This window comes from Peromyscus leucopus, chromosome 8a (genome assembly GCF_004664715.2).
Source record: "Peromyscus leucopus breed LL Stock chromosome 8a, UCI_PerLeu_2.1, whole genome shotgun sequence".
Classification (NCBI taxonomy): Eukaryota; Metazoa; Chordata; class Mammalia; order Rodentia; family Cricetidae; genus Peromyscus; species Peromyscus leucopus.
Genome location: NC_051085.1, coordinates 38966725 through 39038813, shown reverse-complemented (window position 1 = coordinate 39038813; position 72089 = coordinate 38966725). Strand labels below are relative to the sequence as shown.

The following is a 72089-nucleotide window of genomic DNA, read 5'->3' as shown; positions in this document are numbered from 1 at the left end:
TTTCAAGTTGGAGGGCAACTGAATCACATAAGTCTCCTGGCTTCATTTTTCCAATAGCATATGTTTACTTTATGCCTCTTTGTCACATCTGATATTTTTAAAGTAAGGTACATCCATTTTTTAATATACAAAGTTATTGCACACTTAATAGTAAATATAACTGTTGTATAGATTGGGAAACCAAGAAATCCATGTGACTCCCTTCATCATACTATGCACCTCACCGAAGTTGTCTGAACCTGGACCTGCAGTACCTCTGAGGAAGGCTTCTTCTAGTGCTCTGCTTTCTTGTTCAAGCTCCTTTATAAAGGCTGCTGTCTGCCCTGCCCAGAACCTTTCTGTTTTTAAATGAGACACTGCCTGCTTCATATGTTGTAAACAAAAGCCAATCAGTTTACCTAATCAAATTTGTTAAAATGTTTTTTCTCTAGAGTGAATACCTATTAGTGTGTCCTTCTGATGAACCACTTTCTATTTGTCTTGATTCTCCCATAGTTCTCTCTACTGTGCTTGAATTGCTTGTTTGTCTTTGCTTACTTATTTGCTTGTTTACCTACTCATTTAACTAGTTATCTAGTGTGTAAGAGAAGAAACAGAAGGCAGAAAGTTTGACTCCCTGCTTACACTGGCTAACTCAAATACATTGGGATTAATGCAGGATAGCCATATTAGAAAGAACCATCAGCCTCACCTTATATCTGAGGCTACCAAAGCAAGCCAAATTTGTCTTCCTCAGTGTAACCTGCCATTTCCAATAGTGCCCACACCATAGCCGCTGTTTTATACTCCAATAGTGGCATGCTTTATTTGTTTCATTTTTGTTATAAAATGACATCATAGACTATAAAATTTCCATTTTAAGTTTCTCAGTTAGAGCCAATTTATGTCAGTATAAAACTTGACCAACACTTGCTGGGTCAAAGGGCAGGTTAGAAACTGTCCATGTTGTGATATGGTAAGTGACAAGAGTTAGGATAACAAAGAATGAATTCTTCCAAAGGCAGAAAGAATCAAAGAATATTTTAAGTCACAAGGAGGGTAATTGAACAGCTGAAAACACAAAATAGAAAGGCAACCCTGAGAAACCCAGCAAGCAGCACCTAGCCTCAGCCTCTGCTTCCTTCTGGTGGGAGAGGAAGCTGAAGTCTCACCTAAAAGGTAAGCCGGGGGCTTTAATGAAAGAGAAAGCCTATCAATGGGGCAAGCCCAAAGTTCTTTAGGGTTAGAATCATGTTAGGAATTCTGATTAGACAGTGGGTCCTTCAAAAATGGACAGCAGTGGATAGGAGGTTTGTTTTGGTACTCATCTTGTATGGAAGGGCTATGGCTTCATGCCATTTGGGAGGAAACCTATTGTTTAAGACTGAGTTACTCTGGGGACCTGATGACAAGGAACAATCATAAGCTAGGGAGTCTGAAATTAATTGACACAATTCCTGGTTGGGAGGTGACTTCATGACACATTTACTACTTGGGGAAGGGCTGATTGTAAATACTTAGAAAGTTCAGGTGACAGGAAGGTTGAATAGTAAGGAACCATTAGTCAGTAGCTTCCCCCTCTTCCATAGGGAAGGGGAACAATTGTTTTGAAAACTGATATCCCTGGGCCAGTGGTTAGCAAACTGCTTGAGGCTATTTGAATGATAATGGCCCCCATAGTCTCTGTATATATGGTCCAGTTGGTGGAACTGTTGCGGAAGGATTAGGAGGTGTGGCCTTGTTGGAGGAGGTGTGTCCCTGGAGGTGGGCTCTGAGGTTTCAGAGCACATTCCCATTGTGCTCTCTTGGCCTCCTCCATGCAGTTTAAGATGTGAACTCTCAGCTGTCATGCCTTTGCTCTGCCGGCACAGACTCTGACCCTCTGAAACTGTAAGCCCAATTAAACGCTTTCTTCTGTAAGGTGCCTTGGCCATGATGTTATAGCACAGCAATAGAAAAGTAACTAAGACACTGCTTGAACTCCTCAGTGAGCCATCTGGTTTTCTACTAACAGGACTGAGAATTCTAAAGCTCTGGTTTATTCTATAGTCCCCACAGCAGCCTTCCTCCTGTAGAATAAGGATCAGAAAGCATTGAGACACATCCTCCAGGAATAGATCTCAGCTTTCACCTGTCCCTTTCATTCCCCTACACACTGGAGAAAGAACCCTTGACTTCAACTTCAGAGTTATACAAACTGGGTAGTCTCTGGTGTGAATGAGAGCCTGCTTGGTCCATAGGCTAGAAAGCTAAGGCATTCAGAAGTGGGCTCTGCTATACTGCATCAGTTACCTTTCTCATCACTAAGACCAAATACCCGACATAAAGGAGAAGGATTTTATTTTGCTTCATGGTTTGATGTCATAGTCCGTCATGGAGGGAGGGTATGGCTGCAGGTGTGAGATGCTGCCTGCTTAAGTCTGGGTAGATGAGGAAACATAACAAGGAACATGCAGGCATGCAGCTGGATTTCTCATTTTTCCCCTTTTCATTCCAGTCCAGGGTGTTTGCACCCCATCGAGGTTACTCCTTTTTATGATTCTCTTTTCCTCACATGCAGGCTAAAGGTGTTTACTAGATTTCTGATAGTCATTTAAGGACACCTAAAAAAAGTTCCATGAAAATAATGTAACTCTGCTCTTTAAAATGTGCAAGTGTGGCCGGGCGGTGGTGGCGCATGCCTTTAATCCCAGCACTCAGGAGGCAGAGGCAGGCAGATCTCTGTGAGTTCGAGGCCAGCCTGGTCTCAAAGCGAGTTCCAGGAAAGGTGCAAAGCTACACAGAGAAACCCTGTCTCCAAAAAACCAAAAATAAATAAATAAATAAATAAATAAATAAATAAATAAAATGTGCAGGTGTGGACCTCAGCGCATGTGAAACTCAGCTTTGAGACTTTAGTTGGAATTGGGAAAATTTAAAAAAAAGTTCTCATTTGTTGTCCGGTTATACAAATGAATCTTTAAAAAATATTCTGACTCAAAGTCTTGCTTTTTATTACAAGCTATTCTCTGCTCTAATGCTTCTCTCCCCTATGGGAAATAGAATAGCCATTAATATGTCAGCTTTTACATTCTCCTGGATGAACATAGAAAGGTATCCGTGCCTGAGTGAATTACTAAAAGAGATTGAATATTTGATAATTCCAATGGTCAGGAAGAATTCAAGAAGAAATAATGGAAAGTTGATCTCATTCTATTTCCTTCTAAAAAGATTTTATTTTAAATTATGTATATGTATCTGTGTGTGGGCATGAGTACGCGAGTCCTCTACAAGAGCAGTATGCACTCTTAACTACTGAGCCATCTCTCCAGCCCCATTGTTCTGTTTCTCTTGTTATTACTTTATTTATGCATTTATTTATTGTTGGTCCTGGGAACTCAGCCTAGAGCCTCATGCATGCTGGGCAGATACTCACCACTAAGCTTCTTTTCATATTCTAGTTCAAGACAAGAGTCTCTCTATGTGGACCAGACTGGCTTCAACATTACTGAGATCTACCTGCCACTCCCTGGTGGCCAAGCATTCAAACACATGAGTCTGTGGGGGGTCATACCTATTCAAACCACCTGCACATTGAATGGGCTTGTGGTGGTTTGAAAGAAAATGCCCCCCCAAAAGGGAGTGGCACTATTAGGAGGTGTGGCCTTGTTGGAGTACGTATGGTCTTATTGGAGGAAGTGTGTCACTGTGGAGGCAGGCTTTGAGGTCTCATACATGCTCAAGCCACTCCCGATGAGACAGACCACTTCCTGTTGTCTGTAAGATGTAGAACTCTCAGCTCCTTCTCCAGCACCATGTCTGCCTGCATGCTGCCATGTCCCACCATAATGGTAATGGACTAAACCTCTGAACTATAAGTGAGCCACCACAATGAAATGTTTTCTTTTATAGGAGTTGCCGTCTCTTCACAGCAACAGAAACCCTAAGACATGGCTGCTTTGGAGTTAGCAGGTCCCTTTCATCACCAGGGAATGGTCATCAAGGTGTGGAGTAGGAGGCTGAGTTGGAGTATGAAGTTTGCTTCTCATATTAGAATCTATGATTGTTTTGACTTCCTTTTATCTTGATTTTTATAAAGATGGCCCTCAAGCCTTCCACATTTTTTTACTTGGTCAGATGATAACCAAACCATTCCTTGAGAGAAGAGACAGAGGGACAAAAATGGAAGGAAGAGAGATGTGCCTGAAAGAGGAGCCTCAGCCTGATTCCTAGTAGGTCCTTATCAGCCTTGAACACCTCAAAAAGAGAACAAGGTGAGCCACAGGGCCTGTTCTCAGAACAATATGTGTTCTGGCAAGAATGAGGGCTGCAGTCGCTTCACATTTTTCTGATTTGGTGTTTGGAGAAGCACCTAGGGGTGTGTGTGTGAGAGAGAGGGGGGAGAGAGAGAGGAGAGAGAGAGAGGAAGAGAGAGAGAGAGGAAGCGAGAAAGAGAGAGAGAGAGAGAGAGAGAGAGAGAGAGAGAGAGAGAGAGAGAGAGAGAGAGAGCTCTTCCCAGCTGCACGGCTAACACTTAAATGTGACTTTGTAGCAGCTGACACAGCCTGTCACTTACACGTTTAGGGCTCCACATCCCCCTTCTCCAACTGAATCACGAGAACTAAGCAATAATACAAGTAAGAAAAGCTAGCCAGTCAGCAGCTGGGAGATCAAATATGAACACATTGTCAAAATGACTTTGAACGAAAGTTTGCAGAAAGAAGGGAGCAGGAGGGAGTGGGAAACCTATGAAGGCCCACAGGTGGAAATAAGAGCTAACAGAACTAGTTAATACACACCCCTGAGATTGTTGACTACCTAGGCCACTTTTGTTCGCTGTGATAAAACACCACAACCAGACAACTTATAGAAGACAGGGCTTATCTGGGCTCAGAGTTCCAGAGGGACAAGAGGCCATCACGGTGAGTAAGCATGGTGGTGAGCTGCATGCAGGGTACCAGGAGCAGGAAGGAGAGATCACATCTTTTCCTGCAACTAGGAAACCAGGAGAGCAAACTGAAGTGGGCACGGTTATGAACCCTCAAAGCCTACCCTCAGTAATATACTTCCTGCAGCAAAACCTTACATCCTAAACCTCCTCAAACAGTGCCACCCACTGGGGACCACATGTGAAATACCGGAGCCTACGGGGGACATTTCTCACTAAAACCATCACTATTTTAAAGTAAAATAGAAGCAACACTTTAGTAGGAGTAATGGCAGCCTTGTCCTGCCTCCTGTCTAATTCACATAGAAGTACTTAAAAACAGTCCAGTTTGTCCATACTGCCATCCACTTTAAATCTATGAATCTGCATTCCGGGGTAACCTTGTTTTGCCATTTTCTCAGCATGTGCCTTTACCTGGTCTTATCCTAGAGGAGAATCCCATATGGGGAGTTTATTTATATGTTTGAATGATAGTGTGTGGAGTGGCTTGAAGTCCTAGTATCCATCTCCTGGGTAGCGGGGGGTGGGGGGTGGGGGTAGGGGGGGTGGGGGGGGTGGGGGGGGGGGGGGGGGGGGGTGGGGGGGTGGGGGGGGTGGGGGGGGGGGGGGGGGGGGTGGGGGGGTGGGGGGGGTGGGGGGGTGGGGGGGGGGGTGGGGGGGGTGGCCCAGTGCATTCAGATTCTGCTGTTGAGCTGCAAAAATGTGAACAATCGTTGTGAGGTAGTTCCTTGGCTTACCTGGGCATTTACTTACTATAAGTAATGGAAGCATGCAGGTATGTCTATATGAGCATATTCGGTAAGTTTTTTTTATATTAAACACTCAAAACAGTAACATGTATTCTGTTAACCATTGTCAGAAATGAGCTACTAGGACTTTGTGGATACAGGAAAGCTTTTGTACTTTGAACATCACCCTGGTAAAGCTTTCCAAAAATCAAACTGAGCAGATGCATAGGGTGTCTGCTATTTTGAGAATAAAATTCTAAATATGTTATTTGTTAACTGACGCTTTAAAAACAAAACTAAATGTCACAACCCATCGAGGAACTCACCATGACTTCTTCTTAATCTAAATTTGGTGGCATGGGGCAATATAATCCTGGTGGGGGGGCGGGAAGAAAATCTGGATCCTTCACATTCTGTCCTGTGAGGCATATGTTTGGCCCCAGGACAGCTGCACACTTACTTAAAACATGGGGGGTGGGGAGTGTGTGTGTGTGTGTGTGTGTGTGTGTGTGTGTGTGTGTGTGTGTGTGTGACTCTACCGTGCAGTTCTCCATCATGAACTCTAGATGACATGGGTCCTATCCAATGTCATGGATATGTTTGGACATGCCTGCATGCCCCTGAGCTCTGTGAGTGTAGCCTACCAATGTGGGGCAGAGATGTCTGCCTGTTAACTCTCTCCAGCCTCTCTGGTGCGGGCATTGTGCCTCGCACAGTGTCTAGCCCAGGGTAAGTACTTAATTAAGTACTCAATGAGTCCATTCCCTGTTTGACACTGCCTTGGCTGACTTGCCTGGGTCCTAACAACACCCGGGGTTCATTTGTTCAGAGCAGAATACACTTCCTGCGAGCCTCTTCAGTGCGGCAGAAGAGAAGACCTACTTAATTGCTGTACAAAGGTGGGTTTTTTTTTCCGGTCCTGTTGCTGGGTACAGCTGTCCGGCCGGGTTATGTGGCATCCGTCTGGAGCTGGCTGCACACCCTGTTCTGCCTCTGGCGGATCGGCAGGGGGCAGTGCTGCTCTCTCTGTGTGCTGAAGGTGGCCGCCTGGCAGAGGCTGGGTCCGGGCAGGCAGGAATGCGGGCGAGCGGCGCAGAGCAGCCTTTCAAGGCCAGCGGCCGCGCAGACCCACTCTCAGAGTGACGGCAGCAGCCACCGTTATCTGCCCCTGCTTGTAGAATCTTGGTTGAGAGGGTGGGCCTTGGAGTCCGACCCACCGTGAGGCTGGAGGTGTGAAAACAGGAAGGGACCTGAGGCGACTACAATAAGCAGGTTGCAAATCAGATTTCCTGCAGACACATGGAGGGTAGCTGGGAAGCTGAGCTAGCAGGCAGGCTCCTCACTTGAAAAATCTTACCAAGTGCCAATTTACTTATGACTCATCTTGGACCGGAGCTAGTAAGAATCTCTTAGACTGTCTTGAATTGGTTCAGAATTCTGTCTTGTTGGTCACTTTAATTTTCAGTGTTGTGTTTTCTTCCTGATATGAGAGTATTAGGCCTTGTATGACAGTCTCTGCTTGGCATGTGGTCACTAATACTCCTTATTTCCTGACAGCCACCTCTCAATTGATGTTCTGCACTAACTGCTCGATTCCCTGCTAAATTTCTGTATTGAAATCCTTGCCTCCAAGCTGCTGGTACAGGAGGATGGAGCATTTGGGAAGGAGTCAGATCATGAAGATGGAGCTCTAATACATGAAGCTAGTATCCTTATCGGAAGAGACCCCCTCGAGCTCCCTAGTCCCTTCTTTTGTGTGATGTTACAATAAGAAGAAGGCTGTTGGTGAAGTGAGCCCTGACCAGACAACGAATCTTCCAGAACATCAGCTATAGACTTCCTGGACCCCAGAACTGTGAGCAGTATTTTTTGTTTGTTTGTTTTTAATCCATACAGTCACTGGTATTTGTGTTACAGTAGCCCCCGGGGACAGGAACAACCAACAGTTACGCTTTCTTTTTTTCTATCTGATTCAAACTTCTATCAAACTCATATACAAAGTAATGGAGGAGGATGAGCCAATGGAATCTGGGTTTTGCTAATAACTTAGTTTATGGAATAATTATCCGCCTTATTAACAAATACATTTCTTTAAACTTAAGTGAATACAGAGCAACTGCTGGGATGCTCTACTTGTCAATCATTGCAGTTGAGTCTGACATTCTTGGCTTGTGTGTTGCTACATCCTTTCTTTCGATGATAGGCACTGTTAACTTATCATGGTACACATTCCTCCTAAACCTCCTGGGGCCTCAGACTCATTGCTTGATTTCATTGACGGCATTATTTCCATTGTAATATGTCATGATAGAGATAAAAAATCTTAGCTAAGTTAATGAAACACATGTTCCCTAGTCAGTTCTTAGAGAAATAGAAACTCAGGCCAGTGTACTGAGGAACCATTTAATTTGAGTTCAAAGAAATCACGACGAAGTATCAGAATTTTAGGATGACGAAATGACGAAACTGATATTCAAAAGACAGGCTTGGTGTTGCTCACATGTGATCTTAGCACTTGGGAAGACAGCTGGCAGGATAGCTATAAAATTGAGGCCAGCCTGGTCTCCATAGCAAGGTCCAATCCAGTTTAGACTACACAGTAACACGTGTCTTAAGAGGGAAGGAAGGAGGAGAGGGGGAGAGAGAGGCAGAGAGGGAAGGAGGGAAGTGATGGATAGATGAATGGATGGAGGGAGGGAGGAAGGTGGAGAAGGAGGGAGGGAAGGAAGGAAGGAAGGAAGGAAGGAAGGAAGGAAGGAAGGAAGGAAGGAAGGAAGGAAAAAGAGAAAGAGACAGGCTGGCTTGGAATGCTGTGCTTACTTTTTGCATGGGTGGAACTGGTTGATGAGAAAGAGAACCAAAGTGACCTTCAGACTAGTTTTCTCCCTCCCTTGACTGAGAGGCTGAGGAGCTCATCAAAGCTTCCTACAGTTTCTTGCAGCATCAAGAACAAAAAGTGGGCTGTAGAGACAGCCAGTGGTTTAGGATCCAAACAGCAACATTCCAGGCTTTTAATTGGGACCCTAAAATGACTACCCCACAGGAGACAGACAGTTCTGGAAAGGCTGGAACCCAGCTTCAAGCCCCTTAGTTTATGACTGGGCGCGGCAAGCTGCTTACCTTAACAACCTTAAATTGGTTCACACTCCCCAAGATATTTTTTTAAATGGAAAATGCTCTGAAATCAAATAATTTTTTTCTGATATGCTTATAGGCAAAATTGTTAAAAACCGAGATAAAATTTCTTAAGCAATCAGACGTTGCAATAATAATTAGGCATGGCTTTTAAATAATTGTGCTCAGTACATTCAATTAGATAGTTAATCAAGGAACCTAGAAATAAGTCAAATGGAATATCTACAACCAGAAACTATGATAAATTAAGAGTTCAAAGGATTGTATAACAATGATTTAGATAACAGTTAAAGAACAAGGGGCCCTACATTAATTGGGTGATGAATCAGAAGATAGGAGAAAGGTATTAAGTGGAGTTTAAATGCCCCAAGGCCTTATTTGGAGCAGGAAGTTGCAAAGGCAACACTGTTCATTAGACATTAATAAGTCAAAGATGAATGTTGAAATCCCTATGGTAACCACAAAAGCATAATGGAAATCTATTACTAAAACTAGTTAACAGAGAAGGAATGAGACAATAAAAATAATCTAAGATGGTAGTTTAAAAGAACATAAAGAAAGTTGAAACATAAAATAGGTAGGATAACTATAGAACAAGCTAGTACGTTTAATTATGTATACTAATTATATTATGCATAAATGAATAAAAAGTCAAGTAGAACAAGATTGTTGGACTATATAAAGCTAAACAATGAAAACAAAAGAGGACAAAACTCAATTCTATGTTTTATAGATGTCTACATTGTAAATTAAAAGAATTCAGAAAAATTGAAAGCAGGAGAGTAGAAAATATTAACACATGCAAATACTAACCACAAGAAACTCACTATTTACATTTATATCAGACAAAGTAGACATTAAGGCAACAAACATTTCTAATTTTAAGAAAGGATATTACGTGATAAAATGATCATTTCAATGCAGTTATTGCAACTATAAATTCATATGTACCTAGTAATGTGTAAGATAATATTTAATAGAGCAAAATGGATAACTATGAAAATCTGAAATAATAGTAGAAAATTTTGACTCGTAGAACAAGTGGCCAAATGAATTAAAGAGACTGAGGATTTGAGCAGGATACTTAAGAGAAGTGGTTCTCAATCTGTGGGTCCTGACCCCTTTGGCCCTTTACATATCAGTTATACTACATATCAGATCATTTACATTACAACTGATAACAGTAGCAAAATTACAGTTATGAAGTAGCAGTGCAAATAATTTTATGGTTGGGGGTCACCATAACATGAGGACTTGTATTAAAGCATCGCATCATTAGGAAGGGTGAGAACCACTGGCTTAGAGAGTCCTCTCCATGCAGCACTGCATAGGGTGCAGTTGCCTAACCTGATCATGTGCTGGACCAGAAACCTCAAGATATTTCACATGATTTAAATCATACAGTATATGATTGATGAGTATAGCAGCATTAACCTATAATTAAAAGCTGAGATAAACATTTCAGATGTTACATATTATTACTTCTTAAAATATGTTAGAGAAGATAAGTGAAAATATTTTGAAATGATATGATAACATATTGATTAGAAGGGGTGGATTATAGTTAAAACCATTCTTTAGAAGTCTTAAATACTTGTGCTAGGAAGGAGGAAAGGGTGAAAAATCATTGAAATTGAAAAACCAGAAACGAGGGTTTAGTGCAGTGGGAGAAGGCTTGCCCAGTGTAGTGGTTTGGATGAGCGTGGCCTCCCTGGCCCATAGATCTGAACCCTTCGTCCCCCCTGTTGAGACTGTTTGGGAAGGGTTAGAAGTGTGGCCTTGCTGGAGGAGGTATATCACTAGGGGTGGGCTTTGAAGTTTCACTCTAGGGGTGTGGCTTTCCCTGCCTTGTTCTTGTGAGTGAGTCAAACTTTAAGCTCTCGGCTACTGCTGCAGCCCCATGCCTGCCTCTGATCTGCCCTCTGAAACTGTAAACGCCCAATAAATTCTTTTTCTTCTATAAGTTGACTTGGTCATAGTATTTTATCACCTGTCTTGTATAAGACCTTGGGTTCCGTCCCTAACACTGAGAAACAAAACCAAACGATCAAGATACAAACACAAGTTGATGGGCTAGAAAGCAAATGTACAACAGGAAATGAAATACAGAAAGAAAACTAACAGTTAATGGCTGTTTGGGCGAACAAGGTACTGGGGCTGATGATGGTCTGATCGTGATAATAGATCAGGAAGAGGCAAACATTACTGCAAATGTAGTATGCACAGAATTTTAAAATTAAGAGCATAGCATAAACCATTTGTGATAATAAACATGAACTTTGAAATGCGATGGATTAATTTCCTTAGAAATACAACAAAATAACAAGGGGCACACACACACATAAATGGAGAGCTTCCTTTAGAAATCTAAATTCCTAATTTGAATCCTTTCTATAACACTCAAGGCCCAGATAGCTTAACTAAAGAATTCTTCCAAATATTTAGGGAAAAAGGAACACATAACATACACAAACCTTCCTTCTAAAAAAAAAACAAGACATGCTTTCTAACTTGTAATAACAAAGGCATTCTAAGAAAAGAAAATTACAGATAATCTCTCATGAACATAGATACAAGGTTGCTAAGCAAAATCTTAGCAAACTAGTTGTGTAAAAGGGCTACTACTTCATGACCAAATTGACTTCCTGCCAAAGATGTAAAATTAGATGAATAATTGAAAATCAATCACTAGAATATATCACAGGGGAAAAATAGAAAACAATTATACTTGAAGAGAAACAAAGGATTTTGTTTTAAAAAATCATATCTAATCATGAAAAATACTAGAAAAAAAGTAGGAACAGGAAGTTATATCCTTATTCTCAGAGAAAATATTTATAGAAATTGTACAGCAAACATGCCATCTGCTAGCAAAATATAAAATTTCACTTGAGAGATTAGGAATAAGCAGAGGCCCTTCGTCACCTGTGTTATCAGATTCTCATCAAAGATCCTTGTCTTATGCAAAACAAGTTTTAAAAGCTAAGGAGAGGCAGGGGACCCTGCAGAAGAGGGGAAGGAAGGATTGCTGGAGTCAGAGGGGTTGAGAACACCACAAAAACATGGCCCAATGAATCAACTAAGCAGGGCTCCTATGGGCTCACAGAGACGGAAGCTACAGTCTCAGAGCCTGCGTGGGTCTGTGCTAGGTCCTCTGCATACCTGTAATGGTGGTGTAGCTTGGTGTTCTTGTGGGACTCCTAACAGTGGGAGAAGGAGGCTGTCTCTGACTCTTTTGCCTGCTCTTGGGACCCTTATCCTCCTACTGGGTTGCCTCATCCAGTCTTCATATGAGGGTTTGTGCCTAGTCTTATTATAACTTGTTATGGTGCGGTTGGTTACTGTCCCTGGGAGGCCTGCTCTCTCCTAAAGGGAAACAGAGGGGGAGTGATCTGGGGAAGAAGGGAGGTATGGTGGTAGGGAACTGGGAGGAGTGGAAGGAGGAGAAACTGTGGTTGGGATGTATTGTATTAAAGAAGAATAAAAATGATAAGGAGAAATAAAGTTATTGTTTGTGAATAACAGGGTTGTCTACCTAGCAAATTCCGAAGCACCTATGGGTAGCCATTAGGATTTATTAGTGAATTTGTTAAGACTGCTAGTTACAATATGAACTTATAAAATTTCCAACTCCATTCCTATATTTTAGCAACAATTCAAAAATGAAACTTAAAATAATTACATTATTTTCAATAAAATCACAAAATAGCAAACAATTAGAATGAAACCTAACCAAAATGAACAAAGATACCTGTAAAACTATAAAATGTCATTGAAAAACAATCAGACTGAAATAAATTGATATATTATCATATTCATGATTGAAAATTCATTATTTAAAATTAGTTCTATTCAAATTGGTTTATAGGTTAAGTAAGTCCATTCTTCATGAAAGTCCCACTGTATGTATATGTAAACTGGCAGTTTAATTCTAAATACCATATGGAAATAAAGAAATTAAGCATAGCAATACTACCCTAAAGATCTTGGAGATAATTAATACTATATTGAGGAATACTATTTTTAAAATGGAATACCATGTTACAACAGGAGGACATATAATATCAGCTATAAAGATTATAAAGTAGCAATAACAAATAATGTGGTATAAGAATAAACAGACCAACCAAACAGAATAGAGTCTAGAAATAGACCTACCCACATATGACATTCAATTTATGAGAAAGATTTCACTAAAAAGCAAGAGGAAAACTTTTTATCTAAGTAGATGATGCTTGATGAGTTGCCTCATTATATATGAAATTAATTGGATGATCTTCTGTGTCACATTAACCCCCAAATCTATCCCAAGGAGATTGTAGATCTAAATGTAAAAGATAAAATGATAAGGCTTACAGAAAATAACAAAAGATGAGATCATCACAATTTTGAAGGGAACAAAGATTTCTTTAATGGGACACAGAAGTATATGTCAGAAAGGTCACTGATTGACACATTGAATAATCAAGTTAAAAAGTTCTGTTTATCAAAATGTCATTGAGAAACTAAAAAAGGGTAACCACAGAATTTATTGATATCTGTATCAATAAAAAAAAAGTACTCTTCGTGGAAATAGAAAGTGTTTCTTCAAGTAAAAAGAAAAGGGTGGCCCTCCAGGCAAAGAAGGGACAGACCTTGAAGAGCATGTCAGTGACAGGATCTTCATGTGGCCAGACATGAATAAAGTGGCACTCTGTTTCACTAGTTATGAGGGAGTGTCAAATTGAAACCACAGTGAACATTACTACATACCTCAAAGTCTAAAATAAATGCAGTGATGACTTCCTGTGTTGGGGAAGACAGGAAGCAACTAGAACTCCTACTATACTAGTAGCTCAGTTTCCTTGGGAAACTGCTGCAGTCTGTTGAATAGATACCTTCTATCACCCATTATTTCCCCCTCTTTGGAAATAGCTTACATAGACAGTGGTTGAAATGAATTTAAACACCAATATTGGAATGGAAAGATTGTGGTATAGATTACTCTGTGACAATGAGTGAATAAACTATTCCTGTAAGGCAAAATATAGGTAATAGTTGTGAGGAAAAGAGGCCAGGAACAAAATACTTTTGCAAAAATACAAAACACACCTCACACCCCACACATGCATAAATAGGAATAGAAAACATTCAGGAGGGTAGAAAAGAGGAAGGGAAGCCTAAGATGCTGGTGGGATATTTTACTTCTTAACCCAGACCATACTTAGTAAAATTTTAAAGATAAATGAAAAAATTAAAGGATTAGAGTTGTTAAAGCTCAGTTAAATGCTGTGGGATGGTCTGTATATCAAATTACTCTGATTGGTCAATAAATAAAACACTGATTGGCCAGTAGGTAGGCAGGAAGTATAGGCGGGACTAACAGAGAGGAGAAAAGAAAGAACAGGAAGGCAGAAGGAGTCACTGCCAGCCACCGCCATGACAAGCAGCATGTGAAGATGCTGGTAAGTCATGAGCCATATGGCAAGGTATAGATTTATGGAAATGGATTAATTTAAGCTATAAGAACAGTTATCAAGAAGCCTGCCATGGCCATACAGTTTGTAAGCAATATAAGTCTCTGTGTTTACTTGGTTGGGTCTGAGTGGCTGTGGGACTGGTGGGTGACAAAGATTTGTCCTGACTGTGGGCAAGGCAGGAAAACTCTAGTTACAGTTAAAGATCAGTTCTTTTGAAGTTGTAGTTTTGTAGATCCCACACTGCACATCAACTGTTGGTAATTCCTGTTTCCACTCCCCAGAGCTTGTCAGTTGCACATGACAGCAGCCCATCTCACAAGCTGTTCAAAAGACAAGATTCTGGGCTGAAAGCACCAAGTGGACCTGGCAGCCCAAATGTGATGATCAAAACTGTGTTTCTCTTCCTCTGGTCTCAGTGCTCCACTCACTCCCTCTTCAATTTTATGTTGCATGCAGGCTTAACATTTCCCAGGACCAGGTAGAACTCCTGTAGAAAGAAACAACAGGTAGCTTAGAAGACTGGAAGCTTCTTGGCCTGTTTAGGCCTCCTTGATTGGAGGGGCTCCAGTGCCTGCAAACCCAGATCACATACTGTTATCTTGAAGCAAATGCAGTACCAGGAAAGGCCAAAGAGCCTTCTGCTTCTTTTTTAAATGTGTTTAGCTTTTAAAAAAAAGATTTATTTATTTTTATTATATGGTTATGAGTGTTTTGCCTGCATATATGTAAGTGTATGTTTATGTGTGCATGGTGCCCAGGGTGGCAGGCATAAGGAGGTACCAGATTCCTTTGTAACTGGAGTTATAGACAGCTGTAAGTCATTATATGGGTGTTAGGAACCAAACCCTGGCCCTCTACAAGATCAGCAATTGCTCTTAACCACTGAGGCATCTCTCCAGCCCCTGAGTTGAGCTTTTAAGAACCTTTTCTCACCCAGGAATGGGTGAGAGGGAGAGACATTGTGATCGACAGCCCCACTCACACTGAATATATCCTAGGTAAAGGACTTCCTTTGAGAATGGAATGCCAATATCATGTGTATACTGTGTGCTAAATAATTTTCAGTTTTGCACATCAGAAACAGTTTAAGAATATGGCCAACTTGCCCATTGTCTGAATGAACTACCAATGGACAAGCAATGGAGAGGAGACCCAACCCTTAATGACAACTTATGAGTGTGCCCATGTGCTATCCTTGCTGATAATAGATGCCATCAACATCTAAAGTTAGGTTAGTCGCATGAGCGAAGGTGATGGTATCTGATGCATTTCAGTCCCTTGTATTTCTCCTACCTCTTATCCAACATGGCAGGAAGCTTACAGACAGCGATGAGGGCACACGCAAGCATGATGGTCTCTGGTAAGGAGGGCAGCCTTACCACTGGCATTATTTAGGGTTGATGTGAAAAGGAATAAAAAGCAGGCTGGCTGGTAGTCGGATTTTATTATTATTTTTAATTGTCTCCAGACAATGCGTCAGCTACCTGTCCCTGGATCCACTATCTACGTACTGTCTTCTGACTTGTTCGCTTTGTTTATTGCTCTGTTATATGACTATCTGTATTCTGGACATTGATATCTTCTCATGGTTTTTTGTGACTGCCTTTGTTATCACCTATTAACTTTCTTTATTGTTTAGTTAGGTCTCTCCTTTTAACTTTCGAAGATTATTAATTCCTTGAATGGCAGGCAGTAGGCATTGCTTCAAATTACTCCCTGATTGAATTAGAAGATCATTGTATTGGTCCCCTAATAATGTCAGAGGAGCAGCCAGATGGTCCAGCTGTGACAGCACAGCCAGTCAATACTGGATATTTTTAGGAGATGAATTGTATCACTCCCCACAGAAAGACTGAGTCATGGGCATGGCAGATTGACTGGTACTATTTGCAGTAAACTCTGGCTTACTACTTTCTGACTCATGATTAAAACATAGATGGATTAACACCATTTCTCTTTGGCTTTTGGTGTAGGGAAACATTTTTAATATTCAGGGTTGCAGTTATAGCTGCAGGAAGTGAGGCAGAGATTGAGGAGGCTGTAATTCAGCCCATAACATCGTCGCCATGGTAAGAGACAGTGACCAAGGGGGAGCTTCTGTCTCCCCAAGGAAGACAGGGATGAAGACAGCTTGTTCTCCAGCAGTGCACTTGTCCTGACTCCAGCTCTCTCCAGCCATGCACTCCTCCTGACTCCAGCTGCAGGCCTCTGTGAGGAATGGCAGAGAGACTTTCTCAAGACACACTCCTTGCCTTCCTGGGCTGAGAGCCGTGAGTCAGTGGTAGCTGTCACCTTGGACTGGTAGCGTGTGCAGTTATTTAATGAACAGCTGCCAGTGTGCTTGCCAACTCACCCACCTGCTTGCTTGTTCAGAAGGCAGATCGTCAGCCAACAAAACAAAACAACCAAAGCAAACAAAGCAAACAAAACAAATAAACTTTGTGAAATTGTAAGCCAAGGAGGATTTATGGAGCAAAGTGCAGCAAGATGTGATCCTCTGAAAAACCTGTTAACTGCATGACCAAAATCACATCTTCAGAGTGAGCTTTCAGTCCCTACTCCCCAACACACGTACATGTACACACACACACATACACACACACACACACACACTGTAAATAAAAATATAACTATACATGCTTACATAAGTTCATGTTAATTTATGATGCATATGTAGGGCCATATCTGGTCATAAACACTCACAAATAACTACATGTATGCAATATACTTGCACAAAACTACACCTGTACACCAATATATATATATATGTATATATATATATTAATATATACTAATATATAGCCTTACATATACACACAAATAGCCATGTACTATTAGAAACCTTCATTCCCAGGAGAATGTTCTCCTCTTGGAGATTTGGGTATTCCATTTGTAATAAAAGTATTTAATTTTTTTTTTTGTATTTTTCACTGCTGAACACTGTAGGATGAGGGGCACTGGCTAGTCTTTCCAAGTCCTTCCCTTTGTATTGAGCTCACAAGCCATGGGGTGGGAGTCCTCAGGCCTGAAGTCATTCCTTTAGTCTTGCTACTATCATTATAGGGGCTGACATAAAAACTCACATGTAGGAGAACCTCTGTATATGTTGGGAAAATCCTTAATCCTTCTGTCGTCTGATTTTTAAAATTAAAAGGTTGGGGATTTCTTGTCTCCTTTTCCTTTTTTGGTCTGTAATAGAAGTGCCAAGGCCATGTATCCATCTCTTAAAATGAAACCCTCCTTAGAGAGTAGGAAACTTGACTTACTTTCATGGTCTTGAAGATTTCATCAGAAATACCCAAATCCTCAAAGATCATCCAGTGCAAGTATAATAGCCAACTGTTGCTGTGTACAAACCTGAGGTGTGAACTTAAGGGGGTGAAGAACTTATTTTGCTATGTTGTAGAGGTGTCCATCCATCCCAGCAGGGCCAGGATGATGGAAGAACTCATACCACAGTGACCAAGAAGCAGATGAACAAAGAATGCCTTCGTTGCCTTGCTTTTTCTTCTTTTATTTTTATTTATTTTCCCCTTTTATTTCGTCTAGGCCCCTCACCTATGAGATAGTGCCACTCATGTTTAGAGTTTCTCTTCCAGCTTTAGTTAATCCTCCCTGAAAATGTTCTCCCAGTCTCAGCCTGTGGTGTGCCTCACTAACCCATTCAACAGTCAAGATTAGCCATCACAAATCCTCCTCTTTGGAAGTAAGCTTGATACAGAGGTACTCCCTTAAACTATAGCACCAAGGTTCTCATTTTGTGGATACATGAACTGATGCCCAGAAATAGTAGACATTTCTCCAAAGTAACCCAGCTAGTTGGCAGGAGATGGGGACTTAGGAATTCAATAGTGATTCTTGGAGTAGTGTCCTCCTTAGACCTGGGCAATGCTATGCTAGGGTAACTCATGATTAAAATGCTATGTGAACTGAACACACCTGGCTGGATTCTCGGTTTCTGGTTGATGTATTAGAACTGTTGATAGTGTTCACAATGGTTGCTGCCTTGCCCTGCTCAACAGACATGGTGTAGAGAATGCTGGTGGCTATCACTTCAGTAGCGCCACAAAACCACTATTTGTCCCACAAATTTTGGAGGGTACAGAGGTTTTTGTTGTTGTTTTTAGAACTGTGGCTCTACTTAGTCAATGCTCTAATTTTTGGAATTATCGTTCTTGTCACTTCATCAAGAGGAGTTTGACATTTTCTGTTGTTACACCGAGTGTGTACGTATGTTTCTAGAATTGGCCTTTTAATTTTTTATTTTTTTTAGCTATGTCAAGTTTTATTTTTGTTTGATATTTTGAGACAAGTCTATGTGGCCTTAGCTGTCCTGGAACTCACTCTGTAGATCAGCCTATCCTTGAACTCACAATGTAACCTGGGCTGTCCTAGAACTTGCTCTGTAGACCAGGCTGGCCTTGAACTCACAGAGATCCTCCTGTCTCTGCCTCCAGAGTGCTGGCGTTTAAGGCATGTGTCACCACACTCAGTTCAGCTGTGTCAAGTTTAAATACCTCAGCTATCCAGTGTCCAGTAAGTAAACAGGAAGGGTGTGGAATGGGAACGTGTGTGTGTGTGTGTGTGTGTGTGTGTGTGTGTGTGTGTGTGGCAGTGTTTAAATGCAATGCATGATAGTCCTTTGTCAAACCATGCATGTGGATGTCCTGTTTGTAGCTTCTTTCACAGAGCTTCTGACTAGAGCCTCATTGCTGTGATCTCTTCCTCTATTCCTTGGCCCTTCTTCCCTCTAGGCTCCCAAAAGACTTACTACATATGCATTTTATTTAGAAAGCCCGAACTCAACCAACAATAGAATAATGCCATATTTTTACTTAACATTGTAGAATCATGGAAGGATAAAACAAAAAAAAAACTATGAGAAAACTTGGGCGGAAAAAGCCTTTTTAATTGGTACAAACTTTATATGATTCCATTTAGAAAACAATAATTCCAGTGTTTCTAGAAAGATTTGGCATCTCTAAAAATAGTTACATGAACTTGATAAAGAAGAGATAGATTTTTCTGCTTTCAGAGAGTATGAGTTGTTATGAGGAAGGCCAAGCTTGAACACAAAGAACTATAATAAAACATTCTTTGACTATTAAAATAATTCTCCCAAAGCCAATATTAAAGCTTTACAGATTTCAGGGAAGTTATAGCCTCTGAAACCGTGCCAAAGGTACACACATTTGTGAGTGATGTGTTGCTGGGAAACCCTTTTGGATGAAAATAATAAACTTTGGATGTAAGAATGCATAATTTATTGGACGTCAGCACCTTCTGTCTGTCTTCCTAAGCTTTAGGATCGAGACCTAATTGAGATGATCTTACTCCATTCTTTGAAGTTCAACTCTTATAAACAGAAGGGATTATTATGGTGAATATTTGGCTTTGAGTTAATTGAATGTTTAATTTCCAGTAGTGTTGAACTGGCGATCCTTGTGATTATAATATGCAAAGCCTCTAAAAACACATGGATTCTCAAATAATGGCATCTTTTTTCCCCTCAATTTTTTTTCAAATGGTATTTTTGTTATTTCCCTTACTGTCTACTTCAAACAAATTTTATACAGTTTTATAATTCTTTTAACATATGGCTACTGCCTACCAGCTGCTTGTGTGCCTTGGCACACAGCCACATGCACCACCGAAGAATGATTTCCTGGATGAGTAGTCAGGCATCTTCCTTTATCCATGTTTTCTACCTGAGTTCAACTTTTTGTTTTGTTTTCAAGACAGGGTTTTTCTGTGTAGCCCTGGCTGTACTGGAACTTGCTCTGTAAACTAGGCTGGCCTCGAACTCACAGAGATCCGCCTGCCTCTGCCTCCTGAGTGCTGGGATTATAGGTGTGCGCCACCACTGCCCAGCAAACTCAACTTCCTACAGTAGTGTTAGATTAGACATTCCTCCCTTGGCGCTCCTTCTGTCCCCCTCCTTCCCAACTCTACTGTTTTGTTAGGATAGTCTTCTTTTAGCCTAGGCTGAGAAATTTATGCTGCCAGTGTTATTAGAGGATCTGGTCAACAATGAGAGTGTAAAACTTGTCCGGACAACCCTCAGGGCTTGTAGCTTTGACATCTATGGTGTCCTCACCTGTTGCGTTTGCATATGGGTAGGGTCCCCTCCCTGTTTTAAATGTTTGTACTTCTGCCTGTGCAAAAATTCTTAGAGCAGAAAATGGATTGGCTTTGTAAGCTTCGTCACTCTTATTGAAAACTTGTGTGGATTTCTTCTGTTTTGGAAAAATCCGTTTTACTTAACATTGAGATGTGGGCCAGGCATGATTACTTGATACAGAGGCGGGAATTCAGAAGGCATAGATGCTTTGCAGTAAAGATGATGTTAGACAGGATCAGTGTGGCGTGCTCCGCTGACTCCCCATGGGAGACCTTGATGTGGGGGATGTGGGGGGTGTGGGGGTATGGGGGATGTGGGGGATGTGGGGAATGTGGGGAATGTGGGGGATGTGGGGAATGTGGGGGATGTGGGGGATGCGGGGTGACTTGGGAGAGAGGGCTGGGGCGTGGGAGGAGGGAGGAGGGGGGATCTGTGGGTGGTATGTGGAGTCAGTAGAAAATTTCTTAATAAAGAAAAATGAAAAAAAAATCCAAAAAAAAAAAAAAAAAGGACAAGGTTAGAGACGGCAGGAAGTGGGTATTTTCTTGAGATCTCAGTAGCCAGAGGGACAGTGACCAGGGTCAGCCTCCTGTAGTCTGAGGACACTCGACCCCTCAAATCCTAGATTCTTTTCCCATTTCCAGCCATTTGCTCACAGGTAGCCAGGAGCAGGCTGCTTCATTCCAGGAAAGTGATGCTGGGAAGTTGAGAGGAAGCTGGCTGAGGAGATGAGGAGAAGCATTAGAGGAAGGGAGCCACCTCCTTGTGATTTTTCCCCTTGTGGTCCTGTGTGTACGCAGGCCATCTGCACAGGCCTTCCAACACGCTTGCTAAGTCTATCATTTGATCTGCTGGTTGAGTTTCTTTATCTTAAACTGGGTTACCTTTTTCAGCCAAAGTAGTGATGGCCTAAATATTTGTGTTCTGAATCTATTTCTGATTTATAGAGCATTAGTCTACTGTAGTACAGAGTATAAGTAAGAGAACTTTTGATCAGCATATAAATATCTTACAATAGAGAAAAATCTGTAAGGAGTGAAATATACCTGTAATGTGTGATGACTTTATATACATGTATGAAAATACATATGTATATGTACACACAGATGTATTATTTTATCCACACATGTAGATATGTGTACTATATATGCACATAAGCATAGTGTATATTATGCTATTTAAATGGAATCTGAATAGTCATTATAGCTCTTATTATTTGTGGAAATAAATGTAACATCTCAGAATATTTATATATTGTAAATGGGAGTCCTTAAATAACCAATCTTATTGTTAATAAACTGGATTAAGGTACCAGCTTAGTGGAACTGAAATATATATTTGCTATTGATGTTTGGCTGCCAATGGGAAAATTACGCAATTGCAGAAAACTTCCACATTAGTTATAAATTGCCAACAGCAGCAAAGGCTCAACATTAAAAGTGTCTTGACCCTAACTCTCTTCCTAGTTCTTGAAGTTTCTTTCACAGACATTGTGCCGCGAGGAAGATTCAGCAGGGTGAACAGCCCAAAGAATCGATGAGTCTTAGTCTACTCCATCCAGACTGCTGTCAGTCTCTGTGGGGAGCCCGGTGGAAGGGCCTGGGATCTCTGTGGCTGCTGGTGGGGGCTGCTCCCTGGGCTCACAGCCAGGCACCACAGCAGGGACTCCCTCACTCTCTGGAGTTGGTGGAGCAGCATATTTTGCCTCCACTGCAGCTAGGGAGCCCTGGGCTGGGGACAGTGGGGCCTGACCAGAAGCTTTTACCTCTGGCTCCTGCAGCTTCAGGTCCAGGAGGTTCCCAGGAAGGAGTCCCTGGCTTTGGAGCTCTGGCCCTGTAGGGGTACAGCGGGTTGTAGAGGCAGGTGCAGCCTCACAGACCCCTCCAGCCCCAGCCTGAGAAGCTACAGGAGGCTCAGGATTCCCTGAAGCCGCAGAAGGGTTCAGAGGGGCTAGTTCGGGCTGCTGGGGGATGATGTCACTTCCGCCCTGAGGACCAGTCACTGCGGACTGTCTTTCCTCTGATTGGTCCAGGGTGGACTCCGGATGATGAAGGATGGTGAAAGCTGTGGCCAGGTTTTTCACGGCGCTTTGAACACTGTTGGCTTCCTCTGCATCTATTTCTTTGTCTTCAGAGACATTTGACTCTGGCTCTTCATCAGAGGTGTGCTGACCCTCTTCTTCCTTTTCGGACATTTTTGCTTCTCTGATTTTTTTGTAGAGTTCCTTTCTCTCTTCTTGTAAAGCACGACACAGATTCTCCAGCCTCTGGATTTTCATCACAAAACACTCATATTCCTTAGCTCTCAGGGCTTTCTGTGATATAAACATACACAAATGGCATGAGCAGTGGATTCCCTAGAATGCTCTCCAGAGACAAAACCATTCGTCCCAGAATTTGTCTACTAGGTTTGAACAAACATTTATGGAGATCACTTGGTTTTTCCGTTGTTTTTGGTTTTTGTACCGATTATTAGACTAATAGAATTTTAATCACCATTGCCTGTTCTTTGGAAAAGCAACATGGCGAGCCTTCTTTCTGATTCAATGAAGAATCTGTCAAACTTAACCTACATGAATCTTCTAAGAACTGGGGGGTATAAACAAGAGCTTGCATGAAATGAACAAGACAGACTGGGACTTCACCCTCAACACTGCTTTATGTATTCTAGGGAACATGTCTTCTTCATAGATAAACTGCTGTGTGCTAATGCAGAGGCCATTTGACTCGTCTTGATGAGTCATGAACACATGTCTTGGGAATTGTTTGCAACTTGGGATGAATAGTTAAAGTGGTAATTATAACCACAGAAACTCACCACATACTAATTCATGATGTCGGGCTGCTTAAACTGTTCAGTTTTTCTCCCCCCTCTGGTAATAGTGGTGTGAGTGTGAGCAGGGATCTGCCCCTAATCAGCTTACTACTTACTCCCACCCCAGATACTGTCCCGATAAGACTCTTCTGACTTGTTAACATGCAGGGGTCTTCACTTGTAAGCCCTGTCACTCATGTCAGAGCTTATCTATCTTTGCCTTTAGAGTTGGAAAACCTGCAGGTCCTGGCATAACATCAGCAATCTAGTAAATGCTGAAGGAGTTTTTAAAAAGATTTCTTCATATCTGTCTATAAAATAGTCTGTGTGTGGGCTACCTGGGCTGGTGTCTTCTCTCGGTATGGTCAAACCAATGCATCCATTGTACTTGCTGGGTGATGAACAGTAGACATTTGAGGTCTAGTAAAACCTTCATCAAAACCATTACAGTCCAGCAGGCATGGTGCCACAGCATTCTACTCAATAATCCTGTGACTAAGGTTTACAAAGGTCTTTGACTCTTCCTTAGATTTCTGAATGACCCTGGATCTTATTTTCATTATATTTTAATGTATCACATCTCCCTTGAAAGTCAGCCTATTTTCAAACATAATCATTTGCACTGGTAGGTTATATTGATTATTTTGACAGGATTAGGGAATTGGAGAGAAAAGCTAAGAAAGGAATCGCCTCACCTCTTCGATCATGTCCAACAGAGCTTTGTTACAGTTCTCAAATCGGGCTTTCCATGTGGCTGTATCCTTCTCCAGCTTCTTCATTTTTTTGGTTGTCTACAGAAATTAGAGTGCTTTAGTGTTAATCCCGAGGAGTTAATGTGTCAAGGAAGCAATTAGTTCCACGTGTGACCCCAAGGCCAGTCCTTCTGCTACCAGCCGGCAAAGCAAACAAATGTTCGATGTCAACAATGCAGATTGCGGAAGAGGAGTGATTTATTTCTGAGTCCTCTAGATCAGTAATGAATAAACTGATTTGCACCAGAGCCAATTCAGGAGGAAGGAAACTACTTAGGAACACATTGTTGTTGTTGACTTTTCTTTCATTTAAAGTAAAAAAATGTCCTTAGTGAGACCCGTGAATAAGCTTGCAATTTAGAGCAGTTGCTTTATTGAACAGGCTGCCACACTGAGGAAGCTGGCGTTGCTTTTAGGCATTAAACTGTAGATAACCATTCGTGTTTACACCAACACTGCTTTCCACCTTCTCTTTATTTACGCTCACAGGGTGAGAGTGAGCTCACAGAATGTGATTAGTACACATTCTTTTCATCTCTGAAACAGTCCCACGAGAGAGGCTTCATTTTCACCCCTGTTTTATAAATGGGGAAAGCGAGGCACAAGGATATGCATTAACATCTAGTGCGTTAACAAAAGAGCCAGGCTATAGATACCTCATTGTCGGCAACAAACGAAGTGTCTTTTAGTCACTGAGTCTGAATGTGGGTGATAGAGAAGTGATCAAATCTTCCTTGAGTATAAGGTTACTGGTTATCATTTATTGTGGGCTCTCTGCTTCTGTAAATTGGAGGGTAAGGCTGGTGGTCAGGTATTATTCCCTTTCATGGGCCACACCTAGGTGCTGTCTTCTTTTTTAATTTTTATTTCAGTTATTTTGAGAGCAGGTTTCATTCTGTAGCCCTGGCTGGCCTAAACGTGCTATGTAGACAAGGCTGGCCTGGAGCCCACGCAGATCTGCCTGCCTCTGCCTCCTGAGTGAGTGCTAGGATTAAAGGGGTGTGCCTGCAAGCCTGGCTACACACTTGTTTCTTGAGCAAAGTTGTCTGAGGCACCCACTGAGGCCAGAGGCTGAGCCCAGACTATCAGCTCTTGCTCTAAGAGAAGATAGATGAGTCTTGAATGGATTTTTTTTGTTTGGATCATATGTTAGCCAGATTAGGCAATTGTAAAGCTTAAGTGGTTAACTTTAATAGTTTCATAAAAGATATAGAACCATATTGAGAGTTACACAAACATGCATACCAGGGTTTTTTTTGTTGTTGTTTATCTGGGAATTATTGGGTTAACTAATATCCATAAATGAATTTCACATTAAGAACACTTAATGTCCTAGTCTCAAAATATGCAATTTTGAAATAAAATTCTAATCTTATAACTCTAGAATTAAAAAAAAAAAAACTAATGGATACATCTATTCAGAACCAAGAAAAGTAACTTGACAAATGTTAGTGTAAACGTTACATTATTTCAATAAAATAGATTTTGAAAGATGCTTCTTGCACTTATAATTAATGCCAGTGCCTGTTCACAAAAGTTTGTGTGTGTGTGTGCGTGTGTGTATGCATGCTGGTCCATGAGCTTCCAGAGTATTTTCCTGTTTTCACTTCCCATATTGCTAGAGGCATTCTAGGATCACAGATGTACCCCACCTCACTCAGGTTTGAACATGGATCCAGGGATCTAAACTCTGGTCACCAGGCTGGTACATTGCGTGCTTTCACCCTCTGCCCTCACCGACAGAATGCTGGTGCTGACTGTCCATTGGGAAGATGCTGTTCTGAATATAATGTTAATGCTCTGTCCATCAGTAACATTTGTACCTTATGTTTGTAAAAGACTTGCAAAAACTTTTAATACATTAATTTATGTGAACTCCACAGCTTTGTGAGTTATGCAAAGAATATAATATCTCAGTTTATAATAAGAAAATAAAAGTTGAGAGGTAAGTAAATAGCCCAACAGTACTTGGAGGATAGTTACAAATTCAGTATTTGAACTTACTCTTCTATTTTCTTATTTAGAGCTCAACAATTATATTACAATTATGGGAAGGCGTCTATCAACTCTAACGTTGTACTTTTAGGTATTTAAATGTTTGTTTTGAACATTAGAAGGTGGGACTTTTTAACTTAATGCTAACTTCTGTCCTTTTTTAAGCTAGCTATTAAGAAGAAAAATAGTGTTCATTCTGGTAAAAATGTATCCTAGCATTTTAGGGCTGTTGATCAGATTAATTTACTGGAAAAATTTAAAAGACAAAAAGCAACAACAACAACAAAAAACCAACCCATTGAAAGTTTCATTCCTGCCTATAAAAATTTCCATGTATCATGAAATGCATTGAAGTATCTTAGCCAGAGAAAAATGAATGCAAAGACCTGCCTGTCAAAACAAAAATATGTCAATCCTCATGGATACGCAATACTCACTTTATCCATTTCCTGCTTGAAAGTGGCAAACACTTCATTGCTTTTTGACAGGGTGCTCTGGAACTCCTCAAACCTTCCTGAGTAGAGGGTGAGCTGTAAACAGAGCAAAGAGGACATCTATTTTAGGGCGGCTTTCAGAATGCTTCCAGAAAAACAACATGTCATTGTTCGTTATTTGAGGAAAAAAATGATTTAAAGGTATTCTCAATACAGGGTTAGTCATGTGTTTAGTTATTGCTTTTACTACAAGGTCAACCTAGCTTGGTGAACATGATTGAAATTTTTCATTTAAAAAATGTGTGTGAGTGTCTGTCTGTGTGTCTGTCTTTAGGTGTCTTCTAAAGCTCTCCACCTTACCGTTTGAAAGAAGGTCTCTTGGTGAGTCTAGGGCCCGCCATTTCAGCTGCACTGGCTGGCCAGGAAGGCCCAGGGGTCTCCTGTCTCTTCTCCCCATCCATAGAAGAGATAGGCACCTGTCACCATGTCTGGCTTTTACATGGGTGCTTGGGATTCAAACTCAGGTCCTTATTCTTTTACAGCAAGCCCTCTACCCACTCAGCCATCTTCCCAAACCCACCACCAACTCCTCCCCTCCAGTTTCTCCCTTATCCCACTCCACAACATTTCCCTTCCAATTTCTTGTGCTCTATCTTTTGAAGACTCTATTGAATCCTCTTAATGTTGCCTAAAATCTTTTTAAAGAAAAATAAAATGATAAGATCTATCATTACAGATTTATTACGTTTTAATTTTTACAAATATTTGTTGGTCACTGAACATACATATGCACCACATACATAAAGATATTTATTTAGCACATGGGTCCTGCTTTTGAAATACTTGTACTCCTAATGGAAAGATAAACTCAATGACAACTTGACTATGAGATGTTCGATACAAATTACCAAGTCAGAACTTTATTTTCTTTGGATTTCCCATATAATCAACTTTTACAACCTAAGATAATAAATAGCTGTAGTCTTAAATTATGTACTTTTCCATGCCCCTGACCCAAGAGTAACACACATGTGGTTATATATGTGTTGCGTTGTGTGGTTATATATGTGTTGCGATGATCATTTGCTGGAAACAGCAAATAGAGATCAAAATCAATCTTACATATGAATATCTCCCGTACATACTGAAAGGGGTCTTTGGATATTGCTTGATAGTATTTGTTTGTTTGTTATCTGAGTCAATTGGGGTCAGCTGGGGTCAGTGACTTAAGCCCTGTAAGCCTCTGTTAATGCTTTCTGTAAAGGCCCTTCCCATTCCTTCCCCAGCTGACGCTTTCTGTACTGTTCAGTAATTACACAGCAAAGCCCTTCGTTAGGGACAGACACAGGGACAGGGACAGATTCACAAGACAGTTTTCAGGCAGGCAACATATTCAGACACATACAACAGATAAACCATGATAACAGAAGACACAGGGAGTGTGAAGTGTCAAGCCTGGGCTCACTGCACTGGAGTGCTGGCTCAGAGGTTAAACACTTAGGGTCACAACCAAAACGTCAGCTCTGGACTCACTCTTGGTTAAACAATAGCAAGGGTCGGTGCTTTGATCTCTTTCTTTCATGTGACACTAACGCAGCATTATTATTGACTCCGAGTTATTTATTATTGCGTTCAACTGATGCACTTGGTGACAATAGCAAAACAAATATTTTAAATATATATTTAGTATGTGGTGTGTGTGTATATGTGTACTTACACATGTGTGCCTGTGCGCTCACGTGCGCATGCGTCTGTGCGCATGCGTATATGTGTGTGTGTGTGTGTGTGTGTGTGTGTGTGTGTGTGTGTGTGACACAGCATGCATTTGTAGGTCGGAAGAAAACTCTCAGGAATTGCCTTTTCTCCTGGTACCTTGTGAGAGGATGCTATGGAGCTAACTTAGGTTGTCGTATTTGTGCCAAGAACTGGGTATTTCTGCATTGTCTCCTTTATTTTTTTTTTTACTAGGTTATTCCAACTGACCATTTTGTTTTGCTTTGTTTAAAAATTAAATTTTGTTAAAACACACACATAATTAACCACCCTAACCTGTTTGAAGTCTACAGATCAATCTTGTTACGCTCACATTGCTGTACAGCCAATCTCCAGAATATTTTCACGTTGCAAAATAGAAGCCATGCACACATTCAACGACTCCACAGACATCAAACAACTTCTCATATCCTCCTCCTCCTTCAAGTGGTCAGGTTTTTAACATTCTCCTTTTCTTCCTATTAGACTGCTTGGTCATAGACAGTACAATTTGTGTGGCTTATCAATCGCTCGGGCAGCCAACACGAATGTTATCTTATTCTAACTAAACTTTCGTACTTCTCATTTCCTTAGTGGATATGTATACTATGGAGTTGGCCTTCATGGTGACACACTGTGTATTTGATTTGACAGGAACTATTTCCACTTCTGCTTTGGGATTTCAGAGAAGTGTGGAAAGGCTATCCAGAAGTCTTGCCAGGGACAGAAATAGAAGTATACTACTCCATGGTTAAAAGTAACAAAAATTGCTACAATGTATCACCTTAAAACTGGCCAAAGGGCTCACTTTCTGTTTTTATATTCGGTTGTGTTTGGAGGTTCGTGCATCAGTGGAGGACAGAGTCTAACTTCCCAGGCTTGGGAGTCAGTTCTTTCTACCAAATGGGACCTGGGGATCATCACACTTGGCAGCAAGTGCCTGTACCCACTGAGCCATATCAAGCTGGTCCTCATGTATTCCTTTAACTGAACACCAAGTTCTAGTTAGAGTAGGAAATGGAAGGCACTGTGCCTAGAAATTGCCTTAGTAAGACGGTGAGGCTTGACATGGAAGCCAGTTCTGTCCCATAGTGGTTTCAGAGCTCTCCTCTCATCTAAAGATAAGGAGAGGATATATGAGTCTAGAGACTATGATTATTCTGTTAACAGTTTACTCCTTTTTTTTTTTTTTTTGTTGTTTTTGTTTTTGTTTTTCCAGACAGGGTTTCTCTGTGTAGCTTTGCACCTTTCCTGGAACTCACTTGGTAGCCCAGGCTGGCCTCGAACTCACAGAGATTCGCCTGGCTCTGCCTTCACCGCCGCCTGGCAACAGTTTACTCCTGATCATTCTCCTCGGGTGGTATTTTGTGTCTGAGGTCTCGGATACTGCTGACATTCCTGTTTGCTACTGTCCTCATCCTTACTGATCTGATGACGCTCTGGTAATGACATGACAGTTGTATCTAACTGGTCATCTACAACAGCAGCTCTGTTGCCTCAGTTTATATAACTGGAAGCCAGACACCGCTTTCCTAAGTGGGAAACACGTTCCCAACTTACCAGTGTTGTCTTATGACTGATAGTGACTTCAGTCTAGGAAAACGGGCAAACTGCCCTTGGCATCTTTCTTGCTCAGGTCTTCTTAAAAAATGGGCACCAGAACCTTAACTTCCTGGTGTTCCTACTCCTTTTAGGACCATTAGAAACAAGAGGAGTATGTGAGTAGAATTCGCTTGTGTAAGTTGGACAGGGTCACACAGCATCTCCATGTAAAGAGCCAGTACTCTGATCTCAATACCTGGACTCATTCAGGATCAGTGGGTGAGTGAGGAATTAGAAATGCCTGGTAGATACTTCTCAAGTTTGAATGGATAGAGTTGAGAAATGGTATCACATCTTTATATTTTTCCTTCCCACGCCATGAAGCTCCCAGATCCTTGGTTCTATTGAGATGATTCAGTCAGTAAAGTGCTTGCTATGCCAGAGTGAGGATCTGATTTTGGATCCCCAACACCTACCTTAAAAAAGCCAGGCACAGCAGTGGGATCTAAGCCCCAAAGGAATGGAAACAGGAGGCCATGGGTGGGGCTCTCGGGCCAGCTAGTCTGACCAAGTTACATAGCTCCAGATTCATTTCAAGATGAATCTCAAAACGTAAGGTGGGTGGTGATTGGGGAAAGATACATGATGTTGACTTTTGGCCTCCACATACTCATGTGCAAATGCATACACACACACACACACACACACACACACACACACACACACACACACACTGACATGGACGTGCCCCATAGACACACCCTGAACTCTGATGGCAGCTGAACAAATCACTCTCTAGGCTCGACTCTAATATTAATCTACTCTTTTCAAGTTCATGATCTTCCTTTAGCGAAGCGATTTCTTGTAGACAAAGTGAATGATGCCTTGCCTCAAGTACTGTCCATTGTTTCTCTCAAGCTCTGTGCTGTTAGTGAGCAGAAATGGACCACGGGCTCTGGCTTGACTCTCTGGGTTTTCTCTATCCTTCGACAGTAGAGTCACACCTTCCTCCCCACCCCCACTATCCACAGGTTAGAGACCCACCATGGCTCAATGCTCCTGACACCATAATGTGATGGGGTTCTACAGCTGACTCAAAGGTGATCCTGAGCTTGTAACTCTGAACCCTGTGATTCGGTGGGAATCCAGAAACATTATGTTTCAAACCTCTAATTAGTTTGAAAACTTTTCTTGAATGTTTTCAAAGAATGGAGTATATTGGGGAAAGTAATTTTCCATCACATTCTCTGTACACATTGCATACATATGCCTTAGGAAGTCTGTCTGCGACAATGCCACCTGTATGCATGCTTGCTGTAACTTGTTATCTGAAGTTTATTCTTGGTGTATTTTGCAGTGAACGGTAGTTGTTGAATTTGTTCATTCCTATAGGAAGTATGTACCTTTTATTTTTTATAATTAGTAGGATTTTATAGTCAGTTCATAAACATTTACAGTCTCAATGCCAACATAGAAGGTTTCTGATGCCCTCACCTTCCATCCATTTTCTCTGTGAACTCACCATCCCTCTAGGGCTTGGGCAGGCCAGTTCTAACAGCAGGCCAGAGTCCCCCTGTGGCCTGTGACAGGGAATGTTTCCCAGGAGGGCCAGAACCCCATGCCAATAGGGAAGACAGATAGATAGATAGGCCTGCCTTTTCCACAGAGCCAGCTGTGGCGATGTTTCTGAGCCTGAAATGGGACCTCTAGTAATGTGACCAAAAATAATTCCAATGACACCGGAAGCCACGTCGGAAGGATTCCGATTTCCCCACCACTCCCAGTCAGTCACTATGGACGAGGTCAGTCTCTGACAGCACAGAACCCTGGCCTCCATTTTTCTTGTTTTCTCCGTATTATCGACAATATCAACGCGTGAAGGCTGTTCAGGATTGACAGTTATAAAGGGTGCTTCCGAACAGTTTTACATTTTTTCTCCCCTTAGCCGGGCAATGGGTCAGGTGACAGAAAGGAACTGTGATAGCGAAGTGGGAAGCCGGACATTAGCTTGCTGTGACCGACCGCCTTAATGGCATCGTTTGTCTGCAGACCCTTGGCTACAAAACGTTGGTGCACATCCTTTCTCTTGCGTAGACCTAATAGACTCTATTTTCGTAGCTACCATAAACGTGAAGTCGGTCACGTCTCATCCTCTCCCCATGCCCCGCCACCTCTAAAGCTTTGTGCAGGGAACCTTGGGTCCCAGCCCCTGGGTCCCAGAAGGACCCCCCCATCCCCCATGTGCTGGTCCCCCCCACTTCACCTGAGTCTGCAGCACCGTCTCCTGCTCCTTCAGCACTTTGGCCTGGAGTTTCCATTCCGCTGCCTGGTTCAGCAACTGCGAGAAAAGAGAGTGAGTGAGTGCATGGGGAGGAGGTCTAACTGGTTTAAAATTGACATTTTTAGTTTACCGTATACGGATAAAACTAACTTTCTTCTTCCACCCCTTTCCCTTAAGTATTGCTTTGAGGGGAGACTTTTGCAAAATATAAGTTGACAAAATTAAAGCTGATAAAATAATTAATTTAATGGGTTTGATTCCCATGGAAACTAGTGGCTTTAATGAAAAAAAAATAAGGATCCAAATCAAGTATCAATCACACAAAACCTAACCTCTCACCAGTCCCATTGGTGAAAAGCTTCCCTGGCAATTACAGGAGCTTTCCAAGCAATCCTCTCCCATCACCATCATCAACCTTAGCTTGAACATCTCTAGACTCTCCCTCCTGGGCCTGGGTGTGTGTATGACTGACCCACTATATTAGCATATAGTCTCCAACATAGCACACAAGATGCCTTAAGAAATACACATTCCTTTTTTTATTCCTGGTTCTTGACACAGTAGTTCAAATGTGTCTGACTCTCCTCAGGGAATCACTAATGGGTACATTCCCCTTTGGAGAATATAATCTAGGGATGTATAGGGCATGGTTGAAATCTGTGCTTTTCCAACACCCAAGATGCTTTGGCTATCAGTGACCCAGGCAGCACATTTGAGAAGTTTGATGGGTTGCTCTGAACTTTCCCTCTGGTCCTAAGAGTCCTGATCCTTCTTCTCCCACAAGGAAGCCTTTCTTATGTAACCACTGCCGTTAGACAGGGTTGACCTGGGAGCAGATGGGTAGACATGTTTTAACTTAAGGCATACATTTATTTGTCAATCCATTTTGATGTACAACTATAGTCTTAGGTTTGGTTCTTCTGGTCAGAGCTCAGAAGGGTTTTTTGTTTTTGTTTTTTTAAATAAAAGTCATGTCTACAATGTACCATGAGAATTCTAGTTGTTGACTTCCAAATAATTGTGCGTTGGCCTAGAGATAGTAGTAAAGTATACACTGTCGGTCTTCGGAGAGGCCCAGGACACTGTGCAGTACCAGACCTGTAGGCCCTCTGGCCATCTGAGGGTGTGGTAGAGGCGTGCTGGTCCACGCTTTTGAAGTCAACAGTGTCAGCCTGTTGGATATCCCTGGTTATTCTGTTTGCCTGGAGAAACCTCCGGTTTGGACTTGATACCTCACCAGAAGTGAGAACCGGGAGTGGGGTGGGTGGGGATGGGTGGGGATGGGTGAGGGTAGGTAGGCTTTGAGAACTAGGAGTAAGCATTTGTTGTCCATATTTACTTTTTTCTGTCATATTTGAAAACCGTCGCTATGCTAACAAATTAAAGTGACTCTTGTCTGGTTTCAGCTGAACAAAAAGCTTCTGGTCAAATGGTAAGTGGCATCATTTGAGTAACTGGCCTTACAGCTAACTGTCTCACAGCCCTCTCAGCCTTCACACACACACACACACCCCTCCTCTCTTCCTCCAGCAGCTGGCGCATGTTTCCACGCAGCTGAAACACACCTCTGAATGTGATGGAGTGTCACAGAGTGCTTAAGGCTGGGGACAGATGCGTGTGGTTTTGAAACACATTGCTTCCCTTAGCAGTGTGTAAACCTTAAGCTGTGTGTCCTCCTTGAGCCTCAGTTTTGACATGTGCGCAATGGCCTTGCAACTTTTGGTGGTTCCTTGGAGAGCAATAAACACCACCATTCAGTTTCTTCAATCCAGTCTCAGGAGTCAGCCTTGGTAGCACCCCCCCCCCCCCTTAACATTGTCGTCCTCTTTGGACTGACGGCTGCTTTTACTTTGAAGTAACTGTTCCCCGTCTCCACCTCTTCTTTTCAGCTGCCATGCTCCTAATCCACGTCGTCATCACATCTCCCGTGGATTGTGCTGGGAACCCCTGCCTTTTTTTTTTTTTTTCTAGTCCACTTTCCACTCAGGGGCCACATTAACCTGTACATGTGGGGAGCCAATCGCGTCAGCTCTTTTCCTAAAACTCCTCAGTCATTTCCCATTACATTCGGAACAAAACCCAACCGCCTCTCCCAGCCCTTACGAAGCTGCGCAGTTGGACCCCAGTTACCCCCACACCTTGAACATTTCTCCACTTGCTCCACCTTCTCTGACCTTCCTCTACGTGTGGAGCACGCCGCGGTGGGTCTGACATCAAGCCCTGACAAGATACCACTGCTGGAGAAGACTCCCGTGAGGCAGGTCCCCACAAGGCAGAACTTGGCTGCTACGTCCTCCCTGCCTGTCCCGATCACTCAGTCTAGGTAGTCCCTCCCGCTTCAGCCCCATCTCAGTTCTTCCTTGTTGGCCTGAGAACTTACTATCATCTAAATACCCTTCCTGCTTTGCGTGTTACGCTCGGGCTCGGCTCTTCGCACTCAGCCTCTAATCTGCCTGGTAGGAGATGGCCCTTCTCTGTCTTATTCACAGCGATAATCTAGCACCTCAGATGCTCTCGGCAGATAACAGGCACTTGAGAAACACTTGTGGAGTGTGTGGAATGACTATTTTGTGTGAATAATGGCCGAGGCCCCCCGTGTCTCCCACTGGGCTAGCGCACTGACTTCCCCATAGATGCATGGGCTTGTATGTGAGTGGAGTGGTCTTCTGCCCTGTTCAGACAGCCTTCCTAGAGGGCCCCCCGACAAAGAGATGGATTGCATCTGCATGCTGACGGAAATGATAAATACATATTCCTTTTCCCGCTGGTGACGCTCCTCCGCTTCCTGCATCAGTTCCTGAGCCTGCTCGAGTTTCGCATCCACCAGCTTCTGCTGCAGCTCCCGGTGCTTAAATATTTTGTCCAGATGCTAAGGGAAGAGGAGGCAGAAAAGCCAGACTTAGGATCAGTGCTTAGAAATGCGAAAATGGAAAACGACTCCCATGAATACAGATTTCCTACTTTTCAACATTCTAAGGAATAAACACTCTGGCCTCACTGAAGACTTTATCTTAAAGCCATAAATTGGTGAGAGCTACCCCCCCACACACACACATACTTTGCACTATTCAGAGGGAGCTTCAAAAGGTGGAGGTGCCTGAGGTCACCAGCATTAATGCCTAAAGGCACCAGCATGATTTTACTCAATTTGGTAGCCAGTTAGTATGATGTTATTCATTAGGCTAGACCTCCCAGATGATGCTCCACTGTACTCCAGCTTGGTATTATGGCCCTTTTCATGACTGTACAACCTCTTTTTGGTGTGTGTGTGTCGGGGAGGGTTGAGACAGGGTTTCTCTGTGTAGTTTTGGTGCCTGTCCTGGATCTCGCTCTATAGACCAGGCTGGCCTCGAACTCACAGAGATCCACCTGGCTCTGCCTCCCGAGTGCTGGGATTAAAGGCGTGCGCCACCACCACCCTGCTGACTGTACAACCTCTTTTAACCATAAAAATGAATATAATGTGTCATGGTGAGTTCTCTGTGTACCTTCTCAAGAGTTGTAACAAAGCCTTAGAGTACCAGCATGCAGTCCCTAGATGTGTGGGACTGAGGCCCAGGCCCCTGAATGCTTTGCTGACTTTGATACTAATGCAGTTTGGATCTGAATGTCCCCCCAAAAGGCTCAAATGTGAAATGCTTAGTATCCAGCCTGACACTATTGGGATGCGGTAGAAAATTCTAGAGGCGGGGCTTGCCAAGAGACCCTCTAGTCTTTGGCAGTTGGTACCCTCCCTTTCCAGTTACCATGAAGTAAGCAGCTTGGCACTGCAACACCTCTCTCACCATGGTGATGTGCTGCTTTGCCATAGGCCCCAAAGTCACTTGCTTCACATCTGTGAGCCAGGGCAAACCCTTTTCTTGACGAGCTGAGTGTCTCTTAGAATAAAGGAAAGCTGACAAAAAGAGATGACCTGGCCTGGGCTCATCAATGAACTGATACGCAGTCATTCTCTGACTTCCACATCTGGACCTCTGGACTACCTGTTTCAAGGATGTCTTGACTGATAGGGTGCCCCATCAGAAAGGGGACCTATGAAATACTGGATTGGGCTTTACACAGAACCAGTGCTGGGAATGTACAACTGGTATTCCAGGCCATTCCTGGCTGAACTTTCTCTAAGGAGAATAGACATTTTCCCTTTGGCTCTTCCTTTCTTCTTTACTCTTGGATCCTGGATGGAATCGAACCTTGTGAGAAGAGATGGTAGCTAGGCCTTATGGCTTGCTGTGAGGGCTTTCCTGGTTTACCTAACTGCTATTGCCATGTGCTGCTGACTCAAATATTGTTTTCTTGATAAAATCATAGCGTATTGCCAACCCAGATGCTTGCTGTCTCATTAATGTAAAATACTGAAAATGAAAATCTTTGTGACTGGAAGTAATACCATCTCCAGGCCACTGCTCTCATACATAAAATGCAGAAAAGGTACTGTAGTGGCCAATATTGATGGTTAGATGGGGTCCAGAATCAATGGGAGAAAAGCCTCTGTGCAAGCCTATGAGGGACTGTCTACATTTGGTTAGCTTCTGGGCTTGTCTATGAGGGACTGTCTACATTTGGTTAACCTCTGGGCATGCCTGTGAGGGACTGTCTACATTTGGTTAACCTCTGGGCATGCCTGTGAGGGACTGTCTACATTTGGTTAACCTCTGGGCTTGCCTGTGAGGGACTGTCTACATTTGGTTAACTCCTGGGCTTGTCTGTGAGGGACTGTCTACATTTGGTTAACTTCTGGGCTTGTCTGTGAGGGACTGTCTACATTTGGTTAACTCCTGGGCTTGTCTGTGAAGGACTGTCTACATTTGGTTAACCTCTGGGCTTGTCTGTGAGGGACTGTCTACATTTGGTTAACCTCTGGGCTTGTCTGTGAGGGACTGTCTACATTTGGTTAACCTCTGGGCTTGCCTGTGAGGGATTATCTCGACTGGATAGGTTGATTGAGGTGGGAAGATCCACCTTAATTGTGAATTGTGCCATTTCATGGCCTGGGCCCCTGGACTGAATGAAGATAAGAAAGTGAGCTGAGCATGAGAACCCATTATTCTCTGTTTCCTGTCTGTGGACCCAGTGGTAACCAGCTGGCTACCTGTTCTGGTCACAATGCCTTCCCCTCCCACTACCATGCCACGATGGAATAATCCTGCAAAACAGTAAGCCAGAATTTACCCTTCCTTCCTTATATGGCTGCTTGTTAGATATTTGGTCACAGCAACATATAAAGTGACTTATATAGATAGTGTTTTCTGTTTGATAGTAAATATACTACCTAATACATGGCTTGACACAAATTAGGCACTAAATAAATGATATTATAATTATTACATTATTAATACTAGTATCAGTTTGTTAACTGAGATGACATGGGCATCCTAATGAAGAGAGCAGAATTATCTTTTGTCTACATGGGAAGGATTTTTAAAGGACCAAAGTATGGTGCAGGATAACTGTGCCCTCAGCCTACCACTTTAGGTTTACTGCTGTTATTTTGAAGTGAGTTCAGCCAGGTGTTTTGCAGGAGTCTCTGTTTTTATTTTGGGTAGTAAAAGAAACCCAGTCTTAACTACTAATTGGTTTGAGAGAGCTGGCCATGAATGGTTTCCTTTGTTTGTTTTGGTTTTTCGAGACAGGGTTTCTCTGTGTAGCTTTGCTCCACACCCAGGCTGGTCTCGAACTCACAGAGATCCACCTGGCTCTGCCTCCCAAGGGCTGGGATTAAAGATGTGCGCCACCAGCGCCCGGCCATGAATTGTCTCTTAACCAAGCTCTTCACTTCCACAGCCCAGATCTGGGCCTGTGTACAGTTCTGAGAGCTGGTTGATGTGGTGCTCACCTCTTCTCTGAGCTCGTACTGGTCGATGATGCTTTTCAGTTTTTCGGCCAGCTCTGTGTTCTCCTGGCAGAGCTTCATATTCCGCTCACTCTGCTGCTCTATCTGCGTCTGGATATCTGTCAGGGTAGTCTGAAAATGACTCGTGATCTCTTTCCTCTTCTCTTCCTCCTCTCGTGCCCGCTGGAGGGTTTCCTCCTGTGGATGAAGAGCAGAACGTTTTGTGCTGGTTTAGACGTGCCATGGTTTAGAGAACTCGGGGTAAGGTCGGTGAAAGGAGCAGTGTGCAGAGTTAAGAGGGGTGTTTCTTTTCAGCTCTCTGCAGCTAAAGTTGCCCAGTCCCCAAACAAATGCATGAGCAGGGTTTCGGCTGTGAGTGCCGGCCCATCCCAGGCAGTGGCTGTGTGCTCAGTGAGCAGGCTTCCTTTAAAATGGCAGTCGCCTGCTGGGTGAATGGCCAGCAGTGACTTCTGACAGACAGTCACTTAGTCACACAACTTTGATCTCTTGGATGTGGCCTGGAAAAAAGGATTTACCTAGTGATGGGACACAGATCATGAGTTGTTGTGTGTGTGTGTGTGTGTGTGTGTGTGTGTGTGTGTGTGTGTGTGGTCACATATGTGTGAGTACCCAGAGAGGCCAGAAGAAGGTGTCAGATCCCCTGAAACTGGAGTTATAGGTGATTGTCAGATGCCTCACAGGGATGCTGGGAACTGAACTTGGGTCCTCTGCAAGAGCAGCAAGTGCCCATAATAAGAAAAATATATTATCAGGAAGCTTTAATACAGCATTCAAAACTATAAAAAGAATCTTCCCAAATACGCTGGATATTTTATTTCTGGACAGAACAATTATTTTATGTGTCCCCTGGGATAATTAAAATACTTGCTGTGTAAATTTTGAATTAGAAGACAGTAAGTTTGAAATCTCCTTAACTCTAAAATAGTAACAATGGAACATGTTTCCGCCCACCTTACCGCTTGTTACCATCAAGGAATTGGCAGTTTGCTTTTAGATTATTTCTGTTCTCTTTTCTCTTACATCAAAACGCCGCATTCATTGCTAACCACGCATCATGTGCCCGGATTCCTCTGTCTACACCAAGAGTTAGCTGTGTTGTAATTAATGTTCCTTTCACTCTTTTAGAATAAAGGGTTTGCTCTTGCTGTATTATCCCAAAGATAGACATGTTTACACTGCTGAGAGATGATACACACATTTTTGGGTCCCTTCCAGCCCTGGTTAATTGTTAATAGGAAAGCTTGCTTCATTGTTGGCAAGTAAAATTACCCTGCATTTAGTTGCCTACCAACTTCAGATCATGTAACAGGATTTAAAAAGAGAGAATTATTTTAGCAGAAGTAATTGCACAAGTCTTTATCAGGATAGAACAATATGATCAAAACAAAAGACCGATCTGGAAAAATATATGCTCTGGAAGTATTTCAATTTATCGCTCATTTCCATCTTTCCTACATAATATCAACACATTGCCTAACTTGTTGGCCACCAGAATTGTAATTTCATCATACTGTGGCTTCCCAGAGATATTATAAAAGATACTTCCTAAAGACTATTTGAGATACTATTTATCTTTGCATACCAATTCTTAGTACATATATCACTAAAAATGATTGCAGCTATCAATTAAAGAGTAACTGACCATACCTGTCAGAGTGATTGTCACCTCCTTGCTCCTCATATACTTACAAGTTCCCAAATTATGAATTATTGAACTACAGACCACGATCTTAATTTCATTTTCATTTATGAAGATTCCATGTGTGAGCAGAAAAAAAAAACCATGTCACGCTCTTGAGAAAGTTTGAGATTTTTCCAGATCTTAGCAACATGTGTCAAGCCACTCCATTCTGGCTTATGAAATGGCAGCTTGAAGTTTGTACTATATGGCCTCCCCCTCTCCCTTTGAAGAGGAGGAAGAGTACACGTACAGTCTTGTAAGGTAGTCCAGACTGTCTTTGAACTTGTGACCCTCCTGCCCACCTCATCCTCCCAAATAACAACAATCCTAGCTACATTGTTATTTCAACTATGCACAAAAAAAAAAAAAAAAATAGTGTCGCTAAATGTCATGAAATTGAGTCCATTGATAAATAATTTGCTACGACTTGGATGATGTCTGAGATCGTTTTTTTCAAATTGATCAAGTATGTGTGCACAGTGGAAATTACTAAGACAAACAGGACCGGGAGACAAACGCTTAAAACAGTGGTGCAAGCAGCGTCGTGTGTCTTAAAACTGATGCCGTGCCTGGCACATAATCCACAGGTATTCGGTAAATGTTTATTTCATGATTAATACACTATTAACTGGTGCACAGACACATGGGCAGCTTGGGCGGGATGATTTCTATAGCCCTTTCCACATTAAAATTCTTTGATAGTCTGTTAAAAAAAATACCACTTATTTCTTTATCAAAATCATGTGCCCTAAGCCACCTACCCACATTGTACTAGAAAGTTCTCTTTCAGCATAGTTTCAGGCTTGAATTTACTCCTGTAAGTACTTGTAGGAGCTGCAGAACAAGTACCCGGCCCAGACCTTCACTGGCCTTCTTCTAAATTATCCTAAATTGTTAAGGCTTGTATTTGTGTTTCACTCACCGAGGAAAAACAAACTTTTCGAGGAATATAAGTTAAAATGTATGGCGGTGGAGAGCCCTGACTACGCATTCTTTTTCCCATGCCTTCCCAAGCTCCTAAAGCATGGGCTTTAGAGCCAGGTACTAAGGCTGCCCTACTAGCTTGGACAAAGCAGGCCATGCCAAGTTTAGTCTTCTACAAATAACATCTGTGGACTCTGGAGGCCAATTGGCACTTGGTGTAATGTAAGTTTCTTACTCTTTCCCCTTTTAAACAGATTTTAGCTTGTAGGAAGACTTGGAAACAGAATGAGATGTGTTAAACTTCCCTAGAACATCTACCATCTTGCAGATAAGAACAAGAGTGTGAAATTCTGGGAAACTGTATAACCACTGAAAGAAGATGAGAGGGAAGTTCCGAGAAAAGAGTCAGAGAGGGAGGAAAACCCGAGTTCTGTGGAGAAAATTCTCCAGTCTCTTAACAACATTGATCTACACTTCTGCAGGATGGACACGAAACAGTCCAGCTGAGGAAACAACTGAATGGACATTTGGACTGCTGTCCAAGAGACAAAAGTTTGTAGATGAAGCTAACCATACTAACTGGATTAAAAATCATCAGTATTTTTCAGAAGAGTAGAGTTAGGGTTTAGATATGTACTGTACACTCCAAAAGCTTGTCTCTTGAAGATATGTCCCTCAGACGACTGGGTTTTGAGAGGTGATTCTACCATGATGGTGCTAATTTCAACAGTGGATTCGTCCACAGATGCCTTCATAGCTGAATCAGTTGTTCAGAAGTGGGACTTAGTTGGAGAAAGTAAGCTCCGGGTGCGTGCTTTTGAAGGCTCTATCTTGTCTCTAGAGCCCTTTTCTGGGTCTTTCTGTTTCCTTGACACCTTAAGGTGGACAACTTTCTCATCATGTGCTCCTGACGGCAATGTTCTTCATCATGGGCCAGAAACAAGCATCAAGTGACCATGGACTGAAGTCTCTGAACCTCTAAGCCAAGTTAACCTTCTCCTCTTGTAACTTGATTTCTGTGAGGTGTTTTAATAGCATTGGAAGGTCAAATAACATAATGATGGAATTTAGAGTCTCCACATTGTCATACCCTCTAGGATATTGTTGGCAATGACCTGTCATATGAAAATCCTACCCAAAAATTGGCACAGTATCAAAAGAAAGACAGTAAGCAAATAAACAGCTTGTTCTACAATGGCCCAATGGGAAAATAACAGGAAAGAATTAAAAAAAATAGGTGTTATAATTCTGTTCAGTGATGTAAAGGAAAATATTATCCCAATGAGTTAGAAACAGGAAGTCTCAGATGAGAAAAACAATCTATTAAACAAGCAGGAGTCCTGGAATTTAAAACTCTGAAATTAGACATTTAAAAATCACTCTGTGGACCCAGGGCATAACAGAGATAACAAAGAAAGGACTGTGAAGTGGTCTGATCAGAAGATTGAGGAAGGCATGAAGGGAGCTGTGAGAGAGTCACAAGGTAAACATGCATGCAACTGGACTCTCGGGAAAGGGGAAGGAGGAGAGCATGAATTAACAAATGTATTTGAAGAAATAACACTTGAAAAAATTCCAAGTTTGGTTAAAAAATAAACAACATACAGATACATAAAGCTCAGCAAATAACAAATGAAATACATGTAAAGAAAGCCTTTTGGGATTGGAGAGATGGCTCAGTGGTTAAGAGCACTGGCTGCTCTTGCAGAGATAGATCTTGGGTTTAGTTCCCAATACCCACAACCATCTGTAATCCCAGCTTCAGGGGATCCATCACCCTTTACTGGCCTCTGTAGATACCACACACTTACATACATGAGGGGAAACACTCATAGCATTTTTTAAAGTAAAAAAATAAAACCATCAGTAGATATGAAGATTCTAAAAGTAAAAAATCACTAGAACGTCTTTGAAAAGAGCCACAGAAAAATGACATGTCCTATGAGAAGCAGCCCAGGTTACTGCTGTCATCAGAATTATGGAGGTCAGGATAAAATGGAAGATCCATAAACAGATCCCATCAGTGGACAACTTCAATATCCAGTAATTACAGTTCTCAATTGGAAGATGGGAATAATGAATAGCTAAAAGACATCTTAAAGATAAAGGCTGACTAAGAGAATTGATTGCCAACCAAGCTGGGTCTTTCTGCTTCCTTGCCAGAAGGTGAACAACTTTCTCATCCAACAGACCCTAACGGGGAGCTCTTTAGGCTGAGAGGAAATGGTGCCAGACAGGATGCTCAAGTTTTAGGCCAAATAAAAAGACATCAAGAAAGTCTAGTATCTGGGAAAAGATAAAAGGCAGTTTTCCTTTTCATTTTTCAAGAAATACAGATGATAGTAAAGACAAAAAGACATTTTTTAATGTGAATTGTCATCTCATGGGCTTTATAAGTTCGTATAATTGTATGCTTAGAAAATTCTAGCTTAAAGATAGAAATAATTGGACTTACTTAGCTTTAGTGTTTTTACATATATGATGTGGTATAATATTAACTCTAGATAGACTAGGCATTTAACTGAAAATGTTGATTGTAACCATAGATTAAACCACTGTAAATAATGCAAAGAGGTATAATTTTAAAATCTGGGAGATAAATTAAAAATATAATTTAAAGAATCTTCAAATTGGAAGGTACGAAAATAGGGGAGCAGGAGAGAGAGAGAGAGAGAGAGAGAGAGAGAGAGAGAGAGAGAGAGAGAGAGAGAGAGAGAGGGGGGAGAGAGAGAGAGAGAGGTGAAACATGTTGTAAACAAGCAAACATGGTACCCACTGCTTAGTATCAGTCGTTGCTTTATGTGTTAATGGACTGGCACCCCAGTTAGAGGCAGACACTGTGCCTATGAAAAGAATCAATATACAGCTTTATCCTGTCTTTATGAGCTGTATTTGTAGACCCACATGGGACATGAGTAGATGAAAAGAGATATACTGTGCAAACAAGCAAACAAAAAAGTAAGAAAACTTAAGGCCCGCTGTATCGATGTCAAATAAAGTAAGTATCAAGATAAAGGTTATTACCAGGGGACAGTCATGATGATAAAATGACCAATTATTCAAAAAGACAGAAGGTGAACGTGACTAAAACTAACATCAGTGCTTCAAGAAACAAAAACTGATGTATTTGAAGGAAGTAAACCGTTCCACAGTTAATACTGGGATTATACTGACATAAGCAACAACTAGCTTTGGATACAATACTGCATGCACTGGTGTTTCAAGAGGGAATATACATGATTGGCTCTACAAATTCAATATGCCCCAGCCCATGGGGAAATAATCAAAGATAGGTTAGTATTTTGAATTTGAATTCTTACTTTGACACCTCCAATATTCATGGCTTTAAATGACTAGTTAGAATCACTGAGTTTCCTTGTCAGTAGAGATCCGAACTCTCAGAAGGCCATTGTGCTGATCAAATGACATAACATGCAGAGTCCTAAAGGGTCAAAGCCACACTCTTCTCCCCTGGCGTCTTTTCAATGACCCATTCCCCACCCCATCTGGTTTAATTTCCATTTCTCCCCTGTGTGACCTCGTAGAAACACTGGAGTCTTTTGTAAACACAAAACACTAGCTCATGAGTTGAAGATGATGCTCCCATCTCCAGGTCCCCATCTAACCTGGACTTCTGGTTGTTCCTAGTACAATCGTTGAAGAAAGCCCAGATGCCCATCCTCTGGGACTTGCAATGTGAGAGTCATAGTTCATTGAACTGGCTTCGCATTTCCCAAACATGACAGGATAATTGAGCAACGAGGAACCACACCATCTTTTCCTGCTTGCAAAGTAGTTAATGATTTTAATGTTTTTGTTTTTTAAATATCTCCTTGTAAACACATACAGTAATAACTTCCTTGCAGGAATATTGTCTGATTAGCTACTGTGTGTCTCCAGCTTTGGAATCTACCACTGGAAAAGGGACTGTAGATGCAAATGGACTTATTTGGAAGAACCCTACATCTTCCTTTTGAATGGAGCTGGTAATCAAATTAAATAAACTGCTAGGGACCCATGCTGTAACTAATGAAACCCATGCAGACATAATGAAGTGATCAGTCTATTATGTTTAAATTGAGTAATTAAGTCTTAAAGAGCTCTTCAGTGTTTTTCTAAAGTAGCTTCTTAGACAATTATTGACATTTTGGCTCTCCACCTCATGTTAGCATGTCAATGAGCTTTGTGTCTACGCCGTGTCATGTAGAACTCATTGAATAAAAAATATAACATTGACTTTTTACAAATTTTTAAAGAGGAAATTAAGGGATGGAGAGATGGTTAAGAGGTTGATCAGGTGCTCTCCCAGAGGACCTGGGTTCAGTTCCCAGCACCCACACGGCAGAGCACGACTGTCTGTAATGCTAATTCCGTGCTGCCTTCTGGCTTCCTCAGGCACCAGGAACATGTGTGATACACAGACATACATACATATACATGCTGGAGAAATACCCAGACACATAAAGTAAAAATAAAAGGAATTAAATAGTAAATGAAGGACTGTCTAAACAACCAATCAATCAAAACAAACAAAAAACCCTCAACCCAGCCAGCAAGAAAGAGGCATGACATTTATTTTACTCTGGGCCTACACTGCTGTCTTGTGTAGGCGCCTTGCCCGTGAAATCTCATTTGGTTTGTCCCTTCCGACCATACAATCAGATGGTGGGGGAACGATTCAGGGAGATTAAAAACTTGAAGATCCCAAATGAGCAAGTGGCATCACTGGTATGTGGCCTCGCTGCTCTCTGGTGGTAACCTATGCTGCGTTCTCCAGGTAGCAGAGGCCTGCGTCTATGCAGCCCGCTGAGAACCGTGTCATTCCAAGCCAGGGTGCCGCCTACCTTCAGCGTCTTGTTGTGCCTCTGCAGCTCGCGGCACAGACTCTCGAGTTTGCTCCGAGCCAGGATGGCTCGGTTGTGTTCACTCTGCAGCTGGTCCTTCTCTCTCTGGGTCTGTGCCTGCTGCTTCCGCAGGAGTCTTAGTTTCTTCTGCTCCGCACGATGCTCATCCAGCTAGACGTGGGGGTGTAAGCAGCGAAGAAATCACAGGAATGTCTCCGAGGCTCACAAAAAAAAAAGAAGCTAAGCCAAAAACCTTTCTGTGTGGTTGTTTGGAACTATTTCCATCATTGTCTGCCTCTCCGGCAGCTCATGATAAGTGCCACTCCTGTATCATGTATAGATAGTTTGCAGAGTGTGACATATATACGTATATATGATTTTTACATAACTATTACTTCTATTAGCCTCTTCTTTGACTTTTTTTTGAATGTCATGCAATGTTTTCTTTGTTCCTGTCTAATGATGTCATCTAGTGCGATCCAAAAAAAAAAGAAAGATAGGCTTGAGAATCTGGGAAGTGCTAGAGTTTATGGCAGCATCTTGTATGCAGACCTGCAGACCATGGCCAACAGTTTGTTTGCTTGGCTCACATTTCATTCTCATAACTCTGTCTGAAAATGAGCTGACGGTGACACTTTTAAAAACAGGAAAGAGAAAAATGGCCCCCTGGTAAACAGAAGATGGAGTTGTCTTATTTATAATTTGGGGCTTTAGATGTGGACCCTCTGGGTATGAGAAAGCATAACACCCAAACACAGAAGCCTTCATGGTGATGGTTTTTTGCCAAAGCATTAGAAATAGCCACAGCACAACAGAGTGGCACAAAAGACAAATATTTATAGCATTCTCTGCTGCCCAGCTCTGTCCCCAACCTCTCTGTGGCTACAGTAAAGACATCACAACCCTTGTTTCTGGCAATCCAGATGCACTTTATTCCCGTACTGTCCATGTTGGGATGCTAAAATAAGAGCATAGGATTGCCAGATATGATACCAGATACTTTAGTAAATAGAAATTTCATATATTAAGGAATAATTTTAGTATCAGTATATATTCCAAATATTGGATGGGCCATATTTTTACCAAAAATTGTTCACTATCTGAAATGTAAAGTTTATGGATCTTTTGTCTTTATTTGCTAAATCTGGTAACATTATCCTAAGATCTTAGTTCTAATGGAAGAAGCATGGGAAACAGCCTCCAGAAGTCACCAGACAGAGTGGTGTAGACCAATGTCAGTAGGAATATCAGTGCAGCCGCAGGCAAGCAGCAGACTGTGGTCTGGAAGCGTTCCCTCTACTGAACTTGGTTTCTTTAGTGCTTGGGTGTTACTTAAGGCAGGAAGGAGCTGGTTCTATTAATAGCCATATCGGCTAAGAGCAAAGAAAATCTCTGGGGAGCCAGTGGGTGCTTCTAGATGCCAGGTGTTCCTGGTGCCTCACAGAGCCCGATGGAAATGAATATACATTCCACAAGGATCTTGACCACATCTCAGTTTCCCTGTTTTGCAAGTCTTTTTGTTTTTCCCCTGAACTATGTGAAGATTGTCACACTTTCTTCAATTCCTATCTTGTTTTATTCTTTTTCTTCTACCATGTAGAATAACTATTAAAAACCCTCTTCAGATTGAGCCAAGAATGTGCACATTTGATATTCTAAGTTTATACCCATGTGTAATTTCTACTTTTTAGAAATTAACATTGGAAAAAGTGAATCATGTTACTAGAAATAATGATTGGCATTAACATCCTTCTTGAAAAGCCAGTGAGCCTGCATTAGGCATTTCTCATGCTGAACTTTTTCATTTTGTACCCTAGTGATTAGACAAGGTAAAATGTCCCATGATTGTAGCAAGAGCTTCCTTGAAATTGATGTGTTGTTATTGCCATTATAGACTAGACTTTACTTTTGAAGAATAAGCCATATACCAAAACTTTTCAGGTTCATCGCTGTTGACAAAATGGGACATATTTTTGTATTGTGCAGAATCCTCTGTATTATGGGCCCACCAACCTGGGCCCCTCTCTCTACTATGTGGCAGTAACATACCTAACTGTGACAAGCAAAATATCTCCAGGCAGAGACACCTAGTGCTCCTTGATGGACAAGACTGTATCTTCTTTGTGTGTCCTGAAGTAAATATATACTTTATGTGCTTTATAGGTTGGAAGACAGATGATTTCTGTTTTACCATATTTAATCTTTGGCTGTGTTATAAGATTGTGCACATTAAAATTTTAGCCAGGTCTATTCTCCTTGGCTTTAAAATGAAAGGCTCTGAGCTTCTTGCATTTTTTAGTGTCTGGATGATTTTGTTTTCAAATGGTTCAGACTTCTGTGCTTGTGTATGAATACAAGTTTTTTTTTTTTTTTTTCAATGAATGAAAGTAAGCATATTACAACCAAGTCAACCTCAGCCCAGAGCTGGCTGTGAGGTTCAACGATTCATTGAGGCACAGTTCTGGAAATTTGTAACAGGTATATAGGATTTTATCTGAAATTTCTTGTTCTTTCTTCTTTGCTAAGTTAAAAAATAGATAAAAGCACAATTATTGCCAATGGCTACATTAGAATTGTATTAATGATTTGTCTTCAGTATATAGAAATTGAGAAAATTTCCAGAAAATATTTTCCTAAGGCCATTTCTTAATGCAGTCATGAAGTATCCTTACTTATTAATGAACATGTCCTTATTTATTGATGAACACAATGGCGGATACTATTACAGACTTCAGGCTCTGTGAGCATGAGTGAGCTAGAGTAGCAGTTTGAATTAAAGAATTGGAATTGACAATTTACTCCATACTAACCATTGTATTTCAGACATTTTCTATGCTAATAGCCTAATCAATGAGTGAGGAAATAGGCTTTTATCTCCAAGTAAATAATTAAAATTTTTCTTCCCTGGAAAGGAAATGTAGTTGGTCTTTTGGGTTGGTTTTGAGAATAATCTTTTAGATCTTAAAGTTTGTTATAGGGCATAAGACGAATGCTATAAGGCTTGAACTGGCTTGTCTCTGTTGGGGTGATTGTCTGGCTATAATGGTGAGTAGGGAATTTCCTGGGACCAGCATGAAGAGCCCTGGCTCTTGGAGAAATCTCCCTCAGACTGGAGTTCTCCAGTGTACTGCTGTGGCCATGTAGCACTGTAAGACAGTGTCAGGTGCCAGTCAAGGATACTTCCTAGTCATGCCAAGTATGGTGCTAGGAAATGAGCAGTGATGGCCTTGGTGTGCAGTAGTTTAGTAGAAGGGATGATGGACAGACGGTACAGAAAATACTGGGGAAAAAATATGAGTAAGTGAGAGTCATGTGGTGTACATGAAAGAATGGGGCCCATATTTGGGGGAAAAGATCTTTGACTTCCAACTTACATTACACTAATTTAAATTGCTAATAGCCAATGTTAAATCGCTTTGTAATTTTCTACCCTTCCTTTGGCAGGCAACATGGCCATAAAACTGAAAAACAAAGAAACCTTCATCCTATTTGATCCAGTAATCCTTTTCCTAGAATTGTTTCCTAAACTCATACTGGAGGAGGAACAAATCTGTAAATGATGGAATTCACTGCATCAGTGTCCTCTGAAGTGGGAGGACGCTGGCTCCCAAACGAGTGAATCAGCACATAGAGTCGCTGAATGGGATGTGATACAACTTCAACAAAATGTGCTTAGGCAGACTGAACTACACGGGCAGAAAGATGCCACATGAACAAAAAAACAAAAACAAAACAACAACAACAGAAAAGAAAACAAACCCCGAAATATCAACTTGTTTGTGCCGTTTGGCAGGAGCGACTCCATCTCTGGCTGCACAGAGCTGGAGAGGAGCAGGCACAAAGCAGAACTTGGGTTTTAGATGATGGATTGGAGATAACGTTGTTGTGCCTTTGGAACTCTCACATCATCACCATGTGGTTTGTATGATTAAAAATAACTAAAAGCTAAGCAATCAGCTGAGCACTCAGGTTTTAGAATTGTATTGTGTTGATGATGTCACAATTCAGCATACCAGGATGTATCAAGACAGAAGGAAGGAAAGGACACATAGGGAATACGGGACTAGAGCCACTGAAAAACAAACCATCAACAGGCATGGAGTTTGTGGGCCTGACGCCTACTCAGTTTGGGAAGCTCTCCTAAAAACATAATTTAGACAGTGAAATTAGGCCCAAGGCCTCCTGGGGCCGGGCGAGCAGGCTAGTAGCGTAGGTCCCCAAGTGGAGCATCCTTGGCTGTAAAATACATCTACCCGGGGAGGGGAGGTGGTTCAACTCCTGCCGGGAAGAAGTTCTGTGCTGTGTAGAGCCTCATTTACCTGTTGCTACTTCTCCAGAGGAGACAAGTCAGTGACTTTCTTAAAGAGTACACACATACACACACACACACACACACACACACACACACACACACACACACACAGAGAGAGAGAGAGAGAGAGAGAGAGAGAGACAGACAGACAGACAGACAGACAGACAGACAGAGAGAGGGGGGGAGTTAAAAAGCAGCTTGCTATCTCGTTTCTGGGGGTAAAGGAAAGAGTGATGCACAGAGCTCAGATGTTTCTGTTCCCATTGCCTTTCCCTGCTCTTCTTAGGGAAGCAGGTGAGGCCTCATTGGTACCCGAGCACTGTCCTCACCAAGACCGTTCCTTTTCTCCACGGGCCAATCACAGCTCAGAAGAGGAGACAATGGCCTTCTGGAATTCTTGGATGGTTTGAAGTGGCTTCCCTTGCTCCCAGGACCCTACGTATGGAGAGTGAGACTGTCTGTGGAGGACACAGAGCTGGACACTAAGCAACCCTAGAGATGACTGTCATTGTAGGGAAGGGGAAGAATGGGAACCAAAGAAGAGAACTGAAAAACTGGCCCAGGCCAGAAGAGAAAGTGCCATGAACTGTGGGATGGCATTGACTCCACTCTGAAGTTTTCTTGTAGTCCTTGAGAACCGTGAGTGTAGAAGCTGAATGAAAATTTAATATTCATTCATCTTTATAGAGACAGGTTTTTTTTTTCCTTTAAAGTTAACAAGAACTTTACAATATCCATAGATTTAAATTATCTGTGCTCCTCTTTCTTGCTTCCCCAAAATTATGCACATAATTGAACACAGAGACCATTACCATCTTTTCCTTTCTAGTTACATCTCAGCTTTTCTTTTTCCTCAGAAATACTTTCCTTCTAGAATTCTGTGAATCTCGTTTTGCTTGTTTATGATCACTAGCTGTGTTCTATAATGATGTCCATGAGAAGCTGCCATCTCCTCTTAGCATTGACTAGAGCTGGGAGTTTCTGACAGGAACTGATCAAAGATCTTACCAACTCAGCATACTTCTTGAATAAAAAATCAAGCTTTTCTTCGGCGGTTTGCAGCTTGTTCAGATTTTGCATTAGCAAGTTAGCTTCTTTGCCTTGAAAAGAAAATTTTAAAAATCAGTGTTGGGCTTGTCGTGGAGTGATAGTGGCTGCTATTCCCGACTGATCACTTGCAAATTAGGGCCAACCTCTTGCAAATTAGGAACGATCTCAGCCAAACCATTAACTTCCCTGAGCCTCCCATACAGTTTTCTCTTCCTATCAGAAAAAATGATCCCTGGCTTTCAGAGTGGGGATGAATTGATGTGGTGCAGGGTCAAATTCATGGTAGAATTTCAATAAATGTTTGCTAAAACAGTAATCCCCAAATTTTCCATCACCCCCCTTGTGTATCCTGAATATTTTAAAGGTAAGCGTGTCACAGCACTGACTTTATGAAATGATAAATTACCCATTTCCTGTGTCAACTAATAAAAAAGAAACAGAACAGCCAATCAGAATTCCCGGTGAGCAAGAAACGGCCCGTGTCAGTGCATGATGTGGCCAAGCAGAGCCTGCTTATCCTGTATTGTTTTGACACCTCCCTTTGAACCAATCCTCTCTCTTTGCTAAGCCTACTCATCAAGCTTGGGTGAGAACAACTAATCATATTGCCTACCAGAGAATAAAAACCAGTATATAAGAGAAAAAGATCCAAACCTTGGAGACGTTTCACAGGGGTGTGTGTGTGTGTGTGTGTGTGTGTGTGTGTGTGTTCCATGACTTTGGGCTCAGCCTTCCCATGCAACCATTTCTTCTATCCAGACCTTAATCTCTGCTGGAAGCCTCATTTCTTTTTCTCCCCAGTTGGGCATCAAGCTGTATTCTAAAACTCATATGTTCCTGATTATTGAATAGATTTAGAGTCCCCCTTGTTTTCTTCCTTCTGTTTCCTTTAGCTTTGAGTCTCTGTGGGGCTAGTTAGCCATCTGGCCAGTGTCAGGAGGGATGTCTGGGATGCTTGGGCCCACATTTACTACTGATTACATTTTTGCAAGCCATCCTGTCGAGGTGGAGGATTTCCCCCTTCCGCTCCTACCTGTGACAGCAGCTGGTCTACTCACAGTAAGGAGGTCAGGTCAATGAGGAGAGCCCATGTTTCCTGATACAAACGAGCTTAACAATGAGAACAACTTTGTAACCTTTTCCCTAAGAACTGACATTTCCTTTGGGCTAGAATACTTGCCTTCATCCTGGAGAAGCAGATCTGTCAGGAATTAGGACTGCCTTCAAAAGGCAGGGCAGGAGACATGCATATATACAATTATATTCATTGTTAACTCATGACTCAATTCTAGTCAACATCTAAATGTTCTTATTTGTTAAATATGGCAAGCTTACATGGGATTACAGAATCTTAGGTCTAGAAGGATCTTCAAAGACATCCAGGCTAGTCAATTCAGTTTTCTAGATGAAATAGCCAAGGCCCAGAAAACACCAACCATACATGATTCCTGCTGGCATTGCGAAGACTTTACTCCAAGGTGACTTGCTCACTTGGGATTTGGGTTGTAGAGAAGTCTAGTGAAACAAATGGGAATGTCTTTAGAAGAAAATGGCTTCCTTCCTAAAGTTTGGTCTGTCTTGGCCCAGTGAGTCAGTTCAGATCTGAGGCTGGCCTAAGCCAGGAGAGAAGGTGGCCGTGAGTGGGCTCCGCCCAGCTCCTAGCTCTTCAAAGCCCTTGCACAGTGTGCTGCCCTTGGCGGCTGATGACCACAATGCTTGCCTCTGCTGGGCGTGTGCTTCCAGCTGCTCCTCTGGCAGCTTGGGGGATCTGCACTGGCCAGACCATCCTTTCACCCTTGACTTCAGAGCCGGGAACGTGGGTTCGAATTTCTCTCCTGGGTCATTTTTACCTATTAAAGGCAAGGAAGCGCGCTGTTCCTCAGGTTAGGGCATAGTGTTCGGTCCATGACAAATGCTTAGTCACATTAATAATACAGTGAGATAAAGCCAGCTAGCAGATGCGGGTATCAGGCAAACCAGATGACAATGTGCTGGGTAAGTAGAGGAAGGTAAACATTTACCCTCACCTGGAGATTCAATGTGTGGGAAGGACTTCTCCTGATGATCGTGAACATATGAGGCCATTGCATGTCTTACTGGAAAGGCAGAGATGAATGACTCCGGTGTTCTCTTCCTCTCAAATGGTTTGTCTGTTTAGGTTATATTTTCTGTGGCTAACAGAGGGCGTTTTGCTGTTCCTGTTGCATAATCTTCATGTTAACTGAGATCCCATTCTGCTCTAGTAGTTTCCCACTGTTTAATAGATGTTTATCTATCATTCCAGTGTATCAATACACCTTCAAAAAGTGTTCCCAGCCTCAAAAGAAAATTCAAGAAACTATCGAGAGGTGTATTGAATGCATCAGAGACATTAGGTTTTAAACCTACATGGATTCTGGGGGGCTAGGGTGCTGTGTGGGACACTCACGGAGGAGAGGAACAGAGAGAGATGGACTCACTCTCCGAGAGAACTGTTTTTGCATGTTCATGGAAACGGAGCCATGTGCTGGCATATTAGCCGTAAGAGGAAAACCTGGCCTTACTCCAGAACATTTTATCAGGTGGGCATCATCTGCCTTCTCCCGGATGTGCCGTTCTGAAGGAAGCCTCGTTTCTCCCTGTAAGAGCTGAGGAAGGCACGCGGTGGGCATATGACGACCACAGTGCACAGCGCTTTTATTGGGAAGCTGTGTAAAGCTGAAGCACCCGTAGCACAAGGACAATACTGTGGCCTTGGCTGCGGCCACTGGCTCAGCTGTATTGCAGGACGAAGGAGCTGTCTTTTACATAAAAGACATTTTCAAAATCGGCTTTTGTCCAGCATTTGGGAAAGAAATTCAAAACCTTAACTTTCAGACAACTGAAACAGCTGTAGACATGTGAACCAGGATTTTTCTCCAGTACAGTGATGCTTGCTTTTACTGAATGTCACGGTTGCTTGCAGAGATTCAATGTATCCCTAATCTTAGCCTTTTTCTCTTCCAAAGAGTTTCTTTTATTTCATTTTTGGTGGAGGGGGTAAAATTTGTTCTTGTTGCTTGCTTGTACAATTCTGTGTTTTCTTCTTCTTGTCCATGTATTGTGGAAGAGTGTGTCCTCTTTCAAAAGTTACACCCAGAGTCACATTTTAATGTTAATTTTTGTTCTCCTAGTCATACAATTGAATACAATAAGTGTTCAACAAAGCATTTTTTTTTTTTTTGAGACAGGGTTTCTCTGTGTAGCTTTTTGCCTTTCCTGGAACTAACTCTGTAGTCTAGGCTGGCCTCGAACTCACAGAGATCCACCTGCCTCTGCCTCCCGAGTGCTGGGATTAAAGGCATGCACCACCACCGTCCGGCCAACAAAGCGTTTTTGAACAGTAATAGATATCTTTTCAGGGAAGTTCACATCTAACTAGGAGACCTAAGTTTTAGAACCCATATTTCCATCAACAAGTTGAACAACTTTGTAGCCTCAGTTTCCCTGACTATCAAATTAAATTACTGAGTTGACTTGTTAAATCAAATTAAATTGCTGAGTTGGCTTGTTAATCCAGTCTTTAAGGTTTGGTGTCTCCACAAGTGAAATGTCTTTAACCACTTATAGCCTGGTACAAATAGCAATCCAGGAGAAACGACAACATTGATGGGTCCCATGTTTTGTCATCCTGGGATGTTGAGTGTGGATCTGCATTTTCGGTTAGTGCTCTCACCCTCACTGTCTCGTCTCACAGTCCCAGCATCTGATTGTTTCTCTTGGTTTTAAGACCACAGTCAGTTTTGACAGTTCTACGCGGCCTGTGTTTTCCAGTCACAGCATCTTCCCTTAAGTTGACATTTTGTGCCTCTGGAATTTTAGTGACCGTAGCATAGCTGCGTTTGGAACTTCAGCCTTTCACTCACTTAGACAACAGAGCTGGGTTTCTCATGAGGGTCTGCTGGTGATGTATTTACACTACTAGTAATCATGAAAAAAAAATTCGGAAAGAGTAAGAAGGTGGCCAGGTGGCAGTGGTGCATGCCTTTAATCCCAGTACTCGGGAGGCAGAGGCAGGTGGATCTTTGTGAGTTTGAGGCCAGCCTGGGCTACAGAGTGAGTTCCAGGACAGGCTCCAATGCTACACAGATAAACCCTGTCTTGAAAAACCAACCAACCAAACAAACAAACAAGAAAAAAAAAAAAAAGAGTGAGAAGGTGTTAACGTGGACACTGTCTCCTGTGCTCAGCAGAGGGAAGGAATCGTTTTGCTTGAGACTTGTTTTCTCGAGCCCTGACTCTGTTTCTCTAACACCTGTCTCTACTCAATTCTGATCCAAGTTTCAGTTTCTCTGTGAACCTGCTCATCCATTGTTGAGTCCCGCCAATTCCTCTTCTCCTTTAGTTCCATTTGTCTCTCATCCTCTCTTCAAGAACATTTAGAAATTATGTCAAAACTATAGGTTGGTGTCCTCTCAGAATTTGTATAAAATCAACCAGAAATGGATTAGACCATCTGGGGTGTGTGTGTGTGTGTGTGACTGTTCTAAGGAAGATGAGGAGAAGTGAATGCGTGTCTGAAGATGTTACAGAGTTAACTGTCTTTCTTTTGGGTTTCTTGGTGTATTTATTGCAACTTACCTGTAGTCAGGTAAGTGAAATATCCCATAACAAACCCGCTTCTCTGGCATATTTAGGATTTTTATTCAGAGAAACGGCAGCGCTCTGCAGTCACAGGGATGCCTCTTATAAAAAGACAGTTACAAGTCTCTGCTTTGATAAATGGCAGATGCAGCCAGAGCCTTACCTTATCTGGCAACCTCCTTCTGCCCAGGGAAGCTCTCTCCCCAGGAAGAAGCCCGCAGCCAAGACTATTACTTCTAAGAGAAGAAACAGTTTCTGAAGCTGGATCACCCTTTTCTTCCACACCCTGCTTTCTGTTGAATTGTCATAGTGCCTTTGGCTGGCTTTATGTCCACCAGTTCTGAATCTCCGTGCGTGGCAGAGTTTTGACACGTTCCGAATTTGATTTAAACACAGAGCGATGTGTGTAGACAATATTGCAGCACCATGCCATTAACAAGTAGCCAAGAAGTTTCCTAAAGCCACTTGTAGGCAGCTAAGTTGGAAGTGGCACTTTTATGTGTAGGCTTGCCCGAAAATGTTGCTGTAACTATGAGTGTAGCGGAGAGCGTACTGTGTGTGGAAGAATGTGTTAATGATATAGATTGGAACAGCACAGAAAGGCCACCAGCCCACGCATGCTGAGAGTTGGCCTCTGATGCACAAACAGAAAGTCGAGCCAAACACATTGGACTGGCAGGGGAAACAAAAAAGGAGTGTAATTTTTTTCCTCATTCTGAGAAACTGTCCTAATTTTTTTTTGATAGTTATAAGTATTATACAGATTTATAAAATCATTCATGGGAGAAGCTCCAATTGGTTGCCTTTGGTTTCCCCTCATTGTCTTCATAGTTTGTCCCTTATTGCGGCCGATACACAGAAATCCCTATATAAATGGTTTAGGAATGATATGCACAGTGGGTCAGAGACATTCTGGGTCCTCAATGGGACAGTGCCAAGAGGCACGTCCGAGGTGATTTGATTGGAGAAGTGAAAAAATTGTCCTTTAACACAGAAGGACATTATAATAACTCCCAGTGCTGTAGAATGATTCAGCCTTGCATTTTGGGAGTGTGAAAATGTATTAAATGTTGTTGTGATCTTTATGTTGGGGTGTATTACTGGAAGGTATCATTAAACCCTTCCGGAAATCCCTTTCAGAATGAGTTTTATGCACACACTGGTGCCCTGCTCTAGTGTAGACCACTTGGGTTTACAGATAGAAATCTGTTGCTGGAGTGTGTGGAGTGTGAATGGGGTTCTGACTCGGTACCTTGGTATTTCACTCCACACACTGTACAAATGAGCGAGGTGCGGGTTCTTCCCTTGAGAACGTAGCCATCTAACATGGAAGGTGGAGAGAGTGGAGACATGAGAAAGGTGATGTTAACAGAGTCTTACATGGGAAGTCGCCTTGACTTGACGTGAGTTGACGTGAGTGCTTCAGTGGCAGTCCCTAGTGCAGACGGACTGAGGGAGTTTCCTAGGCATAGTAATATTTTTTCAGCCATTGCTACAAAAATCAGCATTTTCCCCCTTTATTCACAGTTATTGGTGCTACCAATCCCCAGGCTCTTCAAAAACATTTTCTCCTCTGCCTGTTTCTGCTCCATAACTGTTCATGTGTTTGCTTTTTTCTCTACACGGAGAGACCTTTAACCAAAGGGATCATCTCTTTTTGTGCTCCCAGCATGGTGCATCATAACCAGGCATTAGCAAATAGTCATGAGACCAGTGAGTGGATGTGCACATGTATGTGTCTTCTGCCTTTCTTGACAGATGTAACCATAGTTTTTGAGATCTGTTCTTAACCAAAAATATCTTATAATAAGTGACCTAACTGACGATTATTTTATCAATGAACCATTCCTATTTATTATATTTTGCTTATTTACTAGGTTTATTTTCAATTTCCCATTTACATTTCCCATTCATTTATTCATCCTTATAGCAAATATCTACTGAGCCTTTAATTTGTCATCTCCTGTCTTATACCACAGGCACCCAGTGATGTTCAAAAAACATATGCACAGTGTTCTTTAGATTGTAAAAAAAAAAAAAAAAAAAAAAAAAAATTCAATGGGAGTTAGATACATTAACCACATACTCTCCCCCCGCCACAAATGTATAATTTGAAATGCTCGTTAGTACTATGAAAAAGGACAATGGTACAATGCAGACCCAAAGAAGTTACCACTTTAGAATTGGGCTAAGAAATTGCCCTTCGGTTATGACTGAATGGTAAGCGGGAGTTTTATGCTCTAGAGGCTGGAAGGGTGGCCGGGCAAAGTGGGCAGAGGTTTCTGGGTAGAGTGTGCACAGGCCTTTGGGGAAGAGAACATGGAAGTTCAAAGAACCAACATGGAAGGTGACATTGAGCGCAGTAGTGTGGGGACAGGGATAGAAGGGTGAAGAAAGATGCTGGGGGACACTGGGAAATGACATCAAGCTCAAACTGTTTAGGCTTAGATCGGTTTAAGGGGCTAAAAAGGTCTTAAGAATTCTGATGTTCTCCCTAAAAGCAGTGGGAAGCCCTGGGAATAGAGTAGATAGGTATCGTGTTAAAACTTTTACTTTAGTTTTATTTATTTTTTTTAAAACTTTTTTTTTAGATTTATTTATTTATTATGTATACAGCATATATGACTGCAGGCCAGAAGAGGGCACCAGATCTCATTACAGATGGTTGTGAGCCACCATGTGGCTGCTGGGAATTGAACTCAGGACCTCTGGAAGAGCAGTCAGTGTTCTTAACCTCTGAGCCATCTCTCCAGTCCTACTTTAGTTTTATTTAAAGAATGGGCTAGGGACAAATACAGCCCCAAAGGAGGCTATTATATTAATCCAAATGTATTAGCTATGGCTTTCAGTGAGGTTAAACACATGGGGTAATTAAGAGAAAAGTCATATATTAGAACATAATACTTGCCTAATCCTTTTAGGATCTTCTTCTCCAGCTTTTGCTCTTTATTGCTGACAGGCTCTTTGGCTGCGGCTGGCTCTTCAGAAGCAGTGGGTTCTCTGTCTGTCTCTTCAATAGTTTCTTCACAGTCTCCGTCCTCATTGTCCGGCGCCTCTGTGTTTTCGGGCTGCTCCTTAGTTTCAGCGGCACCCTGGGTCCCCTCGGGACTGGCAGCAGACCCATACGTGCTTATGATGTCTTCCAGTTGCCGGTTCAACTCTTCAGAGATGTCGTGGGTCCCCTCCTCAGGGTGTACACTTGACTCCTGCTCTGGTGCTCCGAGGGAGGCTGAGGGCGGCTGGCCATCTTGCTTTCCCAGGCCATTGTGATTGAGTGAGGAGCTGTCCCCGGGAGATTTTGGCTGTTCAGCTGAGAGCTGTTTAGGGTGATTAGTCTCCATATGGGAGTGGTATCTAGTGGGAAGCACAGTTAAGTTGTATGTGATGAACCCACTTATAGATTAACGATAAAGGTATCTCTCAGGTAGGTACCAACTAATTTTGGTTTCTGTTGTAGAAAAAAAAATGGACTTTCATATATCGCTGACACTAAAAATCAAGTCATGTTACTGTTGTATTTTGAGTGTAATCTTCACATTTTAGTAGTATCTCTTATCGCTGGAATCATTTGAGTTAACTCATGATATTGTTTTTTATGAATATATTTGTCAATTTGTATTAAGATTTTCATGTGTGGATTTCACAGTCCTTAGAAGTACATGCATATAAACATTCTCTTTCATAGCTAAAATATTTAATACAAGAACCATTGTACTTACTAAAGATCATTCATAATAGTTACATCCCTAAGCTACATTTCTTTTTTTAAGTTTTTCAAGACAGGGTTTCTCTGTGTAACAGTCCTGGCTGTCCTGGAACTCACTTGGTAGCCCAGGCTGGCCTCGAACTCAAAGAGTTCCACCTGCCTCTGCCTCCCAAGTGCTGGGATTAAAGATATGTACCACCACTGCCCAGCCCTAAGCTACTTTTTAATCTCTAAGTAAAAATTCAATTTGCATACTTTAATATAAACACATTATTAGGTAAAATCACGTTTCTGGTACTTTCTTCCTGATAATGAGCAATATGCAATTACCAAGGAAGAGAAACACTTTTTTTTTTTTTTTGAGCTTTGGACTAGCATTAGTTTTGAATTAATACGGGGAATGAGGGAATGTATACATAAGTCAATAATATGGAAGAGAGATGGTGCTTGTAAGTGTATCTTCATGTGTGTATGTGTGTATAGGTGTGTGTGTGTGTGTGTGTGTGTGTGTGTGTGTGTGTGCACATGTGGAGGACAGAGGAGGGTGACAGGTGTCCTGCTCTGTCACTCCCCACCCTATTCCTTTGATACGGGGTCTCCCTGAACCTGTGTTAGGTTGGCAGCCAACAGGCCCCAGTGTCTTCCCGTCTCTGCCCCTCACAGCACTGCAATTCCACGTGCACGCGCCCACCCTCAGGTTGCTACATGGTTGTTGGGAGCTGAACTCAGCTCCTTATGCTTGTAGAGTAAGAGTTCTACCCACTGAGCCATCTCTCCAACCCACTTAGAATACTAATTCCTTACATTTCTATACCACTCTACTCCAAAAATTGACTTTATTTTAGAAGAAAAGAAATTTCAATTTTCTAAGACATGAAGTTCTGGGGAAGGGTAAAAATTTTAAGAAAAAGAAATGTATAGTAAACAGGGGGATCAACTAGAGAAATAATTCAAATACAATATAGGCTCGAACCAGGCGTAGTGGGGCATGCCTATTATTCTACATGGAGGCAGGAGGATCAGAAGTTCAAGGTCATTCTCAGCTACATACTGAGTCCCAAGCCTTCCTCAACTTATGACCCTGTCCCCCATCATCATCCCCAGCAGCAGCAACAACACCACCCAGCTATAATACGGACTCTGGGAAATATGGAGCAATACAATACATTGCATTAAAGAACCCAGACTTTGCGCTTACCCCTTTGAGGGGTGGATAGATTTGGCTTAGGTTTTTTTAAGTTCTGGTATATTTTGTTTGCAAATAGAATTTAATAATGATGCCGCTAATTAGCAGCTTCAAAATATGGGGAAATCCTCAAGCTTCACAGGTTTTGCTGTGTTGGCATGAAAGTAAAACAAAAACATGCTGTTCTCCAAACTGCACAGCCTCCTTGTCCCATTTTTAGGGCGGTAGGTGTCAGAACACTTGAACGCCAAGAGAGTGGAAAATCCAGCGTACGACAGACACACCCCCACCCACCTGTGGGTCTCATTCAGCCTTCGCTGACTTAGAAGGAAGTTCACTAGTTCTAGTTCATCAGCTTCTTACCACATAATGTGGCAATGGCTCCATCACGGCAATTTCTACCCTGACCTCTCCTTACTACGCGCTCATCTATATATAACCCCTGCCTTTCCCGAGTGCAGAGAAAGACACGTGCCATCTGCTGCCCAGCCAGAGGTTATTTTAAGCCCTTCTAAAATGAGTCCTGACATTTAGCCCTCCATCCCTCAAGCCGAGAGAATAGGGGCTAAGTCAGACTGAAAATAGGGAACATTTACTGGTTTGAACCCATATGTGAGCTTGTAAGGGCAGGGGAGATCATCGTTGGATGAAATCTGAAGTCAAGTAAACTCCAAGGCAGCTGTTTCCCAAGTCCTGAGGCATGTTTCTGTGGTTAGAAGACATGGAAGTGTGTGTGTGTGTGTGATCCATTCACCCATCAGTTGTTTTTTCATTTAGGTCCATGGATAGTCTTTAAATCCCTGTTCTGTGTGTGTGTGTGCGCGTGCATGCGCGCATGTGTAGCACTGGGGATCGATCCCGGGACCTGAAATGCTCTACTATTGTGCTATATCCCCCAACCCCAGCTTCCTTTTCAAACAGAGTAAGCTGCCTTTTCTTCCCAGGGCAATTTACTGCCTTAAAAAAAAGCCCCCAGAACAAATTAAACAAGAAGGAAAACCAAATACAAACAAAGCCGAAGAACTTTAAATGATCCCTTTTCTATAGTAATTTATTTTCTGGTGGAGAAACTCTAAAATCTGTCTTTTAGAAACTTTATTGGCTCTGCGCCCCTCCTGTGAGGAGAAACCAGTTCCCCTGTCCTAGAGATCCCTGCAGTTACACACACACACACACACACACACACACACACACACACACACACACAGTCCCTTCCTGATCGACATGTTGTCTTTAGAAGTTGAACAATGGAAAGCCTGCCACCGTTCACGGGCATCCACAAGTTTTGAGCACTACAGAGTACAGGCTTCACTTCACGCAGGGCTTTGCGGGAGTGTTTGCCACACTTACCAGAAGGAAGGGAGCTAAGCAGGAAGAGAAAAGAGAGGAGAGAGATGGCAGAGAGTCAGGGCAGCAGCAGCAGCAGGAACAGGCGGCAGGGCTGTGTTCTTACAGTGAGCAAGAAACCGCACACACACACACACACACACACACACACACACACACACACACACGCCCACAAAAGGAGGGGGTGGGGAAGGGAACGTCCCATGACGCAGCAAGAGAGAAGTCTGCCCACGCTTCAGTAGGTATCGCCAGGGAAATCTCCTTTCAAAGAAAAGCAACTGGTGGGCTGGGAGATTCTTCACCACGGTTTAGTCCTCTTCAAAATGCAAACCCAGATGAAGGGGCTCCTGGTGCAGATTTCCACCACCGTTCTTCGTTTGGATAAACCAGGGTTTGTTTGTTTGTTTTTTATTCCCTGGTTTATCTCCAGCGTGGCTTATGATTCAGTCCCTGTCCCTTGGGCTGGGCTAGTTAGTGTCGGGTTTCTTTTCAGAATCACTGAAGGTGAAATGTGGCCCAGCACACAGTGTGGTGGCAGAGACTGCTTCCGAGGCCACTACGTTCTCGCTGTTGCTATTGTTTTCGCAAAGTTTGAAATACACTTTTAGGTGGCTCTTTTAGAACTGTGGTTTAGGTTGTCTTCACAAATGTGGCAACTAGTGTGTCCCAAGCTGACATGTCCATGAGCCCACTCACCCTAAAAAATGCCTTCCTCAGGCCTGGAGGCAGAGGCATGTAGTTCTCTGTGAGTACAAGGCCAGCCTGGTCTACACGGTGAGTTACTGGACAGCCAGAGGTATGTAGTGATATCCTGTCTAAAAGAAACAAGTCTTCCTTCCTAATTCACAGCCACTCCCTGGCTTCCTGATTTTTCTGGAGAATGTATTCCCACGCTTTACTAAAGCAGATTTATATTCGTCAAAGTTTCTCTCTGGGAATAGTCTGGGCACAGGATCTCTAAGAAGAATACAGTCACCTCAGAGATGTCCGTGTCCTTGTGGGGCAGCTCATGAATCTGTTACTTTACATGAGAAAGGGACTTGCAGATGTGATTGAGTTAAGAATTGTGAGATGGGGAATCATCTAGAATTTTCTGAGCAGGCCCACTAGTCACAGAGTCCTTATACATGAGCCAGGTGAGCTGAGAGTCAGAATGGCAGATTTGTGGATCTAAGCGGGGTGTGTAATGGCGTGAGGTCCTGAACCAAGCAACCAAGCAACCAACCAAGCCTTGGAAGCTGGGAAAGGCAACCAAACACTGTTCTCTCCAGCCTCAGGGGAGATTGCAGCTCTCCTGACAGCTTGGCTTCAGACCCCATAAAACACGCTTTGGACTTTTAACACCCCCCCCCCCAACTGTGAAGTAGTAAGTTGATTGTTTTAAAGCCCCTACTTGGTGGCAGATTGTTAAAAAGAACAGAAAGAAAGGAAGCTAATGCATTCCACTCCCGAGCGTTTCCCGGCTTTCCTCTGAGCTCAGGGTGTCAGCCACGGAAAGGGCACAGGAGCTTTCAAGGACACAGAGAGAAGAACCAGCCTGACAAGGAGAAGCTTGGACAAAGATATCTCAGGACAAACACAGCGAAGCTGACGAAAGAGAATAATCATCTCTCCTAACTTAGTGGATATTTGGTAAACACCAGAAGTCAGGAGACAGCGCATCCTGGATTGGAGCAATCAGCACAATCAGGTCTCCAGTAAACACAAATGACAAATCAATACTAATCAAAGTTAAATAAGGTACAGATTCTTTTAACAAAATAACACTGAAACTAATTGGAAAAAGAAATCTAATGACTGAACTGTGTTATTATGTTATTGTGTGTATCAGTATGTCCTAATATGAAAACAGGCAGATCTTCCTTATGCCTTTCTTATAGTTAGTTTAAAATATTCATTTTCAGGTATGTATTACTTTAAAATTCTACAAAACTGAGTCACAAAATGACCCAACTCTCTAAAGAATTTTACATAGAATTTGGGCACTGTTAAACATAGTTAATGTTAACTCCCTAGATTTTTATTATAAACATCCTTTGATATTTTAAGTGATATTTTAAATGACAGGTGTGGGCCAGTCAGCTGCTTGCTTGATTGACAGCTGACATATTCTCTGCCCTATATGGCTGCATGGAATAGGGAGCATCCCAGCTTCCCAAATAAGGTTCATTGGCCCTTGAGGCATAAGCAGACTTTTCTGTCCCTCTAGCCAGCTCCCAAATAACCACACAGAGACTTATTATTAATTATAAATGCTCATCCTTTATTGTTTCTAACTAGCTTTTACAACTTAAATTAACCCATATTTCTTATCTAAGTTCTGTCACCATGGCTCAGTGCCTCTTCTCAGTATGGCATGCTTACCTTGCTTCTCTCTGTGTCTCCTAGCGGCTCCTCCCTTCTTCATCCGCAGACTCTCTCCCTTTTGGTAAGTCCCACCTAACCTCTTCTTGCCTAGCTATTGGCCATTTAGCTTTTTATTAAACCACTGAGAGCAACACATCTTCACAGCATAGAAAAAGATTGTTCCCCAACATCCAGGAGTCATTACCTCAGCTTCAAGAACCATTGTGATCATGACTGCAACTGAAGTCAAGAAAGCCTGCTCTGGGAGACCGTGCTCCAGCCGTGACCTCTTTCTGCACGATCTGTACCAGCTCTGGAAGACAAGGCTGGATAAACCTTAGTGAACTCGGCAACTCCTCCTGCTCTGACTCAGCAGAAATCCTGTCATTGGCTCAATGGGAACTTGTCATAGGTCTTTGTAGGGCTTGGGACTCTTGGAATTAGAAGCTGTGCATCCGTGGAACTACGAATGGTGGGATTAGACTTAGAACATAAGCGTCTGAGCCCCTCTTCTGGCCTTTTAGACAGACCACTTTATTCAGATAAGTCTGGGTAGCTTCCACCTTGCTCTGTCCCCTGGTATGGCAACATTGGGCACTGATAAAGACTTCACTTGAGTGGTGTCTTTGCCTACTTGGAATCTTTATCGAAAGCAGAATAGGCTGGGATGGTTGCACAAGAAGTCAGGTATTCTGGCTCTGGTAGCAGCAGCCCTGGTATGGAGGCCACTAAGAATTCCAGAGCTGAGAGCCTTGACACCCAAAGCTCTGAGCTGGATCTGTAGAAGGATGCAGAAAGAGTTCAGAGGGCTACCAAGGACAGAATCTGCAAGAGATTAAGGACATTAAGGGCAGCAGGGAAGTTTTGTTCATATAATATGCCATAATTTCATTAGACAGACGTGTATCCTTGCTCACTGTGCTCTGTTTGTATTTCCTCTAAGGTGGCATTGGGAGGCTAGGCCTTTAGGAAGTCATTAGGCAATATGAAGACTATATAATTTCAGTTGGGAAGGCCCTTCTGCAGGGACTTGGAGGAAAACCCCTCCTCTCCTGTGAGAGTACAGTGGCAAGATGGCTGTCCTTTGAGTCCACACCAGACGTGGAATCTGCCTACACTTTCATCCTGGGCTGCCAAGAATGCTAAACTGGAGCAACTCGTGGTATCTTGTTAGTGTGAAATAAGTAGATGAAGAAAAATCAACAGCCATGTGATAGCTATCCCAAACATCCAGAATAGGTTCATATGTTTTCAAAATTCACACAAAAGTGTGGTTCACAATAATCTACCTGTGGCCCGGAATTTTGAACAGGCTAATAAATGAAGAAGGTAACTTAATAAGTCTCTGTTTATTGTGAAATCAACCTCAAGAGTCCATAAATTGTAAGTCTAAAGCTATGGCAAGGAGTACATTTAGTTTTCAAAACAATATTTTAATTTTATGCAAATATAGGCAAATAGATTATACAGTCAAACAATGTTACGAAGCTTGTCACAAGAAAGAAGAATTCTGTGTCCTTATACCCTCTTCCAGCCTGGCTATACCCTCCCGTGGCAGAGATACCAAATTGTTGTCGATATTTCCTATGGGACTTACTTTTTTATCTGAGGTGAAATACTTACATGGTCAGTTGTTCATATCCTGTGTGCTTGGTTTCCAAACACGTCCCCCACACCAAACCCTGCAGATGTTTCAAGGACTTATATAAAATGCTGTAGTGTTTACACATATTATAGATACATTCGCCTGTGTGCTTTAGATCATTTCTGGGTTATTTCTCATATTTACCCAATCGTATACACACGGCAGGCTACTGGCTGTTCATGTGTATTGTTTAAGAAGTGAAGACAAGGGGGAAAATATCAAACTGTACATGTTTGATACAGGTGCTTTTTTTTCTCTTTCCCTGAGGTGTGAGGGATCAAACCCAAAGCCTTGTGTAAGTACCCTAGCATAGTCTACACCTCCAGCCTTCAGGCACACTTAAATGTCTTTGATCAGTAATGGATTGAATCCGTGCATCTGGAATTGGCGAAGGGAGCACACTGGCTGTATTGCTGCCAGCTGTCCATTTTTGACATTATCTTTTGTGTCCCATAATAATAAAGGTGTTTATTACTTGTACTCTCTCCTTGTTCTTTTTCCCAAAAAATATTGAATCTCAGCTCTTGATTCATATTCTGTGTTTTTACTTGCATTCTGATTTTGTGTTTTTATGGATTTGGGTTTTTTGTTTGTTTGTTGTGTGTGTGTGTGTGTGTGTGTGTGTGTGTGTGTGTGTGTATTTAATGGTTTACTTGGGGTTTTTGTTTCACCTGCTTATTTTCTAAACAGAGAGAGAAAGAAAGAAAGGGTGTGGACTTGGGTGGGTGAGTGGGGAGGTTCTGGGAGGAGTCATGGGAGGGGGATCCCATGATCAATTTTTTTCATTTTCTTTCTTTTCTTTCCTCGTCTTTCTTTCTCTCTCTTTCTTCCTTTCTTTCTTCCTCCCTCCCTCTATCCATCCTTCTTTCTTTCTTCCTTCCTTCCTTCCTCCCTCCCTCCCTCCCTCCCTCCCTCCCTCCCTCCCTTCCTTCCTTCCTTCCTTCCTTTTCTTTCTTTCTTTGTTGTTGTTTTTCAAGACAGGGCTTCTGTATACAGCTCTGTAGACCAGGCTGGCCTTGAACTCAGAGGTCTATCTGCCTCTGCTTCCCCAGTGCTGGGATTAAAGGCATGTACCACCACTGCCCATCGGAAAACTTTATTTTCAAGAAAAGAAAGGAGTATTATTTTCTGCTAAGTGAGGTAGTGTTGTGACCCTGCTCCCATTCCTGTGTGGCTTTCTGCTTTCCCTGAAGTTAGATTTTGCCTTTTCTTCTTCTTTCTTTTCCTTTTTCCCACCTCCTGACCCCTCCCCTCTCCTCCATTCCTTCCTTCTCTTCGTCTTTTTGACCGTCTAGCTTAGACTCACTATTCATTCTCTCGCCTCTGCCTCCTGAGCCCTGGGGTTCTAAGTGTGCGCTAACTAGCACATCTGGCTGTGTTTTCATTTATTTACCATCCCTGACTGCACAAGAGCCCTGTGCATTCTGTAACTCCCCGGGATCAAAACCGTTCGGGAATTCTCACGTCCTAGTACTTCGGTGGGGGTTCCATCTCCCCACCCCAAATCCTCCGAGCTTTGATCTCTGTGCTGGTCAGGTTGTTCCCAGCCGGCTATTCAGCTGCATGAGCTTTCTCTGCACCTGGAAATTTGCTTTGCTTCTCTCATTTCTTGGTCTCTCCTTCTTTCCTGGCTTTATTTCCTCATTTGGTGGAGTGTATCCTCTACTGACTTCCTGAGACAGCATTTATGGGAGACTTTGTGTCTGAAATGCTACTTTCTAGCCTTATTCTTGATTGATTGCTTGTCTAGATAATAACTTATAGGTTGAAAAATCATTTCTCAGTTTTTTTAAAGGTGAAAATGCCTGTTTTTATTCTTTTCCCCCTCTTATTCTTTTTATTATATTTATTGTTTTTTATTTTTTTAAAGATTTATTTATTTATTATGTATACAGTATTCTGTCTGCATGCATGCCTGCAGGCCAGAAGAGGGCACCAGATCTCATTACAGATGGTTGTGAGCCACCATGTGGCTGCTGGGAATTGAACTCAGAACCTCCGGGAGGGCAGCCAGTGCTCTTAACCTCTGAGCCATCTCTCCAGCCCTATATTTATTGTTTTTATTATATTTATTCTTGGTCCTTTCATGGGATCCCTTTCTTCCCTCTTTTTGGACCCTTTAGGACCTTCTCTTCTGTCGGAGTTTCTGGAGTTGTGGTGATAGGATTTGATGTAAATCTTCTATGATTCATTTTGTCTGCGATGCAATGGCCTTTTTTTTTTTTTTTTTTTTTTTTAGTCTGGAGTCTCATCCTTTCAACTCCCCCTTTGCCACCAGTCTTTGTGTCTGTCGTCTTTCGGACCCCTCCATGTTTCTGTAGAGAATAGCCCTTGGGTATCCTGAGAGAGATTTCTTTTTGTGAGATGGGACTGTGGGCCTTTGACTCCTAATTTCTAATATTTCTTTTTTTAATTAAAAGGCTTTTTTTTTTAAGATTTATTTATTTATTATGTATACAGTGTTCTGCCTGCATGCCAGAAGAGGGAGCCAGATCTCATTACAGATGGTTGTCAGCCATCTGTTGCTGGGAATTGAACTCAGGACCCCTGGAAGAGCAGTCAATGCTCTTAACCTCTGAGCCATCTCTCCAGCCCAAGGCTTTTTTTATACAATATATTTTGACCATTTCCCTCTTCCCCAGCCCCTCCGAGATTTTGCTCCCCTCCCTACCCACCCAGTTTTACTCTCTCAAAGAAATTTTTTTTAAACTCCACAAAAACACAAAACAAAAATCAAAACAAATAAAAGATCAAGTAAGACCAAAATAATAATAATAATAATAATAATAATAGCATTTTTTTAAAAAGCCAAACCAAGAAGAAACAAAATGCACAGTCATACACACACACACACACACACACACACACACACACACACACACACACACAAATTGAGTTCGTTTTGTGTTGGCCAAGTGCTCCGGTCATAAGGCCTGCTCTGGAGTGTGGTTGAGAGACCCACTGCATTGAAGAAAGCTGATTTTCCTTTTGTTGGTGGACATTAGTTGCAAAACGCTTCTTGGTTGGGGATGGGACCCCTTGGCTACTTTCCCTGTCGGTGCTGGGACCCGGTCTGGCTTGAACCTGAACAGGCCCTGTGCACGCTGCCACGGTCTCTGTGAGTTCATGTGTGCACCAGGCCGGTTGTGTTTGGAGGGCACTGTTTCCTTGGAGTCATCCATCCCCTCTGGCTCCTACAATCTTTCTGCCTTCTCTTCCATATAGCTTCCTAGGCCTTGAGGGGAGGGCTTTGATGAAGACATCCCATCAGGACTGAGTGCTCCAAAGTCTCTCACTCTCTGCACATTGTCCAGTTGTGGTTCTCTGTGGGAGTTACTGTCCTCTGCAAGAAGCAGCTTCTCTGATGGTGGTGAGTGGAGCCCTGCTCTATGAGTACAGCAGTATGTTGTTAGGAGTCGTTTTATTGCTATATTCCTTTAACAGAATAATAGTATTAGGTTTCCCATAGGCCCATGACTTACCTAGTTTCAGGTTATTGGCCACTTAAGTAGTATAACATTTCTTCTTTTTATTAAAGTAGACAAGCCTCCTGACTGCCATCCAACAGTCCTCTCACGTCTAATCTTCTGCTGTGTCTTTTGATAGCGTTTGCGTTCACTCAAAGTCTTTTCAGTTTATCAGCCGTGTTAGTGTACCTTTCACGGGTGGCCTTTCCGCTGCCAGCCACTTCCATTCCTATGAAGCTTGCTCTTTCTTTCTGTTGAATCATTTACCGCTCTATCTTCTAGTTCGTACCCACTGTGGCTTGGGGTTTTCAGATTCAATTCTTCTCTTTTCCCTGATGGTATGATTTCTGTTACTGCTTTTTTCTGGTCTGTGGTAAATTCTAGTGGAGAAAGAGGTTGTCAACCTCGTTACCCTACCATTTTTGAGTCAGAGAGATCTGTTTAACCATTTTAGTGGCTCAGTAATAAAATGAACTGTCCTCCAAAATAACAAACTTCAGCGATGAATGTTTCAGGGTTACTGGGGTAGAGATCCCTGCATGGAGCTAGCAGGAAAGAGGGGTAGATAAATAAGTGATTCTTTTAAAGATCTCTTCAAAATATCCATTTATAAGCTCTATAGTTGTCTACCATGACCTGAAGTAAATTAATTATTATGATTATGTTATATTGATAAGATTGGTCATTAAGATTCTAAACCTGGGGCTGGTGAGATGATGGAATGGGTACGGTGAGTTCCATCCCTGGGGTCTAAATGGTAGAAGGAGAGAACCGATTCCTGAGAGTTGTCCGTTGACTTCAACATCTACGCACTTCCATCTCCCAGCCTGCCCACATTAATAAACAAACAAACAAACAAATAAATAAATAAATAAATAAATAAATAAATAAATAAATAAATAAAGTAATATAATAAAAATAATGAAAAAGACAAAAGATAAATGTTGGTGAGGATTCAGAGGGGGAAAAAACCTCTTATACGATGTTTGTGGGAATATAAATTAGTACAGTCAATGCAGTGATTTTTCAAAAATGATAACTGTGGCTGGAGTAGTAGCTTTGCAGCTAAGAGCATGTCTTGCTCTTGCAGAGGACCTGAATTCAGTTCCCAGCATCCATGTCGGATGGAGCACAATTTCCTGTAACTCCAACTCCAGGGGCATCAGATGCCTCTGGCTTCCATGGGCACCTGAACTCACGTGCACATACCCACACACATACCTTCACATAACTACAAAACAAAAAGTTTTAAAATTCTTAAAATAACCATCATATAACCCCGAAATTCCACTGCTAAGTCTATATTGAAAGGAATCACGTTATAAAATCACAAGTGAAAATCATAAGCAAAATCATTATGCTATAAAGACTCTTGCAATCCCATGTGTATTGCGACACTTTCACAACAGCTACAGTACCGAATCAATCCAGATGTCTTTCGGTGGGTGATATGATATGGGAATACAGTCTGTGCTCAATGTGATACTGTTTGGTCATAAAAATGAATGAAATTCTGTCATTTGCAGCGGTGTGGGTGGGACTGTACTTTATTATGCTAAGTGAAATAAACCAGACATGGTATCAGCATATGCTCTCACTCACTTGTAGAAACTAATGTAAATCTCACAGAAGAATGGGATGGACTCGTCATCCTTAGAGACAGGAGGGTCAGCATGGGAAGGAGTTCAGCAAGGGGCAGCAGATCCAAGGGTGAGGGAGTTTCTTTTGGTTCTTAAAAAACAAAACAAAACAAAAAAGACTTGCTTTTACTTACACATTTGTGTGTGCATGCGTGTGTGCTGTAGTGTCTGTGTGTGGAGATCCTAAGACAGCTTGTGGAAGTCAGTTCTTTCTTTCACCATGTGGGTCTTGGGATCAGACTCTGTCTGGCTTGTGAGCAAACACCTTTACCTGCCGAGGCATCAAGGGTCCTGGAGTGCAAATCATCGAATACTTTGTACCTACTCGGGGAACAGCCTCTCTGCCTTTCTAAGAGGGAGCCGACCATGGGCTTATGGCCAAGCATAGATTTTTTTTTTGATTAGTTTAAATAAAACCATGCTCTGAATTATAATATTTGTTTCCTGTGATTATAACTCTTTAATTGGTGCTACTTGTGTGCAGTCAATCTCCAGATGTGAAAAGAATTTGGTTTTTATTACTTTTAAGCTGCAATTAGGCAAACAAAGATTATTTCCAATAAAGGGTAAAGTGGACTAGCTTTCATGAGTCAAATAAATTGTTTGAAATTTGCATGAATATTGGGTTCGCTAATTGCATTTACCTGGAAAGATCTCCACTTCTTAAGCAGCCTTATTCAATTACACTAACTTTTTCATGCTAACAAATTAATCATGGACATCTGATAAATCATGCAGGTAAGCTTTGGCTTAAGCTCTTTTTCAATGATTCATTGTTTAATCAGAGTTAAGAAGATTTTCCTGCTAGCATTTTTCATCAGAGGGTATGCACATGTCAGTATTTTATCACAAGGACAGAGTGAAGTCGGCCATACTGCAGTCATGTGTGTCTCCTCCATCTTGAAGGTTCCTTGCTGAGTCTATTGCTGGATGCTGTGGAGACTCAGGAACACTGCACCATGGGTCAACACCATCTGGAGTAAGCCGTTGACCTTTGGTAGGTGCTATGTCCTGCAGCGAAGGCATTTTCTAGAAACAGACAGTGACGTCATTCCCTATCCCAACTCCTGCATACCAGAGGACTCTAAGGTCATATGACAGAGGAATGGAGAAATTTCTCTCTTGGTCCCTTTAGAAACATACATCAGTGGCTTGTCCAAGAGTGTTCTGGGTTACTCTGGGCAGAGATCTGGTTGTTTATGCAGATGGTAAGAAAGACCCACTGGCATTTGTACATTCTTAACATAATCTTATGGTTCCATACGCAGTCTCCTGCTCCATTCTGGGCAAATGATATTTGGTGGGAAGAAGTCATTCCTCCCCAATGAAATAGTACACTTGGGGCAGTGATGTAATGGAGCAAAGTCTCCCAAACTGAATGAGCCACAGTGTTCTGCCATACAAGATCTGGGGCTCCTTTCCCAGCATTCAAATAGGAATTTCAAGAATTTCTAACTGCCTGGAAGATTTCTCTGCGTGGTATCATAGGATTTTTGTTTGGTTTGGTTTGGTTTGGTTTAATTTTCTTCCACAAGGATCACAAGATCTTCCATCCCCTCCTTGAGTATC

At 42.2% G+C, this 72089-nt stretch overlaps 1 protein-coding gene across 1 annotated transcript; it reads right to left on the bottom strand.

Annotated features, from left to right (window-relative positions):
* Positions 1 to 21665: 21665 nt before the first annotated feature.
* On the bottom strand, positions 21666 to 61576 carry Txlnb (taxilin beta). The gene is made up of 10 exons (XM_028860803.2): positions 61426 to 61576; positions 58092 to 58537; positions 50540 to 50631; positions 45220 to 45390; positions 37753 to 37947; positions 34669 to 34788; positions 31902 to 31976; positions 26348 to 26440; positions 23859 to 23954; positions 21666 to 22663 (listed from the first exon to the last, which is right to left on the bottom strand). The coding sequence occupies exons 2-10, from the start codon at positions 58522 to 58524 to the stop codon at positions 21893 to 21895; spliced, it is 2046 nt and encodes a 681-aa protein (XP_028716636.1). The 5' UTR covers positions 58525 to 58537; positions 61426 to 61576; the 3' UTR covers positions 21666 to 21892.
* Positions 61577 to 72089: the final 10513 nt, after the last annotated feature.

Coding starts and splice junctions, on each gene's coding strand:
- Txlnb (XM_028860803.2), bottom strand. CDS start 58,524: ATGGAGACTAATCACCCTAAACAGCTCTCAGCTGAACAGCCAAAATCT. Junction 34,789..37,752: donor AGTACGAGCTCAGAGAAGAG/GTGAGCACCACA, acceptor CTCTTCCCTTAG/CATCTGGACAAAATATTTAA. Junction 22,664..23,858: donor TGTTGGACATGATCGAAGAG/GTGAGGCGATTC, acceptor TTTATATCACAG/AAAGCCCTGAGAGCTAAGGA.